The following is a 65,996-nucleotide window of genomic DNA, read 5'->3' as shown; positions in this document are numbered from 1 at the left end:
TAAGGGGACAAGATACTTTCAAAACATGGTGGGGGGGGGGGGGAGGCTTTTGTTTGTGCTCTTTGTTTTGGTGGTTGTTCGCTCTTGGGACTGAGAGGGACCAGACATCAATCCATGCTCTCCAAGTCTTTCTGAACAAGTCTCTCATATTTCAAACTTGTAAGTAAACAGCCAGGCAAGGTGTGTTACTTTTATGTTTGTTTTCTCACCTTGTAAATGTACCTTTTACTAAGGTGTTTACCGCTGTTTGCTGTAACTTTGAACCTAAGGCTAGAGGGGGGTCCTCTGGGCTCTTTAAGTTTGATTACCTTGTAAAGTTATTTTCCATCCTGATTTTACAGAGATGATTTTTACCTTTTTCTTTAATTAAAAGCCTTCTTTTTAAGAACCTGATTGATTTTCCCTGTTTTTTAGATCCAAGGGGGTTGGATCTTGATCCACCAGGAGTTGGTGGGAGTAAGGAGGGGGGATGGTTAATTTCTCCTTGTTTTAAGATCCAAGGGGTTTGGATCTGTATTCACCAGGGAATTGGTGAAGAGTCTCTCAAGGCTACCCAGGGAAGGGAATTAGCACATTGGGAGTGGTGGCAGTGGACCAGATCTAAGCTGGTAGTTAAGCTTAGAAGTTTTCATGCAGGCCCCCACATCTATACCCTAAAGTTCAGAGTGGGGAAGGAGCCTTGACAATGAGGCAGCATGAAAAAAGGTGTGAGGATGGCACTGGGAGGCAGGCACAAATGGGGGGGCTGATTGTATGGCTTGGACAAAACAGAGGGGTTACAGAAGGATCCCAGGGAGAGAGAGGAGCAGGTTGTACAGGGCCTTTAATGAGCCTGAAATTTGGTGTGGTAAGTAGGGATGGTTGAAAATTTCCTGTCAAATTGCTTTCAGTGCAAACTTGTATTTCCAACAAAAAGAAAATTTTCTCAGAGAGTGTCTACTTCCCTCAAACATTTTTGATTTTTCATTGGCAATGTGTAGTTGGCCTTGGGAACTCGTTGCCAAAAGATATTATTGAATCCGAGAGCTCAGCAGGATTCAAGGCAAGAGGAGGCATTTATAGGTGTAGTAACCATAATTCACAGTTATGTTACCTACACTAAACATTTATAAGGGACATAAAACCTCCCGCTAATGGGCATAGCCAAGCACCAGCTGATGGGAATCAGGAATCAATTTCCCCGTGGGCAGGTTACCGCAGAGGTGTAGGGGTTCTCGCAACCTCCTCTCAAGGTCCTGGTGCTGATCACCATCGGAAACAGGATATGGGGCTAGAAGGACCCTCAGTCTAATCCAGTCTTGTAATTTCTCAGTTCACTAAGGGAACTTTGTCAGCTGTGTTTGGGGCAGAGCTAATGCCGTGAGCAGGGTTTCACGTTGGACCCCACAGTTAAGACGTCGCATCCTTCCCCCAGAACCTCTCTGCCTTTTAAAAACACGTCATTCACACTCCCTCTATCTCCCCGCCCCATCAGAAGGTGTTGGGGCTCCTACTTTCCTCCTCCTGCAGATTTCCCCTTGCTCTGTCCACCAGGTCCCTGTCCAGCCTGGCTCTCACCTCCTGCTCTCTACCTCTGCACCTGCTCAGCGGGGGTCCCACCACCACACCGACTTCCTCTACTCCACATTCAATCTCACTTCCTTCTGCTCTTCTCCATCCCAGGCCAGGCAAATCTAATTCTCCTTTCACTCATGCTGTGAGGGGACATGTTCCCTCCCCATCACCAATGAGACTATTAAGGGTATGCTGGCTCATTAATACGCTATTCTCCTGGTCATCCAGCCTATGCCCATTTCTCTTTAAGCCTTGTATTGTAACCTTCCCAAGGGCCTGACTGCCTGGGCCTCAGAACCTCTGGTAGCCTTATCTCACTCCACTCCTCATACGGTTCCTGGGTCTCTTTCTTAGGCAGCTCCTTGCTGAGGCACTCCATTGAGGGGGGTCCTCAGCCTCTCTGGCAGCCTCCCCCTTTTATCTGAGCTGCAGCCTTTTATCCCAGCTGCTGCTAATCAAGCCATGAACCCCTTTGTGGCTGGTGGCAGCGTAGGGTTTACACATCCCATCATGAATTCTAATGTCCTTAATCCTCAGCAACTCTTCGCCACTTTGTCCCTCTGCTCAAACTCTCCAGGTCTGTTGCTGAAGCTCCCGTCTTCTGCAGCTGAGCATAGCAGTTCATGAAAACCTGTTCCCAGCCATAGTCTTTTAGGGATGGGTTCCCCATAATATCTTCTTTCTTTGAAGACCTTCAGAGTAACACGAACCCAGAATACTGACTCCAATGCACTTCCTTCAGTCCTCACATAGCAGAAGAACACAGACTTATATATCCTTGGAAGGGAGAAGAAAGTGGGTGGAGCTATGCAATGAAGGTCAGGTGGTTGGGTAGTTTTTTCAAAAGTAATAATTACGCAAAGCTCAAAGTATTGCAACGTTCTAGACAGGCTAAATTTAGCCCAACGGAGTGCAATAACGGCAGCAAATTCCACCTAACACTGCTGTTTGAACTGTGCAGCCAAAAAAAATAAAAAAGCCCCTTAGGTGGGGGCTTATCCCTACAGCTCTGTTGAGTGAAGGATGCTGCGCACCTACCAATCTCAATGAGGTTTTAACTCAAACCCTAAGGAAATGTTACGTACCCTGTGCAATAACTGTGGTTCTTTGAGATGTGTCCCTGTATGGGTGCTCCACTTCAGGTGCACTTGCACCTCTTAGGCCCTTGATTGAAGATCTCTAGCTAGCAGTGTCTGTTCGGCCTGTGCATGCGCCATATGCCTCCTCATGGCAGAGACCGAGGCTATATAGGGGAGCCCGGGTGAACTGCCCTCAGTTTCTTCTCTACCCAGTCACCCCCTAGGGCAGAACCGCAGCAGAAGGGCAGGAGGGTGGGCAATGGAGCACCCACAGGGGGACACATCTTGAAGAACTACAGTTATTGCATTTGGTGAGTAACCTCCTCCTTTGAGTAGTGCCCCCAAGGGTGCTCGACATCAGGTGATTTCCAAGCAGAATCCCGTGGAGGAGGCGGGAGCTTTGGAGCAGGGTCCAGAATTGAAGACAGCACTGCTACACGTGTTACATCAGATCTAATGGCATGGAGCAGGGTGTCGTGCTTTGAAAATGTACGGCTTGAAGACCAGGTTAGCCACTCTACACATCTCAGACACCGGGACATTCTTCAAACATGCAGTAGATGTTGCCTGCGATCTGGCTGGATGTGCTCTGGCCCCTGGGTAACAAAGGTCCAATAAGGACTATCGCTGTATCCTTGTCTGTATCTGCCACCCTGCTGTTGGCCTCAGCTGCTGATCAAGGGCTCAAGGGAGCGTGCACCCCCAAAGTGGAGCACCCCCAGGGACATTACTCAAAGAACAAGGTTTTACCTAGCTCATAACAATATATGTACAACACCGCTACTGAAATTCATGGCATGCGTTTCTAGAAGTTTGTTCAGTCCCTTTCATATAGCGCTGGGCAGCAAACGGTTTTATGTCCCATGAATATTTTTGAGAACGTACAAAAAATTCATCTTGAATCAGGATGAAAAGTTGAAATCTTGAAAATCCCTGCAAACCAAGAAAATGATTTGCTTTTTCATTTTGGGTCAATCAAAACATTTTGTTTAGATAATTTCAAAATGTTTCATTTTGTTTTTGACCTTTTTACCACCTTTTCAGTTTAATTAGCTTAAATTTCAAAACAAAGTTGGGTGAAACGGGAAAACAAACATTGTTTAGCAAATATCAAAATGAAACATTTTGACAATTTCAAAACTTTTTTCTCAGCTTTTTTTGAGATGGAACATTCGTCAAACCTGAACCTGTTTCGCAAACTGTTTTGGTTTTGACAAATCAACGTTTCTTGATAAAAAAGTATTTGTTGACAAATTCTCAAGCAGTTCTACTTCCATAGCTGATGGGTGTGGGGTGTGACAACTGCTTTAATATCATCTCAACCTAGCTTAATAGGACAGAGGTGGATAGCTTCTAATGTATGTAAATTCAATATGCAAGCCACCCGAATGGCTTCATTTCTTCTTTTGTGCATAGACAGTAGTATTCACGAGTGAAATGGCCCTATATAGCCTTTCATTATCCTTTGTGGATATAACTGAAATGGCTGATTTGGGGCCATTTATATTCAGACGCCTTCTTTACATTGCTCTGGCAGTGTAAGGGGGCCTCAGTGAAAATGAGAATCATGAACAAAAATTCCAGCAGCGGCTGATTCCACTTATGGGACCAGAAATGTTCGCCAATGAAAAGCAACTTTGGCCATAAATACCTTTGTCAGATCACTATAACTGCTCCCTTTCCAGGGGTTTAGCTGTCATGACAGGGTTTTGGTTTGGTTTTTTGTCTGTATGATGGTACGGGTTCTGTTTTGGAATATGTGTTTGCAGCCTTCTCCAGGCACCATTTTATTAATTCAAACGAAAACTTACAAACAAACCCAAAGCTGGGACCCAGAAGCCTTTCGCTTTGCTCCGCTCTCCCTGCTCCAGGACAGGACTAATCAGAGGAGCCAACCTCCCTCTTGCAACTTACCTTCAACTGAGCCTTTTGGGGCCTGCCCTTCGTAGGGAACCTGACCCCTTCCCAGCTCAGTCACCCTGCTACAGTGTTGAGCACAGGCCTGGACTTGCATAGGGCAAGCCTCTGATTTATGCAACAGTCCCACCAACTGCCCTGCTCAGGAAAGGTGCTTGACACCGCCTTGAGGCACTATCACAGAGAGCTCTCCAGATTGCAGCCTGCGGCTGGTGACTTTGAACGACTTTCATTGATGGATCTATTCTCCATGACTGTACTGAGAACTGCGTCTACGCTGGGGTTTATACCCACATAGCTAAGAACAGCTTTAAAATTTTTATTCAAGTTAATGTTTAAAATTAAGTATACACCAGTTAAGAGGTACTGTACATCTGGGGTCAGGCTTGAGTTATGAGGGATTACAGGTATCGGTTGCAAGGATGAAGAGATACATACATATCACATAACTAGCATAGACCCAGATTGGGGTACAAGAGTTTTTAAAGTGTCAGTGGATAAGTGGGCTCAGGTACGCCACCCATGGACTGTATAAGGAGTCCAAGTCAGTAACGGTGTAGCGAATGGGTACATGGGTGGGGTGCGTCCCTTGGTTCGTCAGGGAAGGAAGTGGGCTATTTCCCTGGTCGGCGGTCTCAGTTACTCAGTGTGGTATTGACGGTGTCCTGTGATGTGTTCTGTATAAATGTCTCTGGATCACCTGATGGTGTCGGACACCATGAGCTGTCTCATGAGCCGGGCGTAGCGTCGACTGACTCTGCACGCTCTCAGGACCGGCTCGTTGTGGGGGTCCCATATGCTGGCAAAACTTCATAAGTGCAGTCTGGGCCTAAGGCCCATTGCCCTGCCGCAGCTGTGTAAACTGTCCTTAGTGTATAGGGTGACCAGACAGCAAATGTGAAAAATTGGGATGGGGGTGGGGGGGTAATAGGAGCCTATATAAGAAAAAGACCCCAAAATCGGGACTGTCCCTATAAAATCGGGACATCTGGTCACCCTATTAGTGTAAATGAATTTCAGGCCTGCTGTTTTCCCCACAGTACCCCTGCCTCATTCAGAATTTAGGGGAGGAGGGGAAGTCTAACTCCCCTCCAGCCCCCAGGACCCCTCTAGCAAATCACTTTCTGGTTTTTGAGTTTGGACAGAGAACAGGATTATGGTAAAAAGAGGCAGCCTGCTTTGACCCAAGGGACCCTCACTTGATCCACAAACTCATAGGAGACTTTACCCACGGGGCAAAATCCTGCTGGAAGGGGTTGAAGGATGTTTACCTACCATGGGCTCCGTACGCAAGACGGGTGACACCTGGTAAGCGCACACGTGTGCAGACTGTTTATGGCTTTATGCTGTTCTCGCGAATATTTTTGTCCTTAATAAACATACAGTGAGATGAGTTACGCCGGCAAAACTTTGTCGTGCAGCCCAAGCCTCTTATACCGGAATAGCAGTGCCCCCGGGGGGAGTTATATCAGTCGAACGACAGCTAGTTCACTCGACCCGTATAAGGCCTAGGTCTAGGCCAGTTTGTGTGAGAAAATCCCACCTCTGACACAGCTGTCCCGACTGTAGATGCAGTTGTACTAGCAAAAAAAAGTCCTTAACTGGATCTCCACGGGGAGAGTTGCCGACTATATTATTTCATTTTTTGTATCACTGTAGCACCTAAGAGCTCCAGTCACAGACCAGGACCCCATGGTGCTGTACAACCACAGGGGGGGAAAAGGACAGTCCCAGCCCCACGGATCTTCCAATCAAAGTATAAGAGGAGAGAGAACAGATGGCTACAGACAGACGGGGGAGCACAAGGATACAATGAGCCAATATGATCGGCATGGTAGGCAGTGCTCTTAGCCCACCAGCCGCCTAACCGTCGTCAATGTTTTTTCCGGGCTCATGGCAAAGGAGATTTTTAGGAGAGTGCTGAGGGAGATCATGGGTAGGTCTGTGGATGGTTCCAGGGAGCCTGTCCCAGGAGTGAGGGGCGGCAGGGGAGAAAGCACAAAGGGGCTCGTTAGAAAATGTAACAAGTGGGCGCTGGAGGCTGGGATCATGGGCTGATGGAGGTAGGCGTCGACCTTGCAATGCCGAATGAGAGATGACAGGCAGGGTGGGGATAAGTCGTGAAGGGCCTTGAAAGGGAAAGATACCAGCAGACGGCTTTAGTGTAGCCAAGGCCTTACTGGTAAAACTTGGCCGTGTAGACCAGCCCTGAGTTTATGGCTGTAGGAGCTTTGGTTTTAGTGAGAGTCTCTTCTCTTCTAAAGCGTGGCTTGTTAAAGATGCTCATTGTTTGAGACTGTTTTGGGGATGCCTCTGCCAACCCACCCGGGAAGAGAGAAAGAAGTCTTCAGCTTCTGAGAAGTGGAGTTTGTGGGCGGACCCCGAAGCTTGGTCTACACCTAAAACTTAGGTCAAACGTAGGACCCTGAGAGATGTAGTTAAAAGCCAACCTAAACCCGGTGTAGACACTGCTACGTCAGTGAAGAATTCTTCTGCTGACCTAGCTGCTGTCGCTCGAGGGGATAGATTAACTAGAGTCTGACTTGCTGAGAAACTCAGTGGAATCAGGGAGTTGTGTAGCTTGGAAATACCCTGGTCAGGAGGGAGACACACATGGGTCTCCACCTTCCCTCTAAGCCGCGCGGCAGGCTATCAAGGGCTGCACAGGTGGGGAGAGGTGCCTCTCCCCCGGCCCCAGCCCCGGAGCCCTCAATGCCCCCCCCACACTCCAACCCTCTGCCCTAGCCCTGAGCCCCCTCCCACACCCCAAACTCCTCATCCCCAGCCCCACCCTAGAGCCCACACTCCCAGCCAGAGTCCTCACCCCCCCCCACCCAAACCCTCTGCCCAGCCCTGAGCCCCCTCCCCCACTTCGAACCCTCCTTGGCCCCACCCCCACCACACATCATCTCCCTATTGGTGCACATAACATTCATTTTGCACAGGGATGTAAAAAATTAGAGGGAACGTTGGTCTCCACCCAAGAGAGGCGACAGCTGACGAGCCTGGAGCCCAGAGTGGGTGACCTGGCTGGACCACAGGGAGGGAGAATACCAGTGCAGTTGCATTGAACTATGGCAACCAGTGTTAGCCCACTATCCCCCTCCTCCCCACTTCGTGGGGTGATGTTAGAGGCTCCCCCTGCATGACAAACGGCAGCAGAAATAACGAGAGGACACAGGCTGGGTCGGATCTCTGGTGTATTGATTTTGGAAAACAGAAATATTGCAACATTTCCAATTAACAGTACAAAGCCTTGCCAGATCCACCTCCAGCAACCAAACCTTAACAGCGACAAAGCCGGGACGGCCCCTGCAGAACAGAACTCGGCACTTGGCAGAGTGGATCGAGGCGGGTGATGGGAAGGGAGGTGGCGGGGCAGAGGACGGGCGCTGTACAAGCCTTGGCCAGTGGTAACGTCTCCAAGACAAGAAGATCGACAGCTACGGGGATTGGGGTGGTTTTATTTTAGTGTTGGATTTTTGCACCGAAAGAAAAGGCAACATTTTGCCAACACAGCATTGACTGGACAACTATACGTTGACTCTACTCTGAGCTGCCCTTGGCTCCCGCACCCGGCTCCGATGGAGGAGGGGCATGCGGTGGGCTCAAACAGTGCCACGCAAGGAAACAAAAGCCACCGAGCACAACAGGGCAAATGGACTGGATGGATCTTGCTGGGCCGTCTTGATCCATCCTGGGCTCAGACAGGCCTCCAAAACAAATGAATTAGTGTAATACAGGGTGGGAAAGAGACCTGTCCTGCAAACCATGTGAGCCCCCCCATTCCTTAGTGGACTTGGGGTCTGATCCTGCCCACCGGAGTCCCCCCGAACTCCCACTGAAGTCAGCAGAAGGAGCGGGGTGTGACGCAGGATCAGACCCGCACTGGAGAAGCAGCAGCTTGTGCAGCCGTCATCACACAAAGCCAGAGCCTCAGTTGGTGTCAGTAAGTTCCGTTAAGGCAGACGGGGTCGGCAGGCTTCACACCAGCTGAGGATCTGGCTCACGTTAACTGAGAATAAACCCAACACGCTTTGCTCAGCCTCTTGGCGACCTTAAAGGTCGCTCTGGTCAGGGCTGGCTTCGACATCTGGTCCCAGGCTTATAACAAGCACATTCCGAAACGGTCTCTCTTTCTGTCTCCCTGATCGCTCTGTCCTTGGTCTCTGAACTGGATCCTGTGCTACCAAGCTCTCTAAACAGGGCTCCTCGTTCCTCTCCCTTTCTGATTAAACTCAACCAATCAGTATCACCCTCTAAGGCACGACTTGGCTGCCTTTAGAAGAAAAAGAAGTGTCATTGACTAACAACAGTACAGTACAAGAACTAAACCCAGCAGTATCTCCCCTGGCTATAGCAGTGCGGCAGCTGGTGGGGGAATGGCAGTTAAGCAGAGGAAATGGGACAAAAGGAGAGAGCTTAAGATAATGCCCCCATGCGATTAAACAGAATCTGAAGCTGACACAGAGCTGTCAATGAGAATCAGGCCCACTGGGTGAAATGCACCAAGGTCCTTTTTTCGCAGGGCTCGTAAGTTACAGTTCCATCCACTTGAAGGCCACTTTCCACTGTGAGAGCGACGTAAAAGGGCCTTAGTGTGTATGAGAAACAGGCCTGATGATTTGATCCTCCTCCTAAAGGATTTTGGCCCTGAACCAAAGCTAACTTATATCAGCGTAAGGCCCACTGACTTCAAGTGAGCTCTGCCATAGGGTCTAAGTGCAGTGGTATTGCATGGTTCTGAGAGCAACACGGCCCCTGGGGAACGACAGACAGCGTTTCAGCTCGGATGGCTTTACAGCTGCTAGTCCTATATAAAAAGCTTTGGCAAAAAAATACATCTAGAAAGCTATTAAACTACAATCTTTTTTTTTTTTCCTCTTTTTTTTTGGTAACCACAATTCTTTGACTTCTTTGGTTTTAGTTTTTAAAAAAATTTAGAAGCTGAAAAGCAATTTTTTTTTTATAGAAATAGATTTTTTCTTAAAAAAAAATCAAAGCATCTTTTAGCATTTTTATATATATATATATATATAAAATTTCTGCTGTAGAAAAAAAACACAAAAAAACCCTTTGTTTTAAAAAGGGGGGGAAATGGTTTTCTAGCCTTGGGGGGGGGGAAAATAGCATGATATGGCAGGTTGTAAGCAAGGAGAGTGCCCTCTGCTGGTTACATGATGCTGCAGTTTTGAGGACCCTGGAGGGAGAAAAGAGAAAATAAATAATTATTAATTTCTGTTTGCTTCAGTTAAAGGGGAACAGCAGTAGCCCTCAAGAAAATCTACTGCTAAGTACTAATTACTACATGCGGCAGTTCCCTGGCCCCAGTAGTTGCATGAGTTCTAACTTAACAAGTGACTCCTCTCATTGATTTCATTTGTCTGGCTGGAGGAACACCCGCTTCTGCTTATGGACGGTGACAAAATGCTCGACAATTGGAACCTTTCACCAGCCAGATTTCAAGTAACAAATAAGTGACCTAACTTTTATTGGTAAGTGGGCTTTGCTTTTCAAATCCAGCCCTAGCTCAGGGACTCAGCATACCTCTTACAGCAGTATTGGAATGATCCCAGAAGTATGCCCATAAGAACACATCACCGGACATGGGCAATACCAGGAGGGATGAGCTGGGGTGCTGATGAGAAGCGCAGTTGGGAAAGTAACCCAAATACTTTCCTGATGGACTGTTTTTTTCTTTAAATGGACAACCTATCCGAAATTCTCAATTACTGAGCGACAATCTTCACTCATTGATATATTTTGCTTTCCGCCACCAACTCTCTGTATAACTTTTTTCATGAGTAATGTACCCGAATGCATGGATGCTAAATATCTAAACTGTATTCTTAAATTCATTCACCTACATTTGGGTTACTGCTGATTATGCACTATATGTATCTTCGAAAAGAACAGGAGTACTTGTGGCACCTTAGAGACTAACAAATTTATTAGAGCATAAGCTTTCGTGGGCTACATCCGAAGAAGTGGGCTGTAGCCCACAAAAGCTTATGCTCTAATAAATTTGTTAGTCTCTAAGGTGCCACAAGTACTCCTGTTCTTTTTACTGATTAGAATAGTATTAATCTAATAAACTAATACTAACTATTACTAATAATGATCTAGAAAGGTGGAGTATTACAATACTCAGATACTAAGTACTAACATTTAGTTTTGGAGTATTATAAATACTCGATTAGAGCATTAGTAGAAGTAGTATTCGTTAGCATTAGAATATTATAAATACAGCAGAACCTCATTTATACGATCTAATTAAGACCGGGGCCAGGTAGGGTAATAAAAAAATCTGGAAAATCTGGAGAATGGGAAAGTGTAAGGCTGCAGCGCCATCTAGCAGCCATAGGAGAGATCACCTGTTCTGGACCTGCGAGCGCTGGTTGTTGGTTAATACGGAGAGCTGGATAATGGCGGGTCGGATAAACGGGGTTCTACTGTACTCCACCATTAGAGCATAAGCAGTAACATGCCACAGATACAACACTTCTGGAGCAGATGTCATCCAGGGACGTCAACACACTTTACAAACAGAGAGTCATGGCAGTGCTATTAAACCGACTGCACAGCTGGGACACTCAGGCACAGAGCAGCTAAGTAACTTGCCAAGGTCATGCAGCGAGACATGGACAGAGTAGGGGATAAGACCCATGAGTTCCCCGCTTAAGCGACTGAATATCTGTTCTTAGCACTAAGGATGGAAACCTGGTGCCTGGATTCCATCTGAGATGGGGAGGGGACACAGATGCATTTCTATGTACATTTCAGAGGCAGGGAGGACCTAACCACTTGTCCTAAGAGAAGCACCTCCCATCAGAGACGTTCAGCTGAAGGAAGCCTGGACAGGGCCATGAGCATAGTCAAGAGAAGGCTGCCAGGAGGGAGCCGTGAGGGGTGTGGGAAGATGTGGGCAGCTGAGTGTCAGAAGGGAAGCAGCAGCAGCAGCAGCCCGGAGATGGAGAGAAGGGGAGAGAGCCAGGAAAGGAACCGAAGCGGGAGATGGCAGAGGGTTTAAAAGATCGCCTCGGTTAGACCTACGACGGAGGGGGAGGGTTAAGGGTTCCTCCCAGGAGCCCGGAGGTGGGTTTCTCACTCAGATGAGCTGAGCCAGTTGAGTCCTCGTGCAGGTTTTGCCCCCCGGCTTCAGAGTCCCTCCCAGCTAGTGTTAAAATAGGAGCCACAACTCCTGGCTACTGGCTTTGCTGTGGCGATGCTGCCAGTGGGATCCTCAGCGGCTGGCTCAGGGGGTTGGGAGGCTTTTAACTTGCCAGTTTGGCTAGCAGCCAGCCCTGGAGATCTGAGCCGCTGGCCACCTGACTGGCCAGTAAAACAGCCCAGGGGACCCATGGATAAGCCAGAATCAAGAGTGGTGGGGAACTAGGGGCTTAACCCTATAAATAGGGACCTTATCTTGAATGTTCTAAGTATAATTAACATGGTCATCCATGTACAAGGTACAAACCATCATGCTTCAAGGCATGAGCCAGTCACTAGCTGCCTGGGTAAGGAAGAAACATCTCCCATTGTCAGGCAATTCCATGGGGGGCGGGAGGGGTCTCTTGTACTTTCCTCGGAAGCCACTGGTCACCCTAGGAGACAGGCCGCTGGTTTCGAAGGAACACTGGCGAGTCCCACAGTCCCCGTTAAGGTGCGTCATGGGCCCTTCATGTCAGGGGAGGTCCCTTGGAGGCAGAAGGCTCAGAACTTCCATATTCTGAAGGACCCTGGACAGTCTGGTTATGGACAGACGGGCCCATTCGGGGGTAGCGCTGACCTAGCCAGCTACAGTTTGGGCTCGGCTGCAGGGAGAGTAGAGCTCATTTGGGCCCCTAGAGGGAGCTGGTGATTCGGATGAAGCCTCATTAGCTAGGCTCCTTGCTCTGGGGAATATTTCTCTGGCTTTGACAGGTTTTCTGTTGCAGACCCAAATATTCCAGCCTCCGCCTGGAGGGCTGTGGGGCTCTCTCTGATGAGTGGGGGTGCGGGACCCTTCCACATTCCCCAGCACTGCGCGCACACAGCCAGCAAACCCTGCAGTCCTCACTCCAGAAAGACTCCTGTTGGCTTGTGTGGGAGTTCGGCCCAAGTGAGGACCCTGGGACTGGGGGCAGTGGGGCATCAGAACTGGCTGCAAGTGGCCTCTGGAGCTGGTTCACAGCAGCAGAGATGGGCTCGGACTCAGAACAGGCACACTCCGGCCTGGGGAGCCAGGGGCACAAAGCGATCTCAAAGGAGGAGTGCGTACACAGTTGGCTTAGCCACGGGGGAGCTAAATCTGGGTCAGTAAATCCATTTAGACCATTTCCCAGTCTGTCCAACTCAGAGATCTGCAGAGAGGAGCCTTCACCAGATCCCCATCCACAAACTACTCATGTCTGTAGCAGGAGCCGCTAGAGGAGAGAGCTGGATTTTGGCTTATCGAGTGGGATTTAGAGCACATCGATCCTGGCACAGAACTGGCCCCAACCAACGGGCAAGAGGAAGAACCAAACGATGATGGGGTTCCACCAGCTGGAATTCCCACTGGGACCTTCAGATAAGCGAGAGCCATTAGCCTGGAGCTCAGGCTGTGCTTGGACACTCGGCTACCTTGGGATTCCCTTGCCTCAGAGATAGGGGCCTTTCTTCTCGTGCACTCACCTGAGTGCGTGGGTTGGAGTTACCCAGGATGTAGGACCTGGTCACCAGGTTTTCTCCAAGGCCGCCGCTGCTGCCCCCGCCAGCGCCCCCGAGGGAGCGGTAGCTGCGGGTGATGGTGAGGCTGGAAGCGGACGATTCCGAGGACATGGAGCCGGCCGCGGCGTTCTGGCCCCCGCTGGCTTTCTCTGCTGGCTGGCCACAGGTGCCGCACACCACGGTGCGGGAACGCAGGTTGTACTCCCCAGGATCACCTGTGCCGCCGCAGTGGGCCTAGAGGGGTGGAAAGAGAAACAAGGGGGCTTCAGTGCTTGATGGAGCTTCCTCCAGGGCCAGAGGCCCCCAAGATCAGAGTGAGGAGTGGAACAGCTCCCAGGCCCAGCTGAGTCAGCTCGAGGGTTTAACGAGCGCTCCAAGGAGGCAGAGGCCTAAGGCTGCTCTCAAGCTACCCCCACCCCGCCCTGCTGGAGCCCCATGGCTGTGCAGGGGTCCCCAAGAGGAGGCATTGGCCTTTCCTGTTCTCAGAGGGGCAGCGCAGCTGGCCAAGAACCTCTCTGCCGTGGCAGGGCTGGATTGTGCCCGTCCAACACCCAGCCTAGTCTTGTGATCGGTACTTTGGGACGTCGGACCCCAGCAGATGTTCTGCCATTGCAGGAGCCCCAAAAGCCATGGAGCCCTGAGTCCATGGTGATGGGTGCATTAGAAGAACCTGAATAAAATAGAATGTGTGGCGGGGGGGTTCTCTACCTGGGGGTTGTGACCTCCCTGCCATCCCCATATTGCTGAATGTGGGGGCAAGGGGTACCGGCTACATGGTGGTCAGTGTGTGAGAAATGGTTGAGAACCTCTGGAATGGACAAACTCCTACCGAAGCCAAAGGGAGCAACTCACACCCAGGATGGGCAAACGGGCCCCCAAAATAGCTGGCTGTGGGACACGTGGTGTATTCCTGCAGTCTGGTCTAGACACTGGTGCTACTCCCTCTTGTCACACACGTACCCGACTCCTGCTAACAGTGACGGGAGCTGGATTTGTGCATCAAGAAGGGAATCGCATCTCTCTTAAGCCAGAAAAGCCCTTTGTACTGGGGGAACAGCAGCAGGGGAACCAGAAGTGCCGCACTCAAATTTCATGTCAAGATCACCTAAGACATAATTAAGTGGTGCAGTCCCTGAGCCGAGTTAGTCACACTTCGGACCACTCCACATATAGAACCAGGGTGGGGTGACCCAAGATAGGCCCCAGGATGTAAGATTCCGATCTGGTGAGTTTGCAGGGAGGGGAGGGATGGTTTGGAGTCTGTTCCACTCAGGGTCTTAGCGTGAGTCCATCCCCTGGGGTATCGGATTCAGGCCCACCCAGCCGGATACTCAGCAGTGGCATGACCACGCTATGCGAGGAAATGGACCAGTTTGGAGTCAGATCTGTTGCTTCCTTCCTCTCCTTGTCATGCCTGGTTCTTCTGCACCAATAATATGGACAATTCAGTGCTTTGAAGACATCCAGGGCAGTGTCATTAGTGGTTTGCCTTCAGTTAGCACCCAGTCCTGTCTATTCCTCAGCCCTGCCTCTGATGGCTAAGCCGGAGATTCGCCTGGGAGGAGAAATGTTTATCCAAGCCCATCGTGAACAGCTAACCTCCCCCCTGTCAAGGACCCAACATGGCCTGGGTGACTCTGCTTTAAGGTAGGAAGCGCACTCCTGGAAGGAATTCAATCCTCAAAACAAACGGGCAATGCTGGCCAGAAGGAGATCCTGGCTCGTTTCTCTGGGCTGATCAACATTCATCCTGACATGGCTGGTTGGATCCAGAGCAATGAAATATAAAAGCTGATCATGCACGATACCAATACCAATCCAAGCTGCCGAGAGCTGCATCTGGCACCATCCCCTAGGTGGAGTTACTGAACCCCAGATCTCCTGTCCGATACGCGCTGGAGGTGCCTCTGTCTCTTGCCCATTTAGACAAGGGACGTTGTGTGGGGGAGAAGAACTGAACACGCTTCTAACTGGGCACCAGCGCATCCTCTATTTAATGAAGCCATCTGTCTATCACCGGCCCCAGATTAGGAAGGACACCTTCAGCTCTGCAGGGAGGAGAGCACGAGTCCAAGAACGCACCGGCGGGGCTAAAACCACAGCAGCCATCGGGATCCTTGGACGCGTTTCAGCCGTCAGCTGCTACATGGCAACGCGGAGGGCATCGGAGCAGCTATCTACAGATTGATTTCCACCAAAGCCCGGATCGTCCTCCAGACAAAACCCTGCGTGCTCCAGGCTGGATTGCAGAGTTAATCTTCATGGTTCCAGCTATTCTGCCACTCCTCCATGGGGATGATCAGAGCCCTTTTGTCTGAGAGGCTCCAAACGAACCCACATCCCCCATCGTCAGCTCGATCCCTTCGTGCAGGTGCTTGGAGTGTCGCCATGTGCAGAGAGAATCTCATGCAGTCGATGGAGAGCAGTGTGCTTCCCTGACATTGTGGCTGGTTGTTTTCCAGCCAGATAAGTCACAGGGCCCTTCCCCCATCACCTCAACTCCCTGCTCCCCCGGGTCTGGTCCTGGAAGGTGCAGGATCAGTGCAACAATCAACAGGAGGGGGACTTGCCCAAGGTCACCCAGCAGGCCAGCAGCAGAACCAGGTCTTGAGTCCCCTACCCACTGGATCCCGCTGCCCGTCCCTGACAGAGCATGATGCTTACATGGTGGTGACGGTGGTGGACGCTGACTTCGTCATCGTCATCCTCCTCGTCGTCATTGATGATCACCGTGCGCACCAGCTTCCTCATGGCCACCTCCTGGAAGGGAGGGAGGGAAAAGTCAGGTTGCAGCTACAGCTGCCGAGATCCCCCTTCGCTCTATGGCTCAGGTGAAAGATCACCCTAGTGACTCCCAGTCCGCAGACAGCGACAACACACGAGGGAGAATCAGACCCGACTCCACTGGCCGATGCGTCACTTTCACCCTCCACCTCTTACCCCCCCTCTCTTGCATCCGGCCAGAGCATGTTGCCGCGAGACCTCGATCCCCCAGCTGCCACTGCCCCACCCCCAGGGCAAGAGTCTCACCTCTCCGCTGGAGTTGATCAGGGCGGTACGCAGGCTGTCTCCAGAGCCCCAGGAGCTTTGGGCCTTCCACACCATGTCAGTGGGAGGGCTATGGGTGGCGCCGGCTCCGGAGGCCCAGATCTAAAAAGGAACACACAGAGCTCGGTAGCACCTCGCGCCAGCGGCATCAACCTCACCCTAACTCCCCATGTGGGTCTTTGCCACTGTCCAGCGGCTGCTCCACAAAAGACGGTACGAGTCTACTACAGCTGTTAACTAAAGGAACTGCGCTGATAACTCGTTCCAGGTTCAAACCCCCGTGTTGGACTGCTGAACTGGGAGCGGGGGGGGGGGGGGGGGGGTGTCACTACTCTCTAAACTGCAAGGAACGGAGGCAAGGGAGATGGGCTGAGAAAACCACAGGCAGGATCTGAATCCTGGTGCTACATCAGGCTTCTGCTTATGCCGGGGCCATGACTTGGAACTTAAGATGTCAAAATCCAGCGCCACTTCAGTCCCAAATGGCAGGAAACCCACAAGAGCTGCTGCCGGGGTGCGATTTCTGCCAGCCCGAGCTCAGATCCGGCAATGTCAGCAGTTCCTGCATGCAAAGGGGAGATCAGCCCCCACACCTTGGAGCTTTGTATCGTAGCTAGAATCAGAGCTGCAATCCCCCATCCTCCCCAAGGGGGAGCCCTATGGCCATTCTACCAAGGGGCCCGGAGGTGAGATGCCTGTGCACTCAGAGGGGCTGGGTTTGCTCTGCTCTTCAGGAGGATGGGACCTGTTGCTCCATCTCCCAGGGGCGACTCCAGGGTGACAAATGCCAACTGAGAACGGTGCATCAGCTCCCCAGGGCGCTAACCCTTCATTAACCCCGTGCGAGTGCAGTTTGTTACTCACCGTGACCACCTGGCCGGCCTTCAGGGTGAACTTGGGAGGGAAGCGGTAACTGATGAGGGCCTCGTCTCCATTCTGACGCTTGATCTGCCAGTTCCCCATCGCCTGGTCCTGTGTAACAGAAGGCAGAGGCCTCGAGAAACCGACCTTCAAGGTTGTTCCGGTTTTGCCTCCCCTTGGCTACAAGTCCTGCGGTTAAGGGACTTAGCTGGGACTCTGCCATAGACCCCCTACCTTCAGCAAGTCACCTCACCTCCCTTCGCCTCAGTTTCCCCATCTTCTGCTTGTATCCCTTTCCCCACCCTTTGTCTGTCTTGTTTATATACACAAAGATTTTCGGGGCAGGGACTGTCTCTCACCATGTGTATGTACAGCTCCCAGTACAGTGTGGCCTAGTAGACAGCGCACTGGACTGGACTCAGGAAACCTGGGTTCTACTCCCAGCTCTGACACTAGTCTCCTGGGTGACCTTGGGCAAGTCATGTCCCTGTTCTGTGCCTCAGTTTTCCCCATCCGTAAAAGGGGGATAATGATACTGATCTCCTTGCAACGAGCTTTGAGATCATCTGATGAGATCTGCTTTTGTTCTAAAGCATTCCAAAGTGATTTGCAAGCCACACACAACAGCAACTGTTGAAATGCATCCACCTCTAGGGTGGGACACAGCAGCTGTCTAACAGCACACAAAACAGAACACCACCTGGTTTACACTAGGAATTGGCTCTAAGTTTGAAGTCTCACAAAAATTGCAGCACCCTTTGTCTGCACAGATGGTTTAGGGCCGACCCGAGGGGAAGGACACTCAAGAACTACATGGTTTCCCTTCCAGCTACTGACCCATCCTGCCTCTGCTTAGGCATGACCAGCATCACCACCAGGAAATCTACCTCATTGGACTTGTTCCTGAGACGGACAAATTTCCCTTCCAGATCAACCTCTTCCACGGCCACGCGGCCGCTGGTCCTCGCATGTTGGGAGAAGCTCGTCCGGCGCTCCCCGTCCTCCAGCTTCCTCTTCTTGGAGGAGCCCGGTGTGGTGGAGTGGCTCACGTGGATCCTGGAGCCCCCCTTCTGGGAGCTGGGGCTTGGAGACAGCCTCAGCCTTGGGAGAGAGGGAGAGGGTGTGAGTGGGGGCTGGGTGGGAATCAGGGCCTGGACCCCCTAGGGCGCTGGCTGATCCGGGCCTGGTTAGAAGCGACAGAGAGGACAAGATCTCGTGGCTGCTTGGTGACCTGCAGACAGAGGCCGCTACCCCATGGGACGTCCCCTGAAGGACACGTCTCCATCACAAAATCCCTCCCCACTGCTTTCCCCAACCTCTCGGCAGAGATGCCAAGGGCTGAACTGGCTATGGTGGATGAGCAATGGGGCTGGGAGGCTTATCAGCAGGGCAAGGGGCCAAGCCCGCCCAGATGCTGCCTGTTCCTCAGAGAGGAAGTTCAGTCCAGGGCCACCACTTCCACACACGTCCAGGGTGTTTCCGATAATCACTGACTGGAGCAGCAGGAACCAGCTGTCCTTCTCAGACCCCCAGCATGGCTGCGGGGATACAGGAGGCTGTGGGGAGCAGAGCTGAGCTAGTCTCCATTCCTGGCCAGCCCATCACGTCCCGCTCTAAGCCACCGGCTTCCCTGACCACCTGAGCTCCCAGATGTGCCCGCTTCCCTCACCAACCCCCTAAAATCCCTATCCCTGCCTGGATCCAGGCTCTGTACCTGACTGTCCCCTGCATCTGGGAGGCTCCAATCGTGTCGGCTGGGAACAGATTTTGTGACTGGCTCCTGTCTTTGTAACAGGCTGGAGCAAAACCCCCCCCCCCCCCCCCCATTAGGGCAGGTGGGATCAAGTTGAGTAGGGTCCATACCCCACCCCCAATCTGCCCACCACTGCAGCACCAAACCCCTTCACATTCGGGTCAGGTCAACGTGACCAGGCCTGTGTTAGCAGCCCACCCAAATCAGCATGTCCTCCATTCGCCCAGCCCCCATTGGCACATCCCCCAACCCATCAGGCTCCCCCGCACCTCTCCTTGGCCACGCCCCCAGCAAGCTCCTCCCCCACCCCATCAAGGAGCCTGTCTCTGCACCCACCTCTCCTCCTCTCCCTCCAGCAGCTTGCGGTAGGCGTGGATCTCCATGTCCAGGGCCAGCTTGATGTCCAGCAGCTCCTGGTACTCGTCCAGCTGCTGCTGCATCCTGGCCCGCATGTCCGCCATCTCCCGCTCCTTGTCGGACAGGATGCGTCGGCTGGTCTCCCGCTCCCGGGCCAGCGCGTCCTCCAGGTCCCGCAGCTGCGCCTCCTTGCCAGCCAACTGGGAGCAGAGAGGAGATGCGGAGGAAGGGGGTGAGGAGAGCACAAGCAGCAGAGGGTGCCCCTCACTACCAGGGCTATTGGCCCCTTAGACACCCAACACTGCCGTCATGCACCTGCTGGGGATGTTTGCCCGTGACAGACGTCCCAGGGCCCAGCTCTGTTGCAGCCAAGTGCTAGCCAGAGGATTGAGGGAGGCTGGGGGGTGTTATGCCCAGGTTCCCTCCAAACCTGCCCATCTCTCCCCATTCCTCCATGCCCCACAATCATGGCAATGGGGTGCGAATGCTGCCCCTAGCAGCCGGCCAGCTCCACTCAGCCCCATCAGCCCCCCTGCGCTGCCCAGCACCGTGGCTAGAGGGCAGCACCTAGCGCTGATGGAAGGGGCGTGTTCCTGTCCTGAATGGAGCTCGCCCATGACAGGCGCTCAGCTTGGTTCTGGGGCAGCCACAAGGGGGCACTAGTGGGCGGAGGGGGCAGATGGCTGGACAATGCTCTCACTGGCATCTGCTCACCTGCTTCTGCAGCTGGCTAAGCTGGGCCGACAGGCTGTCGATGCGGATCCTGGACTGCTGCAGTTCTTCGTGGGCGGCGCCCACCATGCTGCTGTTCCTCTCCGCCGACTGCTTGGCGTTCTCCAGCTGCAAGCCACAGGCCAGGCAGGGTTAGCGCCGCAGAGGAGCAGCTTCCTACCGACGTCCCATCGTGGTGGGAGCCGACGGCCCCGGGAGAGGCCGGCCAGGGGGCCTGCGAGGGTGAGCTATCCATCAGCCCCTCGCAGGAGACAAAAACCCCGGCCTCTGGGCCAGCTTCCATCAGAGGCTGTGAACATGCCCGACAGGCGCGGATTTAGCTCCACATTCCCCACCGGGGAGGCTGGTACTAAGTGTTCTCTCCATTTCACAGGTGGGGAAAGCAGGGCCCAAAGAGAGGAAAGGGCCCCCAACATTTTCACAAGTGGGCCCCAAGTTTCAGTGCCCAGCTTTGGCCGTCTTGCCAGCTCAGCCTGATTCCTCATTGATCTCACACGGAGGGGAGGCTGCTCCAGGCCAGCCAGGACCCCGGGTGCTGTGAGCTGAGCTCCCAGAGATCAGAGGCTGAGGGTGAAAATTTGGGTTTAAGTGACTTGCTAAAAGGTCACCGAGAGTTGGGGGCAAAGGCAGGACTAGAACCCAAGAGTCCTGGCTCCCAGTCCTGACCCCTGGCCTACCACACCCCATCTCATCTCATCTCCCTGGCCCTGTGCAGTGTGTTACCTTGGAGCCATAGGTCTTCTCCAGCTCCTCCTTGTACAGTCTGACCTGGGCTTCGTGCTGGCCCCGCAGGTCCTGGAGGGCGTCGGCCAGCTTGCTCTCGAACTCCCGCTGCCGGCCGTTGTCGATCTCCACCAAGCGGGTCTCGTGGCGGCGCTTGGTCTCGCGAAGTTCCTGGAGGGGGGGCGGGGGGGGGGGGAGGTATCATACCAATATGGGGCTGTGTGAGCCGTGGCTCTCAGAGATGGAGCTCACTGGCACAGGGCAGCAAACAGCCGTTCGCTTCGCTGCTGGGACCCGCATTGGCGTCGCCTGGGAGTCATCTGCCCCCTAGGTGGGAGCGGTGCCGAGCCAGGCGCAAGTGGGAATTGCTCCGTGCGCAACGTACGTGCCCCAGAACCTGGCGCTTGATCCTCAGGGTTTGTCTACAATTGGGCCACTGTAGCGCTTCGAGTGTAGACTCTACCTACACATCTCCCATCGACACAGGGAATCCACCTCCCAGGAGAATAATTCTTCCACCCACCTAGTGCTGTCTACATGGGGACTTCGATCGGCTTAACTACCGCTCAGAGGTGTGGATTTTTCCCCATTGCCCCAAAAGCTAGGTGGGGTTTTGTGAATGCTGCTAAATGGATCCCCTGCTCGTCCTCAGCTGAGCTGCCACCGCTAATGCATCTCGCCTTGAGTTCTCTGTTGCTGAGGGCGTTGGCATGACCTGTCCTCATCGGGGAGCGATAAATCATGGGCCTGTACAGTGTATAAGTCTGCACCGAGCGGCTGTATTGGGGAAGGCCTTGCTCAGGGGCAGCCCGACCCCGCTCACCTCGCTGTAAATGTTCTTCTGGAAGTCGAGTTCTTCCTTCAGCGTCTGCAGACGGTTCTCGGCGTCCACCCGACGCAGCATCTCGTCCTGCAGCTGCTTCTTCACCTCGCCCAGGGCGGCTTCCAGCTGGGGAGGGGAGAGGGGAAAGTGAGCGCAGCTAGATGGAGATTCGCTGCCCCAGCAGGCAGGTCTCAAGCGCGGTCCCTAGCCAGGTGCCTGCTGAGCCAGGGGACTGCAGGCCGGCAAATCTGGAGACTTTCCGCAAATTGTGATTGCTCAATTTGCATATTCTACATATTCACTGCCTCATTTGAATAAACCACATCAGAGCTAAACCCATCAATTCTCCCCGCCCCCCAGTACAGAAATCATGCCTGTCAAATCCACTCCTCCCCTCCCCTCTGCCCCCCACCTCCCGCAGGTCAGGGGCTCTCCCTGTCACAAGACTGTGACAGCTGCTCAGGGGCCCAGGAAAGGACCCTCCAAATCGGGGGACTCCAGGCCAATTTGGGTGAATTGACGGGGCTGGGCTGGGCATTTCCTACTTTGCCCAGGGCAGCAGAAGGGACCATGGCTGGCAATCGGCACAACTAGTCCATGGGCCAGCTGGATTTGTCCCCGCTGCAACAGGAGCCAGCCAAGGCTCCAGCCTCGCTTCTCCCATCAGCGAAGGAATGGGTCGCCTGCCTACCCCCCTACCCACCATTCCACCTGGTGTTGGCTCCCTAGCTCAGACCGAGCTGGGACCATTAACTGCTGCGGGGTCCCATCCGCTCCGAACCATACGGGGTATTTCAGCAGGCTTGGCAGGACGTGCATGGGGAATGCTATGATCTCTGGTGCTGCGGGGGGCCCCGGGGCAGCAGGGCTCAGGGGTCAGAACCTGCTGCTCACCTTGGACACTTGCGCCCTCAGCTCCCTGATTTCATTATCCAGATTCCTCTTCTCCCCCAGGGCGGTGGTGAGCGCGGCCTCTTTGGAGTTGAGCAGGGCCTCCAGGTCCTTGAGGCGAGCCTGAGCGGCCAGCAGGTCCCCTTCCTTCTTGCCATTCCTGGAACACAGCCAACAAACTGCTCTGGTGATGTGTTCGGGGAACCCCCTGCCCCATGCAAACGAGGGCCCAATGCTGGAGAGGGGCCCAGAGCACAATTCCCAGGTCCAAATACCCCTCCACCCCTGGGGATAGCTCAGAACCTGATCCCAAGGGTCCTGGGGAATTTCACAACGGTGGAAGATGCCAGCCTGACAGCCCTGGTGCTCGGAGACCAATGTAGCCACAGACCAGGTCCAGATTGCCCAATTCCTGCTCTGTTTCTCCTGATTCATGCAGCTACCATGCTCCCGACTTGGGATCTGCACAGACAGGATGGGTTTTGCACCAGTGCAGTTAGTGATGCTTCAAAACCAGGGGAAACGACACAGGAGGCAGCCCCATTTCACACTGATGCAGCACATCCACCCCGCACCGCCGGGCATAGCTACTCTGCTACAAATATCCCCTCTATAGACAGGGCTTGAGGCTCTGATCTCCCAGTGCTCCCAGCTTCCCATTACACGCATCACGGGGTGATCAGCCGTGAAAACAGCTTGTGCTCCATCCCATGTTACGGGCTGTTTTATTGGCCCTACCCTGATGGTGTTTATTGGCTGGTGATTCAGAGCGGCGTGTGGGTGTTTAAAAATTAAACACAGGCTGACGTATGAATTGGCAAGCGGCTCCCTGGGGAATTAAAGCAATGATCCCTTTTACAGCACATCTGACGGAAAACACACACACACACACACACACACACCCCGCTCCCAGCCTCCAGCTCAGACTGGAAAAGCGAGTACAGTATCATTAGTATTTTTATTTGTACTGCGCCAGCGTCTAGGCCTCCCAGTCGTGGACCAGGATTTCATGGTGCTAGGCGCTGACCAGACAGAACAAAAAGATGGTCCCTACCTCAAAGGCCCACCAATGTAAGCAACCTCCCTCCTCCACGCTACCTACTAAAGAGGTCTTGGATCCACAGGACATTTCAGAAACTTTTTACATACCAGGGATGGGAAAAGGTGAGTGGGAACTTGGGCCTAAACTTTCCGGTGGCTCGTGAGTTTGGGCGCCAGACCCGAGACCCGAAAGTGCCAGATTTCCAACGGGATAGTGGTCAGCTCTGTTTCAAAGGGAAACCCCTTTAAAAAGGCAACTCAGGTAGCGCACTGAAAAACCCCAACATCGCTAGCTGCCTGTGAAACTTGAAGCCTTAGAGGGCAGTTAATAAGGGATTGATTGAGGAGGAAAGACCAAGAGATTTACAGTAGAAGTATTTACAGCCCAGCCCTAAGGGTCTGGGGGTATTTGAAAGATATATACACCAAGGAAGGAAAGGGAATTATTCAGGGTGCTCTGAGGAGCAAGGAGATGAAGGAGAATGGAGTTGCAGGCTGATCATCAGGAAACGCCTCCTCGCAAGAAGACAGATGAGTCTTCCACAGGACATTTAAAACCAGACTTAAGTGCTGGGCAAACCACAGCGATCCTGCTCCAGTTGGTGGATGTGATATGTTGGCTTGCAACATATTATGTCCCCACTAGATGGTGCTGTATACTGCATGTAGCTCCAAGGGGGGCGTGATCCCTGGCATACAACGGAGACAAAGCTGGAACTCGGGCTGTACGGAAGCCTGCTTAGATCTGTAGCTATTTTGATAAATAAACACCTGCTTAAGATGGACTTTGACTCCATACAGAACGACAGCATGGGAGGGTTGGACAGCTCGACCCTCTAAGTCTTATGAGGTTAACATCTCCTCCCTCATGTTGATCTATGCGTAGCTATTTATTATTGTGTGCATTTACAGTAGCGTCTGGAGGCCCCAACTGAGATCATGGCTCCACCGTGCTAGGTGCTGCGCACCCAGTGAGAACTTCTCTGCCCCAGAGAGCTTACAGTCTAAACAAACACGACAGACCACAGGTGGAGGGGAAGTGCTGAGACTCTAGGAGTGGGAAATGCCTCGGGAGGAAGAGCCACCTAAAATAAGGAAATCCAAGTGGTTTGTTCTCATCTTGATCAATGCAAGCCAGGCTCGGCAAGGTCAATCGGCGTCTTGAGCAGGCACAAAGGAGAGGAACGGAACCTCAGAAATGTCCCCACTTGGAACCCAAACTGCAGAGACCCTAGCAAGTAGGGTTGCCAACTTTCTCATCGCACAAAACCAAACACTCTAGCCCTGCCCCCACGCCCCTGCTCACTAATTCCCCCTCCCTTGGTGGCTCGCTCTCCCCCACCCTCACTCACTTTCACTGGGCTGGGGCAGGGAGTTGGGGTGCAGGAGGGGGTGAGGGCTCAAACTGGGGGTGAGGACTCCGGGGTAGGGCCAGAAATGAGGGGTTCAGGGTGCAGGAGGGGGCTCCGGGCTGGGGCAGGGAGTTGGGGTGCGGGAGAGGTTGAGCGCTCCAGCTGGGGGTGCAGGCTCTGGGGTGGGACTGGGCAGGGCCGGCTCTGGCTTTTTTGCCGCCCCAAACAAAAATAAAAAATTTGAGGGAATGCCGCCCCTTAGAATCTGCCGCCCCAAGCACAAGCTTGCTCGGCTGGTGCCTGGAGCCGGCCCTGGGACTGGGGATGAGGGATTTGGGGCGCAGGAGGGGGCTCCGGGCTGGGGGGTGGGGGCGAGGGATTTGGAGTGAGGGAGAGTGCTGCGGGTTGAGGAAGGGGGTTGGGATGTGGGAAGGGGTGAGGGCTCTGGGCTGGGGGTGCGGGCTCCAGGTGGGGCCAGGGATGAGGGGTTCAGGGTGCAGGAGGGGGCTCTGGGCTGGGGCAGGGGGCTGGTATGCGGGAGGGGTGTGGGCTCTGGGCTGGGGATGAGGGGTTCATGGTGTGAGAGGGGGCTCTGGGCTGGGGCAGGGGGCCTGGATGCAGGGGGTGAGGGCTCTGAGATGGGGTCGGGGATGAGGGGTTGGGAGGGGGCTCAGGGCAGGGGATTGGGGCGCGGGCTTACCTCCGGCGGCTCCCGGCAGCAGCGCAGCAGGGGTGCAGAGGCAGGCTTCCTGCCCGTCCTGGCACCACGGACCGCGCTGCGCCCCAGAAGCGTCCAGGAGCAGGTCTGGCTCCTAGGGGGAGGCATGCAGGCGGCTCTGTTTTCTGCTCTCACCTGCAGGCACCCCCCCCCCCACCAACTCCCATTGGCCGGTGCTCGAGGTGGGGGCAGCATGCGGAGCCCCGTGGCCCCCCCACCTAGGAGCCAGACCTGCTAGCCGCTTCCGGGACGCCGCATGGTGCCAGGACAGATAGGGACTAGCCTTCCTTAGCCGGGCAGCACCGCCAACCAGACTTTTAACGGCCTGGTCGGCGGTGCTGACCGGAACCACCAGGGTCCCTTTCTGACCGGGTGTTCTGGTCAAACACTGGACACCTGGTCACCCTACTGTATGTCTGCTCCCTCTCCTGTGCAGGGCTGGGGCTGCTGGATTCGTTCTTGCAGCGAGTCTGAGCTGAAGGGAGGACTCCTTGTTTAGATCGCTCTGGTACAACAGTATAAAGATCACGCACGTCCTCACGTGGGCAGCAGCTGGACTGCGTCATAAAGGCCACCCACCAGAGCTGCAGAGACCGCTTCAGGTCCCTCCCATCGTACGCTCTGCGTGAGGCCTGCACAGAGAGACAAGCCAAATGCTGGCAGCTCAGCTGCTGTCTGCCCTTGTTGATACAGGCTGACTAACTTGCTATCCCCGCTAACTCCCCAGAGCTACATCTGCTTAAGGACAGAGCTGGCATGAATTTGACCCAGATTCCTTTAGAATGATCTCAGCCAGAGATTGAGGCTCAGGACTCCTGGGTTCTAGTCCCAGCTCTGCCACAGAGCCATGATCACCGCAAGAAGTCCTGGGTCAGGGCTCTGAGGTTGTAGTTCCAGTTGTGCAGCCTTCCCTCCCTGGGCCTCAGTTTTCCCCACCTTGCATTGGCAGGGTGAGGCTTACTTGGCATTTGTGAAACGCTTCAAAATCCTTTGCTAACGGGAGCTATAATGTTTATAAAGCAATGGAAATGCTGTGTAAAGTCTGAAAGGACTTTTTAGGTGTGCAAATTCTTTATCTGCCTCTGGGGCGCTGCAGAAATTGGGATTTCCTGCCTTCTGGGCATTTTGAAATATTTGAGATTCCACCCAAGAACCCTGGCTTTCCCAGGCACAAAATCCATTACACTCCGAATTGCTGATCTTTGCTTTGGGCAGATGTCAGTAGCCGAACAGTAACGAATGCTGTAAGAAGAAAGCATCAAGGTTACTTTCAATATTTGACGCAGTTCATGCTGATCATCATTCAGGACTCAGGGAGGTTGCTGGACCAAAACCAACCAAACACTATCTGACACTATTTTGGTAGGACCTATAAAAAGAAAGATCGTTCCTTCCGCACAATCAGGGTGCTGATCATTCCTAGTCCCTAAAACTGTACTGGAAACATGTGCTGTGGGTGTCAACACCCAAGTAAAAGCTGGGCTGGAAAGAGGAAGGGTCTAGGCAAGACTGTTAATTTCAGCTCGCAACATCAATTTCAGCTCTGTTCTAAATAGCCACTGTGGGCTCAGATCACATAACCTGGGGGTCCAAGTGGGATCTATTTGGCTCCGGCTGTGTGAAATGGGCATTTATGTGTTGAAGCCCCAAATCTCAGCACCTGCAGGCAGGTGACCTTTAAAGAGAGAACCAAATTTGTGCACCAGAGGGACCTTGTTTCAGACCTATCTCTACCACCATCCTACAGATGGGGAAACGGAGGGAGGTAAACTGACTTGCCCCAGGTCACCCAGCAAATCCCATCACCAAGTCAGGGATAGAAGCCGGGAGTCCCAGGCCTCTGCTCTAGCCCACTCAGCTTCCTTTCAAACCACTTTGCATTTGGTGCAGCAACTGACACTGGAGTGCAGAGCCGAGTTAGGTGAGGCTGCCAAGCTGAATCCCAGCGCACATTCCGCAGGCAGGGGAAAAGGCAGGGGGCGGGAGCAAACTCCTGAATCATTAGATCATGGGTAAAAATATCAGGGCGACGATGGCCAAGGCTGATGCCCAGTGCCACGGGCTGGCCTGCTTTGCACACAGTGCCGGCAGAGGAAGGCAAGGAGATAGTCCCTCACGCCCCTTGTCTCGCTCATATTCTGGGAGCGATGCGGCTACAACCACCCTGCAAACAACTTCCAGCAAGAGGCAGGCCTGAACCCAGCTCCAGAGGTTCATGGGCAGATCTGACCCGCCCTAATCTAGCCAAAACACACCACCCACCGCAGAGACGGTTCCCGGCTGGCCCTACCCAGCCCCCGGGGCTCCCAAGTCACTGTAGAACCCTACGCTCTGTACATGCCAGTGACTCAGAGAAGGAAAATGCCAATGGAGAGCGTTTCTGGAGCTTCTCTGGCTTATTACAAACACCCTTTAATGCTGAATTATCCCCATCTGGCAGCAGCCTCTTCCTTACAACCAGCATGACGGGGATACAGGGATCTGGGGCTTAAACCCCATGGCCTTTGATTATTGGCCAGCACTTAAATTCTCACTCTGGTTATTCCTTCCCTTAACTCTCCTCCCCGGCCTGATCCAGACAAGCCAGGAGACCTGCAACTCTGAAGAGCTGGGCCAGGGCTCAGCTCACTTTTCATAGAATCATAGCCTATCCAGGTTGGAAGGGACCTCAGGAGGTCATCTAGTCCAACCCCCTGCTCAGAGCAGGGCCAATCCCCAACTAAATCACCCCAGCCAGGGCTTTGTCAAGCCGGGCCTTAAAAACCTCGAAGGAAGGAGATTCCACCAGCTCCCTAGGGAACCCATTCCAGTGCTTCACCACCCTCCTAGTGAAATAGTGTTTCCTAATATCCAACCTAGACCTCCCCCACTGCAACTTGAGACCATTGCTCCTTGTTCTGTCATCTGCCACAACTGAGAACAGCCGAGCTCCATCCCCTTTGGAACCCCCCTTCAGGTAGTTGAAAGCAGCTATCAAATCCCCCCTCATTCTTCTCTTCTGCAGACTAAACAATCCCAGTTCCCTCAGCCTCTCATAAGTCATGGGGCACCTTAAATAACCACCCAAGTAATACAGCCTCCCCAAGTGACACAACAGTAGCAGCAACCACGCTGTGCCTGTAGGGAACCTTCCATTGCCTGGTCAGGCCGTATCGTTGTCTCCCCCTGGATAAATGGGGTTTCGGAGTCAGCCGCAGCGTCTAACCTAATGGACTTCATTGGGTTGGAGCCGCAGAGGTTCACGGTTTTAAGACAGAGGGTCCTGGGTTCAATCCTCCATCCCGCCCGGAGAGCAGCTGAATGTAGCTCTCGATGTGCTAGACAAAGGTCAGTGCACACTGGCGGGGATTTTAGGACCCCACGGCCCACTGACTTGGAAAATCCCTCCTTTCTCTCCCCAGGGAAGTTGGGACACTCCAGTAGCGTTTACAGACCGGGAAATGACTTGCCCGAGGCCACAGAGTGAGTCAGTGGCACAGCCAGCCTTGGATTTTAATATAGTCAGATCTCCCTACCCACAGTCTCCCTTTCCCTCTAACCACTAGTCCAACACTGCCTCCCCGGAGGGTTGCTGCTAGGGGAAAAAGGATTCCTGCCAGCCGAGGCTCCAGGAACACAGGGGTCACTGCATGCAGCGCATAGCCAGGGGCTAGGAAAGCTTTAGAGAAAGCAGCCAGCACAGAGACAGGCCTGAATCAAAACCCCAGACCCAAAACCCAGAGTGCAAACCTGGCCCCAAATGCCAAGGAGCGACTCTCTCCGAGGCTGCCCACGGGCTCGGGGACGTGGGACGTCCCAGCCGTCTGCGTGAAGCTGCGCCGTGTCTTTCCAACGCAGAAAGGTCATTCGTACAGCTGGGGTCAAACAGTATAACTGAGAACCGCCCAGGAGAGAGCTGCAGACCCAGAGTCCCGGGCCTGCCCCTCGGGTGGGCTTTACTCCAGTGTTACCAATCAGACCGGGCAGCAATGCACACCCATTCTGTGCTGGCGTGGACGGCTACGCGAGGCACAGGGCGATCAAGAACCACACCAGCCAATGTGAAAAATGAGAGCGGCGTGAAAGCTAGACCGCCTTTGGTCTGTGTTTGTACAGCCCCTAGCGCCATGGGGTCCTGGCGCTCCCACAAAGAAATCACATGAATAGACTCTGATGGGTTGCAAGACGCACTCGTCAGCGTTGATTAGTCTGGGAGCAGCACGGCGATGCCAGTGAAAGCCCCTGCCCGGTCGACGCTGGGCCAGGTTCTGATCGCCAGGGTGGCTCTGGACTGACAGTGTGAACAGCATGGCAGCAATCAGGCCCCCATGGAAGGCGACACCTGCACCCAGCCCGTGCTGTAAGTTCCCATGGTCCACGGAGCCAGCAGGAGAGTACTGAATACAGCCGTCCCGAGCCGGGCATGGACCCCGGAGCTGCTGCGTCTCAGAGTGGCATACACAGTGCATGCCAAGGGGAGCCGCAGGGGGGGGCCTATTCCTGCAGCTGGGTAGTGCTACCCCTTGCTGCTCGCTCCTTTCAGCCTCTGCCTTCTCCTCCAGCATCAGCTCTTAACAACAGCCAGGAAGGGTGGCCGTGTGGGTAAAACTCTGAGCAGCGATGGAGGTTCGATCCCTGACTCTGCCACGAGCTCTGAGTGCGACCCTGTGTCGACAGTCTCTCTGCGCCTCAGTTTCCCCATCTGTAAAACGGGCAGAATAATCCTTCCTTTGCCTTGTCTATTCAGGCTGTACGCTGTCTGGGGCAGGAACTGCGTCACTATATGTATATACAGCAGCTTGCGCAGTCCTGGTCTCTGCTGGGGCTGCTAGGTGCTACTGTAATGCTGGGAGACCTTGTGTAAATCCCACTCTCTCTGCCTCAGTTTGCCCCTCAGACACGGGGTCAGTAATTTTACACCCTTGGAAAGTGGACTGACACCTCCCAGGGAAGATGCAATGCACAGGAGTATCATTCACCCCGTGTTGCGGAAACTGGGGAAACTGAGGCACTGAGCGAACAAGTGACTTGCCTAACATCACATGGGCAACCTGTGGCAGAGAGGAAAACTGAACCAAAATCTCCTGAGTTCTGGTTCAGTGCCTGGCCCCGGGGCAGTCCTTCATCTCCACACATTTCGAACAACGGGGGAGCTGATCTGGTGCTGGAAGCGGTGGGGAATTTTTTTGCAGAGATTCCTCAACGAGTGCAGGCCAGGTTGGAAGGCGGAGAATTGCAAAGGGGACCCGGATGGGCCATTCCCATTTGAATGATTGGGAATGGGGCAGCCAAATCGGCGGGCGCGGCTTTAAGAAATCAACAAACACATCCCCGCTTAACTCAGTTAGTCCAAATATCCTGGACTAGGAGTGACTAGGAGCTCAGTGATGTGTGCCCCACACAACAACTTCACACGTGCAATCAGCCTAGGTCTCTGTCCCAATGAGGAACCAGAATGTCAGCAGACTAGCTGCCAGCAGACAGCTGAGGGGGATTTCTCTCGGTCTCGTGTGCTTTTCCTCCAAGGAAAGAGAATTCACACCAACTTCCTTAAAACCTCTGGTGATTAATTCGCGGCTCCTGGTGCAAGGAGGAACTGGGATCCCATTTGCTCTAAAAAGACTTGGCGAGAGGCCTCCAGCAGGCATCTGTGTCTGCTAACATCTGCCAGGGAAGCTGCGGCACCAAACCGGGTGCATCTTTGAGAACGGAAGCGAGCCGCGGAACAGACCTGACCAGTTCTGACAGCAGCCTGCAACACATACGCGGCTGGATTTGGCGAGAGCAGCTTTTATGCTTCAGATCAACAATACTCCACAAATCCTCGGTAAAGCAGATACTTTCTGGGGCAGCTGGGGACCTGCCCGGTCCCTACTGTGAGTCGGAGCAGCCCAGAGGCTGCTCTCACTTATACTCTGCTTCCCATGGCCCCTGGTAAGCAGAGGAGAGCCTTAATGTAGGTGCTATGTCTATGTCCCCTCCTCGCCTCTCCCTCACTCCCTCCCTCCGGCACTCCCCCTATGCTAGGGGCTGGGCCCTGACGCCTGCTCCACACCAGCTGGGGAGGCCCCTGCGCATGTGTGTGCGTGATTTCTCAGCAGGGCCAATCTCCAAGTGGACACAGCAGCATAAAGCCGGTTTAGTGTAACTAGAATCAGGCCCTTTGCATCCAGTCCTGCAGAGGCTCTGAACACCCTCAGACCCCATCGGTGTCAGTGCGAGCTCAGGATGCTTGACGCTTCGATTACTATTCACATTCAGAGGCCCCTACAGGGATGCCAGCGTGCTGGTCTGTCTGGGCAACGTCCTTTCCCGCCATTAACCATTCGGGAAGAAACAAAGGTTCCAGCCAGAAGCATCTGTGCAATAGAAACAGGTGTCACCATGCTGTATGTGGCCCCCAATTGTCCGAGTGCCTCATAATCTTTGGTGTATTCACCCTCACAATTTCCCTCCTGGCAAGGCCGGGCTATTACCCCATTATACAGATGGGAAACTGAGGCACAGTAAGGCTAAGGGACTAACCCAAGGGCACATAGGGAGTCTGTGGCAGAGCAGGGAATTAAACCCAGGCAAGCGCCCTAACCATTGGGCCACCCTTCCTCCCCAGAATTTAATTTAAAACATACACACGCAAAAACCAAACAATTTTTATGGCTGTTTCATGTTTTTCTACTGAGAAGCAAATCAATATTAAGCACTTAGCAATTCTCTGCCTTTTCAACAGCTCCAATTTCTCCTTTGGTCTGTGCCTTCTCAATGCAGCAACAACGGCAACACGGGAATAAAGACGCAGAAATGCCAAGATTAGAGCGCTAATCTTCGCCTGAACAGCAGCATGAGAGATGCTGGATTCCCTCGCTCGGAACTGGGGGAGTCCTTTGCCAAGGGAAAGTGCGTGTACTGTATAATGCCAGGATCTTTTACTAAACAGAAATCAAAAAGTCTGAGCACAAGTCATTTTCCTCCCACACCAACTAAAAACTGGCTGATCCTAACAACACTGCTATTCATCTCAAGGGACCTGGCACAATCCAGCCTGCTTCTTGTATGTTCCACCAGAACTACTGCTGTAAAGTGTTGCAGAGAGAAAAATACACACGCACACATGTTATTCCTGAGGAAGGATGGTCCAGTGGTTACAGCACTAGCCTGAGATTTGGGAGTCCTGCGTTCAATTCCTTGCTCTGCCACAGACTCGCCATGTGACCTCAGCCAAGTCATTTAGCCGCTCTGTGCCTCAGTTTCCCCATCTGTAAAAGGCGGGTGACCACATTGCACTGCCTCACAAGGCTGCTGTGAGGATAAATACATTAAAGACTGAAGCACTTTAAGCTCTACTGTTGAAAAGCGCTAGGTATTAGCATCTGCCTGTTATCCAGATGCATGAATTACGTGCTCTGGAGCAGCTCTTGGTTGAACTGAAAAGCACAACAGCATTGCCAGCCACGGTGATTCTATCATGAGTCTTGGGCTATGGGTGGCCCTTGAGCTATGTGAGAATTTCAGCTCACACGTTTCTGGCCCTCGCAGTTGCAGAGAAAAGCTTGAAAAAAAGTGACTCCTTAAAAAACTTCAAAACCAAAAGCAGATAAATCCCCCAATTATTTTAAGAACCTGCTGATTTCTAAGCCAATCTCAGGATTTTTGAAGCCTTGAGGCTGGTAAGGCTGTATTAGTTTCGTGTCTTTTTTAATCAACATATGGGGATAAGACTCGGTAGTGAAAGTGCCTTTTCAATTCAAACGCTCAAAGCACTAACTTGGTGCTCCAGGAGTGGGGAACTGGGGGTGAGGGGAGAAAAGACGAGGCCAATGGCAAATACCTGGGGCCTGAGAGTCATCGCTGCTTGCGCTTAAGCACAGAGAACTGGCTGGAGGATACGCTTTCAACAAAACATCTGGTGAAGGATGCATGGGGAAAAAAATAGCCATGTTTCAAGATGGTCGGGGCTGTGTTGGCTGGCTGGTGGGACTGGACAGACGTCACGGCTTCGGCGGATCTGTGTGCTCATGTGCTGCTGCTGTCAATCTGCCTGCATGAATATCTCGTATTGCAAGGACATCTAGTCATTGCTGATTTAACGTGAGACTGACTAGGCTTACAGCTCTGACCGGCTGCCACAAAAGGCCTGATTCTCCAGCACCCTGAATCTTGAGCCCTCATTTACTCCAGTGCTGTTACCCGCTCTGATTTGGTATTTTGTATTGGTGTTGGTGCTGGCACATGGTAAAACCAGGAGCCAGCAATGGAGAATTGGGCCCAGAGAGCTGAGCTGATCAGGTCCCACAGGCCAGAGGAGGCGTCCTCTGGAAGCAGCTTGCATCCCTCCTCCTGCCTTCAGCGTAGGCTGCAGCCTCCCGTCACCAGCTGAGCAGATCCCATGAGCCCCTAGCATCAGAAGGCGCCTACTTTTGGCAGGTGCAGGAGTCCCCACCCCTTGCGCTTGCATTTGGTTGATTAGGAGCAGGTGTTAGAAACAGGTGCTAGAGGTTTTCCTGTGCCGTGCAACCACTGAAGAGCTGTTTGGATCCAGTTTGCGCAGTGTGTGATCAAACGAGGCCAATCCAAATCTGGGCAGCGCTGCCATCTCCATGCAAACGATTTAGCAATTAGCACAGGGAGTCTTCATTCTCCAGTCTACCCCAGCAAACACAGGCAAAAGACGGGTTGCTTCACTTGCTTGGAACATTTGGAATTAGCCTAGAGAAGTGAGTTTGCGAGAGTCTTGGATTAGCTTTTAGCCTTTGGCAAGTCCCTTTGTCAGACGCTGCACTGGGTGACGTGGGTCTAGGCTCCATTACAGCTGCCTAGCAAAGATAAGTGCTAGGATGTTACAGCGGCTCTCTGGGCCATTTGAAACAGACAAGGGCGTAAGATGGGGAGGGGAATTCCTGAAAAGGCAACAGGGCTGCTGTGAATGCTAAGTGTGAGCTGGTTAGTCATCAGGAAGGAAAAGCTCAATTGCTGGGACCGGAGAGAGAGCTTTGCCTTCACTGCCCCACAGTCCGGCTTCCCCCAGCCACTCAAAGAGCAGTGGGGCTCTTTAATTGGCTGGATAAAGTTACCAGGTCAGCCCATGATTTGAGCATGATCTGATGCTAGTTGGGGGCTCCTATTAAAAGCTGGTTGTTAAGGTACCTGAGCGAGCACCTACAGAGACTGACCTAAGGTACCAAAGATGCCTGTGGGATGTACCAGGCTTCATCTCGACATTTCCCCATAACCACTGGACTGGCCCATTTCAGGCAAGCGGCCAATTCAAAGTCCAGCCACATTAGAGCTTTCTAAAGGAAGCTGCCTACCGCCAAATTGACACATTGGTCCAAACTTCTGACCTTGAACACGTTCGCTCGGCTCCCTCTAATTTCAACATGTGCATCGGAAGCCAGAACGTGGCCCTGGAGCCATTTCATTTCTCCAGGGAATCCCAGCATTTCCTTTAGCAACTTTGTCTGGTAGATTGTCCCAGAAGCTCTATATTACTAAAGAAAAATGAAGAATCTTGCAGCATCTCCCCCTGCATGTGTTGGCCCTTCGCTTTCATTTATATCCCCTTTGTCCTCTAGCCTGTCTGTGCCAAGCTAAAAATAGTAACTCGGTTTGACGGGAGCTGGGCTCTTCCCACCTCCATGGAAAAAATTTTTTTTCCTCCTACCTGCCCTTGTGAACTGGGATGTTCAAGAGATTTTTTTCCACTTCTCCCTACTAGACCTCCCCCACCTTCAGGACTAAACCAGCTGCCACAGTGTTAATTTCCCTTTGTCAAGTCAACTGAGTGAAGACAGTTAAATGCTAAACGCGAGGGGAATTAACCATCGAAGAGGGTCTCACGGGATCCAGTGGATTCTCCACCACTTGGAATTTCTGAAACTGACTCTGAGCATCTTTCTAGGGTGGGGTTTTCCAAAGCACTTAAAACATTTGGGAGCACAATCCCACGGTTTACAATGGAACTTGTGCTCCTAAGTGACACAGAAGCGACTGAAAATCCAGGCCCTACAACATATGCTCTAGTTCGACTACACATTTTTGGGCTTGATGCAGGGATCACAGAGCGAGGTTCTTTGGCTTGTGCCATGCAGGAGGTGAGACTACGCAATCATAATGGTCCTTGCTTTGAAGTCTTACAGACACGAGCTAAACTCTGGATCCAAACAGTTCCACACTAGATTCGGGATGGTGCTGAACCAAAACCCCAGAATGGTGCAAGGGAGGCCCTGTGCTACTTGGACTGGCTGTCTTTCAGATTAGGACGTCAGGGCACTGTTTCAGTATCAGCTTGGGAAAGGTTTTGCAGTGTTGCCAAATCTTGTGATATTTTTCTTAAAGCGCCAGCTCCTGGAGTCAGGGGGAAATCTCAGCTTTCCTTTTTAACCAGGTAAATTTTTAGCCCTTAGGGCCATGGAGAAAACTGGAAAATGTGCGGGGCACGCTGCCTAACATTCAAAAACCAGAAGGCAATTTATTTTTTTTAAATCTCAGGATTTTGGGGGCTTGGCTCATGGTTTTTGAGAATTTTGGGTAGGCAATAGAGAGTTTGTATCTATCTGAGGAACTCATCTTGCCCCTTACATAGATCTGATCATCTCCATTTTTCCATGTACTTTTATCCCCACAACCTCCATTTTACAGGTGGGGAAACTGAGGTACAGCAAAACTAAGCAACTTGCTCTTGTTCACACATGGAGTCTGTGCTGGAGCAGGAAATTGGAGCTAAATAGTGCCCTAAACACTAGACAATCCTTCCTCTCCACCTAGGATTCTAGTTCAAGTTTCATTACAGACCAGGGAGCAATTCTGCAGGGGGCTGAGTGCCCTCTCCTGGAAGCAGCTGGTGCATAGCACTCCAGAACTTGCTCAGAGTCTCAGAGGATCCAGCCCCTGTTGCATCTAAATTTAGATTTTTATAAAAAGGCATTTATCAGGATCAGCAACAAAAATGCAACTGATGCATCCAATCCTCATGAAGAAAAAGTCACAAGAGAAAATATGAGAGAGGGGAAAAAGGGCCTCAAAACGGGGTGTTTATTTTTAGCTTTTAAACACAGAAAAAACATAACATGGTTGAGCTGGGAGAAAATCCAAACTGTACAGTTAGATCAGCTCCAAGTTTCCATTACTTTAGTACGGGGGGGGGGGGGGGAGGGGGGAGACAGAAAACTTCCAGGCAGCTGCTTAAGGAGCAGGAGAAAAATCTTCTAATCTGATGATGGGGGAGAGAAATCATACTTAGGTTCAGAACAGACAGCCCGGGCTCCAATGGGACATATAAGGGAACAGCCCTTTGGAAGCAGTTTAGGCCAGCAAGTCTCTGCATTGCGTCAGAGAGATCTTGCCTAAATACTTGGCTGAGTGGAGGAGTTCATCTTTATTGTTCCTTATTACGGCAGCCACCACTGAGATCAGGATGCTAGGTGCTGCACAGACATAAGGAGAGAGAGTCCCTGCCCCGACCAGCCTACAATCTAAAAAGACAACCCAGACAAAGGAGACCTTGTTATTCCCCTCTTACAGATGAGAAACCGAGGCACCAAGAGAAGGGAAGCGACTTGCCCAACTTTGCAGCTCCTGCAATCCTCATGAATCGAGATGCCAGATTAAATATTTAGTAGAGAACAAAGTTCTGTTTATCCACAGAGCAGGTACAGCGCTGGGTGAGCATCCCATCCACACTGCCCAGCCACCATGCCATAATCCTGACCTTCAGAGATGCCCCGTGAGAGCGAGAAGGGAGGTACACTGGACCCTCGCTAGAACACGCGTCTATAGAGCGCGAATTCGCATATAGCGCGGTCACGGCCATGGATCCCAAATTTAATTACAATTCATTTTACCGCGGTCCCCGCTATAACGGGGTCCCCGCGTTAACGCGGTACCGTGCACGGATCCCAAATCCCGCGTTCCAGAGAGGGTCCGGTGTACATTTCCACAACCCAGTCACATGCCTGGTCACTTAAAGATTAGCAGTGATACTACAAAAGGGGGAATAACTGGCTGGGCAGGCAGCCGTCCTGCTAAAGAGGAGCTGCGAGTCGGAGTGGATCACACATTGACTATGAGTCAACAATGCGATGCAGTTGCAAAACACGTGAATATCGTCCTGGGGTGTATGAACAGGAGTGTCGCATATAAGAGATGGGAGGTAACGGTCCTGCTCTACTCGGCACTGGTGAGGCCTCAGCTGAACTAGTGTGTCCAGTTCGGCCCACCGCGCTTTAGGAAGGATGTGGACAAACTGGAGAGACTCCAGAGGAGGGCAACAAAAATGATCAGAGGTTTAGAAATCCTGACCTGTGAGGAGAGGTTAAAAAAAGGGGCCTGTTTAGTCTGGAGAAAAGAAGACTGAAGGGAGACCTAGAAGAGTCTTCCAATATGTGAAGGGCTGGTCTAAGAGGACTGTGATCGATTGTTCCCCATGTCCACTGAAGGTAGGACAAGAAGCAACGGGCTTAACATGTGCGCAAGGGAGATTTAGTTTGGCTTAGGCTATGTCTACACTACAGACCTTACAGTGACACAGCTGTGCCGCTGTCAGGTCTCCCTTGTAGCCGCTCTATGCCGGGGGGAGAGAAGCTCTCCCGTTGGCGTAATTAACCACCCTCAACGAGTGGCAGTAGCCATGTTGGCGGGAGATTGTCTCCCACCGACATAGAGCTGTCCACACCGGCGCTTTTGTCGGTGAAACTTATGTCCGTTGGGGTGTGTGTGTGTTTTTCACACTCCTGACCAACAAACATTTTATCGACAAAAGTGCTGGTGTAGACAAAGCCTTAGAAAGACTTTCTAACTCTCGGGGGGTGAGGGGGGTTTAAGCTCTGGAACAGGCTTCCAAGGGAGGTTGTGGAATCCCCATCACTGGAGATTTTTAAGAACAGGCTGGACAAACCCCTGTCAGGGCTGGTCTAGGGTTACTTGGTCCTGCCTCAGCATGGGGGGCTAGCCCTGATGATGTCTCAAGGTCCCTTCGGGCCCGACGTTGCTCTGATTCATGCAAACTTTGCCTTGGAACGATGTTGCTCAGGCAGATTGGACCTGCGACCAAGACTGGAGGGCAAAGAAAGGGTGTAAACAACCTGAGGAATGTTCGCAGCAGGGCTTGGCTTACAGAGGTGCCAGAGAGAGAATGCGGAAGGCACTCAGGTGAAGAGCGGTAACAGCAAGGCGCTTGCTGCAGCCGAGGAGAAAGCTCTGGAATGCCACTGGCAGTGCCCTGCCCACTCATTTACTTCTGCAAGACATGCCCGCCACGGGTTTCCCACTAGACTCGTTTAAGGAAGCGACACCTCCCCAATATGCCTATTATAAATAAATCAGCAGCCGCCTTCACTTCCTACTCACGAGACTCCTTGCTAGGAGACACCAGCTTCTATTTTGGGTCCCGGAGACGCGGCGATTTGGGTTTTGTGTTTTTTTTAAGTTTGCAAAGTTGGCATCGAACCAGCATGCCGGGATTAATCGGTAGCAATATGGGCGTTGCCTCCCCCACTGGTTTCTAAGTTAAAATCCATCCCACGCCGCGCCATGCAAAATGCCTGCTCAGGCAGAAGGAGCGGAAGAACTGACTGACGCTTGTGCCAAGCCAGCCAGCCGCCGAGTTTCCACGTACAGATGAGGTAACCGACGCACAGAGGAGCAACTGTAATTTGCACAGCTCTGTTAATAGAACCCAGGGGTCCTGATTCCCAGTCCCTACCTGATCTCACTTCTAGAGCACGTTTCCCTCCCAGAGCTGGGAACAGAACCCAGGAATCCTGCCTCCTCCCAGCCCCCAGTTCTAGCCTCACTGCCTGCTACAAGAGCAGGCGTTGCCCCAGGTACTCTTTGATTTCAAGTCAAACTCACTGGAAGCAGGTTGGGAAGTTTGGAGGGCTCCCTAAGGCGCAGGGTCCCTGTTGAAATGTTGTTGTGCTTGGAAAACAATGTGGAAAGCAGGAAAGGGTGGAATGGGAAGCATTACAATGTGGCAATGGGGAGAAACCGCTTCTCAGGGCTTCTGACTCATCCATACTCTGAAGAGACGCTGCCAATCGCCTGGGTAAACAGACGCCAGTATCCAAGGAGGGTTGCATCTCGCGCAACATCTGTACAGTGCGAGCATCCTGTTGGGGCATCAAACCCAGCACTGATTCTGATCCACCCTGTATCAGAGGATGCTGGGAGACCACGCCTCCCAGAACCAGACACACCAGACCTAGGGGCCTCCCAAGGTGCCAACCCAGAACTGACAGCAGCCTCCCTGCCAGACACCCGCTGGCCATGCCCAAGCGGCCTCTATAGGCACATGTATTTCATTAAGGCGAGATGGGGATTCGCTCAGGGCTGCCTGGCTCTCGACAGGATGGAAACAGCTCGTTGGCAGAACTGGTGGAAAAGTTTTGAACAAGCCATTTTCCCATTCAAACAGCGGCTTCCTCGCCCAAAATTAGAGGTGTTCCTCATTTCCTGAAATCGCAAGCAAAGCTTTTGTTTCTTATAAAAGGAAGATTTCAAATGAAACTGGGGAACAAATCCATTAAATTGCGTGTGTCCCCCCCCCCCCCCCCCCCCGCACCGACGTTTTCCTTCACACATTCTTGCCTCGCCCCTTTTCAGGGGCAAAATTGAGGGGGGAGGGGGGAGGAGAAGAAAAAGAAAAAGTGTTGGGGGGGGGGGGGGGAGAATCTTTGGTTAAAAAAAAAAAAGTAAATTTTGAGTAGCAGGACGAGCGCCCATTTTCTAAAGCCGCCGAATGAAAACAGCTTCCCGCTTTTCAAAACTTTCTGTGCAAGATTTCTTTTTTTTTTTTTATCCCTATCCCCCTCCATTTTTTAGCTGGCTCTGCTCACTGGAGAAATCCACCAGCAATCAAGCCCAGCATGGAATGAACCTTCCAGGTCCCATCTCTTGCTGTGTGTCTGTACTGCTCCTGGCACACTGGAGCTCTGATTTCAGACAGGGCTTCCAGATGCCAATACACACCGATTTTTGGTGTGCTTTTTTATGATCCTGCTGTTTATGTGAAAAACAACAACCGTAGGTACTTATATGGCCATCGTAGCTTCTGAGCGCCTCATCAATTTTTAAAAAAAACTTATTTATCCTCACAACCCCCTGTGAGGCAGGGTTGTGCTGTTACCCCTATTTTACAGATGGAAAACTGAGGCACAGAGAGACTAAGTGACTTGCCTAAGGTCACAGAGGAAGTCTGTGGCACAGTAGGGAATTGCACCTGGGTTTCCCAAGTCCTAGACTAATCCCCTAACCACTGCGCCATCCTTCCTCCCACCACAACACAAGACATCTACACGCACCTCAACACGCCTGCCTCCCCAACAGATCTTACCTAGCTACTAATTACTGGGGTCAGTCACTCCTGCAACAGATCAAAACCTGTGAGCACAGAGCAGCTGGGTTTGTTTCAGTTGCTTAAAAACAAGATACAGGATTTTAGAAGAAATATTGCATTTAAAAAACGCCACACAGACCAGTGGCTGGAAGCGATCCCATATCCGTCGCCCGTCCAGACCTGCCACGCCCATACTGATGAGTCATCCCAGCCGCTCAGCGGGTTTCCATAAGGCCAGAAATGGAAACCCCGAGTCACCAGGGTTTGCTCCTGTTGGGGCTGATGTTGCCCTAGCAACGGGGTGGGCTTCGGCTCTGGTTAGGAATGGCTGCAGGCGGAGGGCAATATCGAAGGGGAGGGGAACGTGGCTGGGTTTCTCAGGAGTGGGCCGCGAAATGGTAGCGTTTAGCAGAGCTTTAACCATGAGCAATCAGCCAGCTACGCTGGGACAGTTTCGGGGGAAAGAGACAGGAATTCTGCTCCCCACAGAGCAGCTGAAAGGCTGGGCCAGACCTTCAGCTGGTGGGCATCAACTCATCTCCTAGCACGGGAGGGGGGCCCGTTCCAGTCATTCACACCACTGCAAAGTGGGTTCAGAACACGACCCTGCTGATCTGGTGTGAATGACTTCACAAGGCACCGGGGGACGGAGGATCGGGCCTGATTTCCAGGTATCAACTGATTCCTGGAGTAACAAAGTTTCCTCTTCCCTTGCTACGGTCTATCAGTCAGCTCTTTGCCCAGGGAATCTCTTTAGCAGCTGTATTTGGCTTAGGCAGGATGTGGTGAGTTTCTGGAGCCAGGAGCATGCAAATAGTTGTGTGCTACCAGGACGTACCGATGAAAGAACAAACTAGTGTACATGCTGAGATAGGCTGAGATGCGGTGACTATTCTGTGCCCATGTAGTGCCTTGTTGCAGAGTATCTGGGAGCGCTGCAGAATCAGACCAGCCCCACACACCCCGCCCCGGGCCAGCTAAATAATTATATCTCCTTTCTACAGACAGGGAAACTGAGGCACGGGATGGGGGGGAAGTGACATGCCCACAGTCTATCAGTAGTCTGTGGCAGAGTTGGGAACAGAATCAGTCACCTAATGCCCAGCCCCTCTGGCTCTCACCACTAGACAGCATTCCCAGCCCTTCATTAAAATGCCAATGGACAAAACATTGTGTTCTCCAGGGAAAGTGGAAGCACCTGGCCGTCACACACTGACCAGACGCTCTGGCCTGTGACCTTTTGCTGCCCGATGCTGCAGCCTGCTCGGCCTTCTGCAGGACAGCCAGCCCTGGGAATGCACCACAGTTCAGCAACATACATGTAGAGAAGCACATGTTGCATACTGAACGCATGTGCTTATTTACATGCATGTATCCGATCCGTGCCGTGCAAAAGTGCACAGCCAGGGAGGCAGTGTAGCCCAGTGGTTATAGCAAGGCAAGCACTAGGACACCTGGGTTCTATTCACAGCTCTGGCACCGACGCCGCCTTGGTGTGCCTCAGTTTCCCCATGTGCAAGGACATAATGCTACCCCACAGGTGGCTGTGACGCTCAGGCAGCCTTTGGAAAGCACCCCATGCAACTTCACTGAAATCAGCAGGGCCCCTGGGAGCAACAAGGGGATAAGCTGGCCACGCACAGGTAGGTTCTGATCTCTATTCTGCTGCAGTAAATCCAGAGTCGCTCCAATGATTTACCCCGATCTCAGCTATACTGCAACGCCCAGTGAAATATGGAGTTACTCCAGATTCACAGCGATGCAACTGAGATCAGCATTCAGCCCTGTGGGCGTAAACCCGCCCTCCAGCCTCCCTGGGACTGCCCCCATCAGACAAACAGAGCATTCACACTCCTCTTCGCCTTGAGAGCTAATCCAGATCATTGGTCTTCCCAAGGCAATCTGGCAGCAAAGGAGCCTTCCCTCTCTGCCCTACGCCCCATCACCCCCCTAATGTGTGGGAAAGCAGGCACAGAACCACTGCCAGGCTCCTGCCTTGTAAACAAGGTTCTCTAGCCTATAAGAAGAGCTGTGCAGGCTAGAAAGAACATTTCCCAGTCACCAGACAGGAGCTTAAAGACAAGACATTTTTTATTTACAGGTCAACCCGCAGCTCATGTGCCTCCACCACACACCCCGGCTCCTTGGCTCTGCATCAGACTTGCTATCGCTTCCAACGCGTAACACACCCACAGCAAACACAGCCAAGCCCCTCACAATCTCACTCGGATGCCTGGCCTTATTTCCCACCCTTGCAAGATTAAGGGAGGGGAAGGATGAACTAGTGGTTAAGGCGCTGACTTAAAGGTTCTATTCCCACCTCTGCCACTGGCCTGCGGGGGGATCTTGGGTAAATTGCCACCCCGTCCGTGTCTCAGTTTCCCCATCTGTAAAATGGACATAATAATACAGCCCTCCTTTGTAAAGTGCTTTGAGATCTATGGATGATAAAAGCTAGGGATCATTATTGCAAATCCCTGTTTGGGCACATTTAATCTGATTTAAACCTGTTGACATTGATTAAGTTTAACTCAAATCGCATCTTCAATTCAGCTGGTGCAACTCTGAAGATAGTTTGGGTGTAACTAAGGCTATGTCTACACTAGCACTTTTGTTGCTATAACTTACGTTGCTCAGGGGTGTGAAAAAACCCCACCCCTTTGAACGACATAAGTTACACCGACAGAAGTGCCGGTGTGGACAGCGCTATATCGGTGGGAGACGCTCTCCCGTCGACATAGCAACCCCCACTCGTTGGGGGTGGTTTAATTATGTCTTTCCCATCGGCATAGGGCGGCTACACAGGAGATCTTACAGCAGCACAGCTGTATCGGTAGTGTATGCTGGTCAATTTCCCCATTTAGACAAGGCCTGAGTTAAACAGATGCAACTTGAGTGCCTAATACAAGCCCTAAAAGGAGACTGAAGTACTAACAATTCTGCCCCCACAGGGAAACCGTTTTTTCAGGGAGGGCTGCTTCAGAGCCCAAACTGTCCTCCTCCTCTTTAAAAAGCCATCAAAAGCCAGAGATCAGACGAGATAATCACAGTGGCCCCTTCTGGCCTTAGAATCTATATGGATGTAAAAAAAACCATAACGCTAACAGTACTATTTAGGCAGCTCTGAAGATCAAATAGGTGCAAACGCCGAGGGATCGCAAACTCAGCATCGCGAACCTCAAGGATTCAAAAATCATGAGCCTCACCCCAAGATTGGCTAAAGCGTAAAACAGCTGAGGTCCTTTTCATTTGCCTTTTGGTGTTTGAGCCTTTAGGAGTCACGTTTTCTAACTTTTCCCTGTAACCAGGAAGGCTGGAAATTTCCTTTTTTTGTTAAATAAAAGCTGAGATTCTTATATAACCACATGGGGCATAAAGAAAATCTCCAAACCTCACAGGATCATGATAAAAATTATAAGAGCTGACGACTCTGCTACCTTGACAAAAAATACACTAAGGGCTGATACATATCCTTTGAATGTAGGAATGCAGAAGTCTTGTCCAATCCCCTTTAGGGCGTAGGGCAGTAACCAAAACTTGCTTCCAACATGTAAACACTGTGGGTTAGCTCCTCTTTTCAGCGCTTTGCCTTGTATACACATGTGCACAACAGCTGGGCTCATACCAGCGGGAAAGCCTAGTACAGTCAACACAGCTGAGAGCGGCATTGAAATGGAAAATCTGACCCTCTGCCACGTCTTAGTCTTGACTCCATGCTCCCGAAGCAAAAAGGGAGCTAGACCCGAGGTGGGCAAACTACGGCCCACAGGACCCTCCTGCCCAGCCCCTGAGCTCCTGGCCTGGGAGGCTAGCCCCCAGCCCCTCCCCTGCTGTTCCCCCTCCCCTGCAGCCTCCGCCGCGGTGGGGCTGATCTTGCCAGACAGCGCAGCTGCAGAGCCATGGCCTGACCCGGTGCTCTGTGCTGCGCGGTGGCGTGGCTGGGTCCAGCCGGGGCGGGCAGCGTGGCTGCCTGTCCTGGTGCTCCAGGCATCGCGGTAAGGGGGCAAGGAGAAGGGGTGGTTGGATGGGGCAGGGGTCCTGGGGCCAGTCACGAAGGAGAGAGGGGGGTTGGATGGGGTGGCGGGGGGCAGTCAGGGGCAGGGGTTCCGGGGGCGGTCAGGGAGAAGGGGTGGTTGGATGGGGCAGGAGTCCCGGGGGGGGCCATCAGGGGGCGAGAAGCAGGAGGGGTCAGATAGGGGGCAAGGCTGGGCCATGCCTGGCTGCTTGGGGAGGCACAGCCTCCCTTAACTAGCCCTCCATACAATTTTGGAAACCGGATGTGGCCCTCAGGCCAAAAAGTTTGCCCGCCCCTGAGCTAGACCATCACCTGTCTGCACCCCTCACTGTCGCCCCCATGAGAAATGAAGGCACAAAAGCAGGATTGATGCACCGTATAGAACAGATGGGACTTGTGAGTGTTGGCACAGTCACAGATCAGCTACTCGGCGGCCCCATTCTGGCAGCGTCAGGGGGCCTTAAAGTGGGTGGAACGAGCACCCTGAGAATCCCATGTATGTAGGGGTCTCCCCAGCCAGCATGTAAGGCCCTGGGGGCAGATCAAGGATGTGACTGGAGCACACTACAGCTGTTCTCTGCTTCCCAGAGCCCCCCAGGGTGCCAGGAAGGGCCCAGAATATGGGAAGTGCAAAGGTGGCTTAAAGCCACCTCTCTGCTCCATCTTAGCCCTGAGCACAGGAACGAGGGAGCTGAGAAACCGGCCCGACGCAGTTCTCAAACCTCACAGCTAATTTACATGTCTCATGCCAGAGTTTAAGCTTTGGTGTAATTGCTGCCCTCTCCTGGATGGAACTGGAATTGCCCAACTATGTTTCATATACCCTGTAATGTTAACGGGGATTCTCCTTTAGCCCGAGTGGTAGGGGCCCGTGCTTTTGGATCAGATCCCCACTCTTGCTGGAGACACAACATGCAGCACAACAACAGAGGTGAAGGCTTTGGTAGACATGGATTTATTAGACAAAAGATGCACTCAGCTAAAGTGTCCATCGCAGGCTAACCCCTGATAACCTCTCACACGGATACATACATACAGTGAGCGAGAGGTTATCAGGGGTTAGCTTGCTACATCTACATATCTATATACACACAGCCCACATCTGCTGGAGCTTGTCAAACAGGTCATACAGGCGGAGCGTGATCTTCTCTGAAGCCATCGCATTAGGACAGCCTGGCCTCCAAGGTCTTATGCTCACTTTTGCAGAAAGAGTCACATGGTTTGAAGACTCACAAGACCAGAGAGAGACAGCGGCTCAATGAAGGAGCACAAAACATGCAATCAAGTAGGACCTCCATGCATGGGCAAAACCCCAGTCAAAGTGCCTGGACCCAGCCAGTTGGTGTCTATGTTCAGGGTGGTTTGGGTTTTTTTTACGCATAGAGTGGGTAGATCAACAGGCTGTTCTGAGGTTAAGACTCAGACTTTAAGGTCAGAAGGGACCATTGTGATCATCTAGTCTGACCTCCTGCACACTGCTGGCCAGAGCACCTCACCCACCCACTCCTGTAATAGACCCCTAGCCTCCGGCTGAGTCACTGAAGTCCTCAAATCATGGTTTAAAGACTTCAAGTTACAGAGAATCCACCATTTACACTAGTTTAAACCTGCAACTGATCTGTGCCCCACACTGCAGAGGAAGGCGAAAAAAACCCCAGGGTCTCTGCTAATCTGACTCGGGGGGAAATTCCTTCCCGACCCCAAATCTGGCGATCAGTTAGACCTGAGCATGTGGGCGAGAGCCGCCAGGCAGATACCTGGGAAAGAATTCTCTGCAGTAACTCGGATGCTGCCTGAGACTGAAGAGCTGGGTTCGATTCCCAGCACTGCCACAAACTCCTTGGGTGCCATTGGTCAAGTCATGTCATCTTTCTGTGCCTTGGTTTCCCCAGCTCTAAAATGGGGAGAACCACCCTTCATTTCTGGCACCCTGAATCCATCTGGTCTGTTTAGACGGAGCTCTCTCTGGGGCAGGGTCTGTCCCTCCCTAGTGGTCTCTGCAGCGCCTAGCACAATGGGCCCCAGACCTTGTTTACTACGTGTCTGTGCAGTGTCCAGATCTCTGTGGGAGCCTGTAATACAAACAGACTCAATGAAGCACCCACAGAGCGCCAGAGATTTTCTGCCACTTAATCATGAGCGACTGGGAAGAACTGATGCAGCCAAAGATAATTCGCCCACGCAGCAACTCATCTCTAGACAGTATCCAGGACACTGGTTCTCTAACCAGAGCTCCTCTGGGTCCCCAGTTGTCCCGGGCGGTGGGGGGGTAGACAAGACCTGAAATTCTAACACAGGAGAGAAGTTCTGAATCAGGGACTCGCCAAACGGGCATCAAAGGGTTGTGACAATACTGGGAAATGGGAGGGAGCTCCTGGCTAGACATGGGGGGCCCCATTCTAGCCCTCTTTATCCATCATCAAGCCGCAGTAAAAGAAACTCTCCTCTCCCTCCGCCTTTTGCATATATCTTTATATGTAAATTTCCAGCAGATAATATCTGGGGAAAAGAAAAGGGAACGCTGGTTTCAGTTTAAAGAGGAACCACAACCGGCCTTGCTGGAACAAAAGGGGTTTTATATTTTGGCTGGCAGGGAAAGAGGCAGATAAATGCAGGAGAATTATTTACATTTACCCAAGGCCCGAGCATTTGTTTTGCATGAGACAGAGAAGCAGCAGCAGCAGAAGAAAGGCCCGGCAGAAGCCAGCGCTGGCAGCGGACGGAGGAGCCTGCTTGTTTGCCCAGTTCGGGATGCCTGGGAATGAGTCATTCCCCTTTAAAAGCAAGTTATCAACTGCTGTTGTGTCTATAAACGTGGCATTGTAGGGCTGGCAGTAACTGCTGCTGCAGAAAACGGGCCTGTAAATCCAGAGGGGAGAGAAGAAAGGGAAAAAGAGGGGGAGGAGGAAGGGAGAGAAAGAATTCAATTTTGTCTAGGTAGCAACATGGCCCTCGGCAATGTAGTATTTGAGGCACAATCACCAAAGGAGGCAGTGTGACCTAATGGATAGAGAACTGGGGATTTGGACTCAGGAGACCTGGGTTCTAATCCTGACTCTGCCACTGGCCTGCCAGCTGACCTTTGGCAAGTCCCCACCCCACCCCGTGCCTCAGTTTCCCCATCTGTAAAATAGAGATATTGCTATTGAAGTGCTTTGAGATCTACAGTTGAAAAGAGCTAGGTGTGATGATGATGGGATTTTATCTTCACAATCCCCCTGTGGGTGTTAGGGAAGGATTATTCCATTGCACAGACAGGGAACGGAGGTACAGGGGAAATTGGTCATACAGGAAGTCTTGCAGAAACAGGGATTGAACTCCAGTGTCCCAACCCAGTCGCCCACCCACTAGCCCATCCTTCCTTCCACGTACAGTCAACGATCTGTGCTGCAGTCAAACCGGCTCTGCCGTCTGCACCTAAAGAGAACGGCAGATGTTCGCAACGTGCCCTGGCTGGCAGTTATTCTGAAGGCTCTCATGTGGCACATCCAGAAACACACACACACGCGCCTCGCCGCGAGGAGCAGCGATAAGGTTTGTTAGCGCAGCGCTCGGCTCTCCTGTACGTGCACGTACGGAGTAAACAGCCCTGCCGCGACCTTTGTGCGATCAGGATACACAGTAACCGAGAGTCGTTAGGGGACTATGAACAGCACCTTGTTTTATGAACGGGGCGGAGATTAACGAGAAGAAAAATGCCAGCACCTGGTACACAGCAAGGCTGAGCTACCCCATATCCTTTGATTCTGTTCGTGACCAAGGCCAGCAATCATAAGCAGCCCGACGCTCAACAAAAGGAGCGTCGACGTCCAACAGAGGGAAGTTAGTTTGGTAATCTATACACCTTTGCCACCCCACAGGGTGGGTGAAGGGGGAACATTACCCCCATTTTACAGACGGGGAAACTGAGGCACCCAGTCGTACCCATCTCCGTTTACGGAAGTATCCCTCTAGCTTTGGGGGCACCTGGAGCCTGATTTTCAGAGGTGCTGAACTTGGAGTTGTGGGTTCCAACACAGGAGATAAAAAATATCAACCTCCAGGTGTTCCCAAGCTGGGTGCACAAAATTAGACAGGCACTTAAACTTTAGGCCTAGCCTTCCTCAGGATCACAGAAAGCTACCGGCAGAGCTGGGACTAGAACCCAGGACCCCTGTTCTAACCACAACAGCAAACTCCCCGCTCCCAGAGCGAGGAACAGAATCCAGGAGTCCTCAACTCCGGCCTCCAGCTTTAACCATTAGACCCCACTGTTTCCCTACGGTGAGAAGTGAAAATTTCTCATGTCCAATGCCCACTTCCCAGCGCTGCTGGGGGACAAGAGTGGGAGGAGAAGGGGAAATTCTGACTCACTGGACAATCATCTCACGCCCTGGAGCATGGAATCCAATTGCCCCGACTCCGCTGCCTAGACTGCATGTCCAGCGTGGGAGTATCCCCCCCAGGGCAGGGCGGGGTTGGCAGCACTGTAGCCGCTTGGTGCCAGCTCAGGAATTCAGAGCGACCTCCTGCCAGAAAGGACAAAAAAAGCCGGGCTTCTTGCTGGGCTGCACTGGGGGAAGACGAACGCGTGCTGGGCTGCTGTGAGATGAGACAGACCCAGGCCAGTGGGGCTGGTTTTGCTGGATAACTGAGGGCTCCCAACCCCCACGTGCAACAGAGCAGGTTGCTTTACCGGCTCAAAACACAACCCCCTTAGACCCGCAATACTGCCCACTACGCCAGAACAGGAGGCTGCAGCTGGCCACGACATTCCGGCTGCGGGACTATCCAGCCCCTTCCAGGTTCTCCGGAGAACCACCCCTCGAGCGTTCGTCTGTGCTGGGGTTTCAGCCGCCGCTGCCCATTCACCCTGGTGCAGCACCATTTGTGCCGGGGCAAATCCCCTCCGTGTTAGGGGCAGTTGCACTGGCACAACACAGAGATGGCTGAAATCGCAGCACAGGCAAGGCCGCCCAGCCAAGCAGCCAGGTGTGGCAGGGAGAGGTTGTGGCTAAGCAGCTCCCTAAGACACTCCCGGGAACGACATTCTGGTTAGATCATGTTTCCACCAATGCACCTATGTCAGCTCATGCAATATTTAAGGAAGGAAACAGCAGCGGACCGTAACGTGGGGGGGGAGGAAGGGAGGCAACCACCACCTTTCCATTCAGTTTTTACTGCTTTCCCCAGAAGCAACCACTCCCTGGAGAGCGTCTTCTCCCAGGTAGCTGAACATGAGTCACACCCCACCCCCACCACACTTTTACCAACCAAGAGCGCAGAATCTCCTCGGTTCCTCTCGATTCCTACTCTGGGGCCCGGGGCTGCAACAGAGCCAGACGAAGGGATGCTGAGCGTCCAGCACTTTGCATAGTCCAGCGGACACGGGACAGAACTGGGAGTCAGGTGTCAATTCCCTGCTTGGCCCCAGACTCGCTGCGGGTCTCTATACACAGCGACAGCCGTGCATGGGCTAGCCACCCAAGCTAGCCCGACTCCTGCCAGCACAGGTAACAACAGGAGTGAAGACAGGGCAGCGCATGCCTGAGAACAGGCTTGTGAGCCAACCACTCACCCGGATGCGTTCGCTGTGTAGACAAACGCTGTGGGACCCTGGGCAAGTCACTCGGCCCCTCTCCGTGCCTCAGTTTCCCCTGCCACCCCCCGTCTTGTCTAGATTGTACGCTTTGACAGTGGAGCCTCAGGCTCAATTGAAGTCTCCAGACACTACTGTAATACATATAATACGGGGGCAAGAGATTGTTACTGTCTTGTACCTACGGCATCATAAGCTGGCCCAATACAGGAGGGTTCCACCTCCTCCGTGGGTTTGCAGGGACTCAGATCAATGCAGACAGCACGTTCAAAGCAGCCACCCAGCACAATGGCAGGATAGGTGAGCTCAGCCCCACATCCCCTTATGAGCGAAGGGCTCCCGGAGTCTCATCTGCTGCTGCCATCACAGAGAGGCCGGCATCAGACCCAAAGCTGTGCGCTCCCAGGGGTTTCTTTCCTCTGTAGGAAGCCAAGGAACAAAACATGGGGGGGAGGGGAGGAGATCTTGCGAGCAGACTGAGTCAGGATTGCTGCTTTCTGATGATCTTAAGGAATTAGGGTGACCAGATGTCCCGATTTTATAGGGACAGTCCCGATATTTGAGGCTTTTTCTTATATAGAAGCCTATTACCCCCCACCCCCGTCCCGATTTTTCACAGTTGCTGGCTGGTCACCCTATAAGGAATTGACAGCAAACATAGGAACTTTACCATGAAGGTGGCGGGACAGGGATTACAATGAAAAAACCCATGAGAATGGCCTAAAAAGTCATGAGGCGTTCTTTAAAAAAAAGAACAAAAAAAGTGTGTGTGTGTTTGGGTTTTTACCTTCTAGCTTCAAGCTTTTCTCTGCAACCACAAGACCTACAAACTCTACTGCCTCTCCTGGGCAGTTACTGCCTCTCCTGGGCAGTTACTGCAGTTTATACTATTGCAAATTACAGCAGTGACACTAGAATCCGGTAATACAGTGGGGGTAAAATGCAACATCTCTAATCTGACACCGGCCCGTGTTTTATCTCTTCCGCTCCTGATTCTTAACAGAGGACTTTGCCCCAGTCGATATGTTTATGGCATTGCGATATTTAAACAAAAGCAACGGTCCTCTTCACCATAGATAGCAAGGATCTGTTCCCACTATCGCTGGAATGGTGTTAGCAACACTGTTCCAAGCACAGTTCTGTTTGTATTACCGCAACGTCTACCGGCTCCAACTGAAATCAGGACCCCATTGTCCGAGGTACTGTACATATACACAGTAAGAGGCCGTCCCTGCTTCAAACAGTCTAACTAGACAAGGCAAGTACTAATAATCCCTTGCTCTGCTATAGTGCTTTTCATCAGTAGGTCTCGAAGTACTTTACAAAGGTCAGAATCATCCATCATTTTACAGTTGGGAAAACCGAGGCATGGGGAGATTAAGTGACTTGACTAAGGTCATCGGGGGAGTCTGTAGCAGAGCAGGAAATTGAACGCAGGTTTCCAAATCCCAGGTCAGTGCTTAACCACAAGACCATCCCTCTTACGAGAACGAGGACTGACAAGTGCTCTCCCATGGTTGTTCTGCCATTTCCCTATTCAGTGTGGTCAGGAAGTTATCGTATAACCTACAACCAATTAGGATCCTGCAACACTATAGAACGTACCATGTTGGAGGGAGCTGGTAACAACATGGGTGTCTGCACCAACATGGTTAGAACAGCTGCTCTTGCAGCATTAAATGGGGCAGAAGCATGTTTTAGTCACAGACGAGTCCAAAGTCTCAGTGCAGTTTGGAGTGTGATTAACATGTGTTTTGTCCAGTTTAATTCCGCACGGAGGGGCGCACAGCCCTGCTGTGGGGGCTGCCCAGCCCCCACAAGGTATTTTCACGGGGCAGCCAGGATGTGTGTCTGTCCCTGTGTTAATGCTGAGTGCTGTTTGGAGCCTGCTGCAGAGTCGGGAGGGCGTGCGGGGCAACACCACGGGGCCCGATTCTCCGCTGCCCTGCTCTCCTCGTGCTCCCAGTCGCACCAGCGCAACGTGGTACCGGATCAGAACGGTAACGTTTCACGCCGGCTACGCACTGGTGCGAATGAGTGCCCATGTAATGGGGCAGTGGAGAACTTAGCCCTGCTCTCGATCTCATCGTCCTCAGCTCTCCCGATGCCGTGGGGAGCTCAACCGCCAGGCCTTGCTAGGAGACAGGCTGCTGCATTCCACCGCAGCAAAGGATGTGAAACTGACACAGATCGCCCGCTTCATCACTGGATCCTCTTTAACCCCCCCCACCTCCAGTCCCCTCCACAGTTGTCTGCCTGGCCAGTTGTTTAGCCTCACACTGAGGCTATTGAGTGCCTGCTGTGGAGGGAGAGAACACGAGAACAGGTGGACGATCAGAGACAAGGCCGGGGTCTGATTGACAGGGGCTATGTATAGAGCCGGTTCTTATAAAACGCCTGTCATACTGGCGGGTATCTCAGGGACATGGAGATCCCAGCCATGCAGCGACGTGCAGGAAGATCGAGCGACTGGAGCATGCTCAGCAGAAAGGGACGCGAGTGACTCCACAGAGTGAGCCCGGTGCTGGGAAAGCAGTGTGGCTTCCTCACCCCCTGATCCTGCAGCATTGCTGGAACTGGGAAGAACCCCTTCAAATCAGAGAGACAGCATAGTCCAGTGGATACAGCCATTGGACTGGGAGACTTCGGTTCTATTCCCAGCTCTGTCAGTGACCTGCTTGGCAACTGTGGGCAAATCGCATCTCTCTGTGCCTCAGTTTCCCCCTTCTCGTCTCGCTGTGCGCTCTTTTGGGACACTCTCTCTGACCATGTATACGTACTACACCTACCACAATGGGGCCTGATTTCGGTTAGGACCTCTAGCCCCTACTATAATACAAGTAAATAATTTGAGGTCCCCTCCAATTGCAAATATCGAGGAGGCCTTCCCATCCTCCCCCAGTCCAGGAGCCACATCCCTGCCACGCCCGGCTTAGAATCAAGCCAGGGTAGGTTTGCTTCCTCGGACTCAAATCCTGGCTGCTGGTGGCTCTTTAAGAAACCCACAGTGGAAATTCGAACCTCTCTCCTGGAGAACATGCACTGACTGAACAAAATAAGAGGCACACAAGACTCCCACCCCTTCCCACCCATCTTCTCATTCACTCCCTCGTTTTCCTAAGGGCCATTATAGTCAGAAAATCACCTAAGTGACTTAGGCACCTAAGTTGCATGATATGGCAATGGGATTTAGGCACCAATGGGACTTAAGTGCTTTTGAAAATTTTACCCTATTAGTTATTTCTATGATGGCAGCTTGCAGGAGCCCCAGTCAGACCAGGGCCCCATGGCGCTAGGTGCTGTACAAACAGAACAAAATAAGTCCCTGTGCTAAAGAGCTCCCGATCTAAGTACCCTATGTGAAAAGGGATCCTCCCTCCTAACGTAACATCCCTTCTGCCTCTCTGGGTTTGGGGCAGATTTGTCTGGGACAGAGGAGCTAACCCTGAAGCTTTGGGGGAGCAAGCGGGAGTCTTCATTCTGTGTACAGCACGGCCATTGCCAGCTAAACCCTGCCTGGGTCCGAACACCACCGGATCGGATTCTCATTTATACTAAGGCCCCTTTACGTTGCCAGAGGGGTTCAAAACGGCTCTGAGGGGGGGAGCGAAGGGGCCCAAGTGTGAATGAGCATCAGGCCCTGTAGCTATGAAATTAGCAAGGATATAAATGTGGGATATTCCCCTGCCCAATGTACTTTTCTTTTAGCGGGTCGCTCTTGTGATTCCTGTACAGTCCTTTGAAGTCCTGCCTGACCATACAATCTGCTCTTTGTTCATCCCAGAAGGGCAGATCTCCCCCTAAATAAAACAGTTTTCCCTCTGGAGGCCTTTTATAAAGCAGGGAGTGATGGGGGAGGGGGGGGAGGAATGTTCCATAAAGATCAAATTTTTCTCCCCACGCACAACGTTCCAGCAAAACCACATCATCATCATCATCATCATCGCGAAGCATTTCAGAGAGGAGTCGGCCCAGCTCCGCGCAGGATGAATGGAAGAGGAGAGATCGCTTCCAGCATGGGGAGTTTTAGCAGGCATGTGCACTTGTATATCATTTATATACACAAGGCTCTCAAAGCACTCTGGGGACTTTAAGTCTCATGTGAGATTTTACCGATGGGGGAAACTGAGGCAGACAGCAGAGAGGTGACTTGCATAAGGTCACACAAAGCCAGTAGCAAACTGGGATTAGAACCCGGGAGTCCTGACTCCCAAGCTCCCCTGCTCTGGTCCAGAGCTGGGATCAGAACCGGAACCAGAACCCATGAGTCCTGACTGACAGTTCCTTGCTTCCCCCACCGGCTCACACTCCCCCTTCCAGACCTAGGAAGCGGATCCAGGCTCAAGGCTCAGACTGGCTGTTTAGACAACGCAAGAGAGCCCTCAGATTAAACAAACACACCAGCCCCGTAATTCTCTTTATACAACAAGAAGTTCTAAGGGACTGGCTGGCACAGGGGACTAGCCATGTGCTGCTGAGCCTCGCATCTCTAGCTTGCCTGCTCGAGTCCAACCGAGTTTAATAGGGATCAAAGACTCTTTCCATCTGATGGATGTTTGGGGACCCTCTGTGTGGAATGAGTTTGATGGTGTCTCAGTGGAGTTCCCAGTGGGTAGGGCAGATGTCTCCCATTAAATCCCAGAGCAGGCATAGACCCACCCGCAACTAACAAAGTGCTGCGCGCAGGTCTGGTGGGGAGGGGGAAATCAGTGCTGGATGTTAACTAACCACCCACTGCCCACAGCCAGCCGCGGCTCCTTGGTAACTCCATGTCCACACGGATTTCAAAGGCAGAGAGACTCTTCTTCATTAAGAAGCAGGAGAAGAACTGGGCTGGGGAAGGAGCGAAAGTCAATACTGAGCTACCGAGCTACCGGCTTAATCAGGTTAGGGGCTGCAATTCAGGAAGCAATCGCTCAGACAATCTTATAATGAGCAGGGTCTGGTTCCTGTTTCGGAGAAGGAACGGGGAAAAAAAAAAAACAAACCTCTATCTTTCCTCGTCTCCGATCAGGCTCTTAGCAAAACTGCCAGCAGTGGTGGGAATGGAACGAGCTAACTATTAGGCCAGCCATGAAGCATGGGCTGAGATGAACAGTTTAGCATCTGGAGACTTTGGGGAGCCCAAAGCACATTGCACCTCCCCATGCCCTGCAGCAGCGGGGAGGCCCATGAAGAATCCAGTTCCCTTTGCTGCGGGGCAAGGCCCTCGATTTCTCCAGCAGTGGCATAAGAGGGGGTCAGGTACCCACAAAGGGCTAACTCACCTGAACAAGAGTGAGGGTATCAACCTTTACTCTGGCAATGCAGCTCCTCATTCACCAGAGGAAATAGCCCTGTAGAGCCGGGTGTCCAGATCCATTCCCGTGGGGGCCCCAGAGCCAGCCAGACCATCACTGCCTAACACAAAGCAACTAAGGGTGCATGGCACGCGTGGCTAACTCCCCATGGAGGCTCTGGGCCACCCAGCTGGGATCGGCTGCTGGCAGAACCGCGGTATCTCGTGTCATCTGGCAATCCTCTCCTCCAGCAGCTAAGGCAGACCGGGAGAGCGACCCAGGTTTTCCCAGGATGCACCAGTACAGACATGGCTGTCCTTCAGAGGCGCGGACAGGCCAACACAGCAGTGCTGGGGAAAATCGCCGCCGTGGGGGCAGGGACCGCGGCGCAGGAAAACGGCTGTGATGTGGCACAGCGGGTGGCGTGAAGGGGGCCCGGATCTGAGGGGTGCCAGGCGGGGGGGTGTTTGGGCTGCGATCCCTCCAGCCTGGCTGAGCGTGGTAGGGGAGGCCTGGCTTTCCCCATGAATCCCAGGCCTCGTGAAGCGGGAGGGGAAGGGCGTTGGCTGCCGCCTGCAGATGTGAGTCAGACACGGGCCGCCCAGCATTGCCACGCCCTCGTGCCTGAGGTGATCTCAGCCTTTAAATCCAAACCACCCGCAGACTACCACTCCCCCGCCCAATCACAGGCTGCCAGGGAATGTCCTGGAGTGCGACTGGCCCATTGGAAAACCGCCGGCTGCTGGGGGCGGGGGCAGGCAGGCGAGCCTGGCTCTTAGGGACACGTGCGGCTGGCCCCACCCCAGAGCCAGCTCTGCACGGCACAGGAGCAATGGCCCAGCAGCCAGCTCCTGCCGGAGACCTGTCCCTGAACTGGTGCAGGCCAAGCGTGTGCCTGTGCCTTGTGCTGGGCCATAATCTATAGGCTGTTTCTGCAACACTCTCTCAATCTCCCTCCATTCTTCCAGCATGAATGCAGCCCCTGCCACTTGGAGTGCTAGCACCTACTGGGTCCTGGCACCTTCACCATCATGGCACCCAGCCCTGCTCCGAGCCGAGCGAGGTGGGAACCAGACACCCCTGCCCAGTCCGGACGAGGGCACTGCCAGGAGAGCGGGAAGAGCTAGGCAACGGCAAAGCTGCCCCAGGGATGCATGACTGCTGGGCCTCCACTGCTGAGCTCTGAGCCCGGAGCAGGCTAGTTAATCATAACCCAGCCCTTGCTGCACTGTGGTCTATTGCTTCGTCCCCTTTCACCTCCTCGCAGCCGGCCCAGCCCTGCTCGTTAAAGCAGGCACACAATAGGCGCCTTCTTTCAAGAGCAGTGTTAGGAGCTCCAGCGCGCCAACTGCTGCCTGCGACCGACTGGGGATCAGCTCTCACAGCCGGCCCTACACAGAAGGAGCCACGTGCCCATCTCCCACCATCAGCCACGCTGGGAGAGCCCAACCCTGCAACGAGCTCTCCCTGGCACGTGCCACTAGGGTGACCAGACAGCAAGTGTGAAAAATCGGGACGGGGGTGGGGGGTAATAGGACCCTATATAAGAAAAAGACCCAAAAATTAGGACTGTCCCTATAACGTCGGGACATCTGGTCACCCTACGTGCCACCCCCTGCTCAGGGGGTGGGTGTGAACTCAGGACCGGATGTTGCTGGAAGCCCAGCGATCAGCCACACCCTCTACGGCAGGGCACGGGGATTGGACCACGGAAACTGCCAACACTAGAGCGAGTTCCCCAGGGCAAAACAGGCCAGGGAGACACCACTCCCTCATACTTGTACACACAGGGCTGTGGCAGGGGCTCTGGGAAGGGGGCTCTGTCTCAAATCCAAGGAGTGGAGGGGTTCTTCTGGTACTGTAGTTAATTCACCTTCCCGAGACATGGTAGCTAGAATTCTTCCCTGGACCTAGTACTGTCTACACTGGGAGGAATGTCGGCGTAACTTTGTTGATCGGGGGTGTGGCTTTTTCCTACCCCTTATTGATGTAGCTGAGTCGACTTAACTTTTTAGGGTAGACCTGGTCTTACACTCTCACCGCCTGCACCGGGTGGATTCAGCAGAGAAGGGACTGGAATGCCTTCAGGAGAGTGTGTGGCCTACCGGTTAGAGCAGAGGACTTTGAGGACTCCTGGGTCCAGTCCCCCACCTCTGGGAGGGGAGTGTGATCTAATGATCAGAGCAAGGGGCCGGGGGACAAATGGGGGAGTCAGAACTTATGGGTCCTGTTTCAGACAGAATCTGAGAGCTTCGGCGAGTCACTGAGCCTTATTCTACCTCAGTTTCCCCATTGCTAAAATGGGTTCAATAATGTACCTCCTACTGCACAAAGCTGTCGGGAGGCTCGGTGAACAGTTGCCAAGCCACCAGCCAAGCCCCTTGAGGAAAAGAGCTAGAAAGCGGCACTAATTTAGCACTCAGCCCCTGGCCTGAGCCAACGCGGCACCTTTCTCCAGTGTTAATTTCACCAGCAAGAATCGAGGCTCCAGCCCTGGAAGGAAGCGGGGTCTGCACCTACGGCAAGGGGAGGGCATCTCCGCTGAGCGACTCAACGTCCCCAACACCAGATCATCACCACGCCTGTGTTTACTGACCCAGAGCCAAGTGCTCCGAGTAGCACCTTGGCTTCCCTTCTCCTGACACGCCCTGCCGGGTGGATCCAGCCACGCTAATGGCTCGGCCGGCCTGGGGAATGAGACACCCAAAGCAGAGCTCATGAGCGAGAGACGCTGGGTGCTGACACCCACCAGCCTTTAGACACTTTGCTCTCGTCATCTCTCCCGTGCTGTAGATGCTATCACACCAGCCCTTCGAAGGGAACAGTGGCTGCTCGGCCCAGATAACGCTCGCGCAGGAGGTCGGGGAGCCTGCTGGGGGAAGATACCAAGGAAACGTTTCCGCCTCGGCGCTAGATGCAAGACTGAATGCGTGCAGGGACTGGGTTAGTCGTGCTCCTAGAGCATCTTGCCCCGGGGCCGCTCAGAATATTTCAGACAATGGGCCCCGTCCTCCGTCCCCTTGTGCAGCCACTTACCCCAGCTCGAAGCAAGCTCAGAACCTGTTCGCAGCTGGTAGCGTGCTGCACCCCTTTAGTAATGGGATAAGTGACTGCAGGAGGGGCCTGACTCCATTGTCCTGCCCAATGAGTCCAGCCTCACAGCCCTCTCTGGGACCTGGGTGAGCGTTATTGTCCCTGCCCCCTTTTACAGAGGGGGAAACTGAACAACAAAGAGGGGACGGGACGTGCTCCGTAGGTCCTAGTGCCCCAGCTGGGACCAGGAGCCCTGACTGCCCAATCCGGAGCTTTCGCCCCAAAAGCTTATCCTTCGGAATTCCCTCCCCAGCCTGTAGTAGGGGATTCAGTCAACTCTATGGGGCCGCCACACAGGCCAGCTATTCTCCAAGCCATTAGCCCCGGGCAGAGCAACTAACGCGAATTCAGGGAGGCCTCCCTGAACACCGGATCCAAATATCTTTATCCCAGAAAAGGCTGCTCTGAATGAACGGCCTACACCTCCCGCTTTTAGCTGACCTCTTTCCAACCCAGATCTCTCCCATACAGAGGAGACGCTGGATATTGTCTGTGGTTAGAGCCGGGTGACGAGAGCCAGGACCCCGGCACTCCATTCCCAGCTCAGTGAAGGACCTCGAACCAGTCACTTCAGCTCCATGCCTCCGTTTCCCTCTATGCGTAAAGTGAGTCAAGTAACTACCTCTCTTGCAGGCAGTGTATTAAAGAGCTTTGAGAACCTCAGAGGAGTCACGCTACAGAGGCACGAAATGCTGTTTCGACTGGAACGCCTCCCCAAAGCGGAGTTGTTTTGATTCATTTAACTTGTGCCTCACTCTGAATAACTTCACAGCCCGGAGGAAGCAATCAGAGCAGAATGCAATAAATCCTGCTCATTACAAGGGGGAAAGTCCCTAACAAGGACTTTTCAGATCAGAAAGCTTCCTGAAACCCAACACAACTCCTCCACGCTCACCCACCCCTACATTCACTGTCAAGCTCTTCCCAGAATTCATGCTCACAGTAACCGGTACAGTAACTCGAAGTAGTAAATGAATAATGCAATATCGACAGCCGGGGAAATAAACCCTATTCTTCACTCTCGCTGCTGATTCACAGGTCTCTATTTGAGACATCACAACACTTTGGTCTCTCTTGGTAACCACTGTCACTGCCTGTTCTCCAAGCACACAGCAAGGTAGGAGCGGAGCTTTCAAGATAAATGGCCTGAGTCACTGATTGTCGCTTTTAATAACTAGGCTCAGAACAGGAGTGTGGTCATTTGGGAATCCCCTCGGGGAAGGGAGCTTTTTCCAAGAGGGTCTGTTTGTGTCAGAGAATGGCAGCAAAAACATCCAGTTTTCGAGAACGCACATTCCATTCCAGTAAGCAACAGATCCTACAGATTACATACAGGGATCACTGCAATGCAGCCACCTCTGGAGTGGAGCAGGGCAGCTGTGTAACAGCCACACCGCAGCAGGAGCTGGCTGCAGGCTGGGCATGATTGTAATGGATGGCTTAAGAAAAAGTTAGAGGAGATTGTTTTAAAGTTTAAGGCTGCAAAACCTTTAGAAAACACGGCTCCTGTTGTAGTAGCAAAATCTCTTCCTCCCCATATCCTTCAAAATCCTCCCCCATCCTGGCATGCCCACGGCCAGGGGAGAACAGACACAGACATTCAGTACAGGGAAACCTGCATTCAAAATCCATCTCCAAATAGTAACGAGACTCTAGGATCTAAATGCAGAACTAGCTACAGTTCTATGCAGAGATGACCACGGAGTTATCTAGAGACAGATCCGTCGTTGGGGAGAGACACAGGAAGCTAAATATAAAATCCTGGGCAGCTTTTAAAGACATCTGTAAAATGTTCCTCCTGCTTTCTGCATGAGCTAATTATTCATGGCAGGCTGTCCCTTTCGGGGGCCTTTTAGAAAACAAACTCCTTTATAGCAAAGCCAGGGAGGTAGGACGCTGCAGATCTAATGCAGGAATGGGAGACGCGCTTTGTTTGCCATCACGCAAACCTGGGTTCGAATCCCGCTCATGCTCCCTGGAACTGACTGTGGATGGGAGCATGATGGAGGCAGCAGACGTAGCCCTATGGGAGCGTCCCCTGCTGCTCAGCAAGGATCGGGTCTCAGCAGAGACCAGAATACACCAGAGCTGCAGATCCTAAAGGGTCATGTTCTGATCCGAAGTCCATGGGAGTCCAGGACTTTTGAATCAGGACCACTGGGTGAAGTTGCAGGGCTCTGAAGCTTTCTGGATACAGGAGCCACTCCCAACCGCCTTTGGATCCCTCTGACCTCCACCACCGCCCGCTGGGGACAAGCGCCTCCGCCACACGGGCCGAGGAGACACAGAACGGGAAACCCAAGTCCCCAGGGAACCCTTGCTGGTTGGGGGCCAAGGTCCAAAGCATGGGAGGGAACCAGCTCGTCGGAATGGGCAGAATGCCACCATGTGCTATCGAGCTCCCTGGTGCCAACTCTAGTATAGCAGGGAGGTGCGTGCGTGGGGAAAGGGGGGGTTAGGCAAATTTGGCAGCAGCAGGGGAAAGGAAAATACAGTAGAGGGAGGGGAGGGACAGAATTTGAAGCTAGCAGACAGACAGAACCAGGGGGGCCCCCATCACACCCCAGAGCCCCGCAATGAGAAGGTGAGTTTGACACGCCGCCAAGCCCTTGAATCCCATTTGGCTGAGCAGGCTCAGGCTAGTTTCGAAAGAGGCTCAGCAGAGCCATGGATCTGCGCTCCCGCCCGTTCCCAAAGACGCTCCCGCATGGCATCTCGCACTATAAACACAGAACACCCCCTGGCCACCGGTAACGGGGACATCTCAGCTCCCACAAAACAGGTTTTTAAATGACTGGCAAAGGTGGAGTGGGGGAATATGCCAGGGAAGCAAGATCTGCAGGCAGGAGAGCCGGGGCCGGCTAGACCTGGGCCAGCTAGACCAATTACCGCAGGGCTCATTCAGCAGCCTCAGAGAGAGAATCGAAGATAGAGATAGGTCCCGAGATGCAAATTCAGAGGCATCTGGATCCGGGGCACCAGATCCAGCCTATTAGAGAAATGGAGGCCAGACGCAGAGTTTAGATTCCGATTCGGATACCGACCCCGCTCCACTCCCTCCGAAGCCTGGCAGTTCGGATCAGATCCCTTGCTCATTCTACGTCACATTAGTAAAGGCACTTTCACCAGGATCTCGCCGCGCCAGCTGACAGCTGCCGAGACAATCCCGCGCCAAGGACGGCGCCAGCTCCTGAACACCCAGTGCTGAATTTACACACTGACCATGCAACAATTTATTGCGGGGTGGTGGGGGAAGCCAAGAATCATCCCCCCCCCCACCACCACCACCACCACGACACCAGCTTCCACAGTAACAACCCAGCCAGGGTAGAGATTTTTCCCATCCTCCTCCTATTCTGGATTGGTTTTTTTCCCCTCCATGTCCCTCACTGTTTGCCAAACACATTACAACACGCTAGTCGCTTGGCCCACGGCCTCGGGATATTTGTGGCTTCTCTCCCAAGGCTGCCAGCCCTGACTGCTCCCACTCAGGCTTTTCGGGACTGCTCCGTTCTTGGAAAGGGGGGAAAAGGAAAATTTTCCCACTACTCGCTGCCCCACTGCTTGGCATGGGCACTACCCCGGTGCTTACCGTGCCTTCAGCTCCTTGAACTCCTCCCGCACTTTGCTCAGCTCCAGCTGCAGTCGTGCCCTCTCCTTGGCCACGGAATCCAAGGTCTTGCGGGCATCCGCCAGCTCCGATTCGTAGGCCGACTTGATGCCCGTCACCTCGCGGCTCACCACCTCCTCGGATTCGGTGATGCGCAGCCGGAGACCGGCATTCTCCGACTCCAGCGAGCGCACCCGGTCGATGTAGACGGCCAGCCGGTCGTTGAGCTCCTGCAGATCTTCCTTCTCCTGCAGGCGGGTGATGCGGGTGGGAGAGAGCGGGGTGCCACCCGCCCCACTCCGTGTGGCCCTCTTCTGAGATGGGGTGTCCATCGCGCTTCACAGCCTGGCAGAGAGACGGGAGCACGGGTCAGTGACTCAGATCTCTGGAGCTGCCTTCCCCACGTCTGCGTCTGCCTCGCTGGTACTGACAGTCTGATTAGTCACTTGCACGGATCTCGGCTCAAATATCCTTGGGAAGTAGGAGATGGGGGAGTGGGAGCGGCTATGTAAAATAGGGCCAGCCCCCTGCTTTGATGATTTAAAGGAGCAGAGGCGCCTGGAAGAACAGGCTCTGTTTAAAATAAGGGTTTGTCCACAAGGGAAAGTTATAGCAAGATGTGCTCAGATGTGAATGTAAACAGCTATAATGATAGTGGTATAATCCCCGTATGAGTATTCTGGAATCCGAGCACCTTTTGCAGTTTAGTTTACGCTGCTTTGGACGGGGTTTAACCTGAAGTGCGAAGTGCCACTCTTGTTCCAGAATAAAAATAATAAATAGCAATCCCTAGCTCTTCTGGGGCACTCTTCATCAGTAGATCTCAAAGCACTTTACAAAGAAGGTCAGTATCATGATCTCCATTTCACAGGTGGGGAAACTGAGGCAGAGGGCAGGGAAATGACTTGCTCAGGGTCACCCAGCAGGGCAGTGGCAAAGCCAGATCTCCTGAAGCCCAGTGCAGTGTTCTATCCACTAGGCCACCCTGCCTCCAGAATCTCACATAAGGAGTTAGGGCTTATCTACGTGGGGCAGTTGACCAGAATAGCTCCCCAGGTGGACATTCTTATTCCAGAATAAGGTCTTGCCTACAAGGAGACACCCAGGAAAGTTTATCCGAATTAACAAAAGGTGTGACTTTAACCTGCTTTAACCTCACGTGGGCACGCCCATTTGGAATATGAAGCAGCCCACTTCTCATTGGAAGTGGATTAAGCTACGCCAGAAAAAGGCACCCTCGTGCTGGAATAAGAGCGTCCACCTGGAGAGCTATTGCACTTTAAATTCACACCCAGGCTTAATCGGCAACAACTTCCCCTTGTGTAGACAAGCTCTTAGAGCCACCTCCCATCCCAAACCAGATCAGTGCCAGGCCAGGCCATGGCATCAAGGGACCTTGCGGGTGCTGGGGTGGGGCAGCCACTCAGCACACACAGTAACACCCCTTAAGTGAGCCCACATGATCCAGTGGCTAGTGAGAGTCAAGACTCCCAGGTTCTACAGCCCAGCTTCAGGGAGTCAGGAGTCCTGCGTTCTCTTCCGAACACGAGGAGGGAGCGTGGTCTATTAGGCCACGTCTACACTAGGAAATTAGGTCCATATAACTACACCGCTCAGATGTGACGTGCCACAGCTGTGTCGCTGCAGCGTTTTAAGTGTAGACCAGCCCCTAGTTCGAGCAGGAGCCTGGCATGATACTCGGATCAGGGCGAGGAGTGTGGTCTAGTAGTAAAACCAGGAGGGACTCAGGAGTGAATTCACACTGGAGCAGCCAGAGAGAAGTGTTACTAGGATGCTCCAGGCCAGTGGCTCTCAACCTATCCAGACGACTGTCCTCCTTTCAGGAGTCTGATTTGTCTTGCGTACCCCCAAGTTCCACCTCACTTAAAAACGACTTGCTTACAAAATCAGACATAAAAATACAAAAGCGTCACAGCCACTGTTACTGACAAATTGCTCTCTTTCCCATTTCTCCCATATAATTATAAAATAAATCAACTGGAATATAAATATTGTGCTTACATTTCAGTGTACAGTATATAGAGCAGCACAAACAAGTCATTGTCTGCATGAAATTTTAGCTTGTATTGACTTTGCTGGTGCTTTTTATGTAACCTGTTGTAAAACTAGGCAAATATCTAGATGAGTTGATGTACCCCCAGAAGACCTCTGTGTACCCCTGGTTGAGAACCACTGCTCCAGGGAACGGAAAACCAGTCTTACAAGAGGACACTACAAGAGCTTGGCTGTTGAGCCTGGCAAAGCGCAGGCTGAGAGGGGATCTAATTGCTGTCTCCAAATACATCTCGACCAGGTGGTGGGCCAGCATGTTTGCTCTAGACCAGTGATCCCCAACCTTTTCCAGGTGGCGGGCGCCGGATGACGAAACAGCAAGGACCATGGCCGGCGGACAAACATCCACCGAAATGCCGCCGAGAAGTGGCAACGTCAAGAGGCGTCGCCGCCGAAAATCAGCGGCATTTCGGCAGCAACGCCTCTTGGTGACGCTGCTTTTCGGGGGCATTTCGGCGGATGCTTGTCCGCCAGCCAGTTACGCGGGTGCACATAGATGCCCTGGCAGGCACCACGGCACCCGCGGGCACCACGTTGAGGACCACTGCTCTAGACAATGCGGGGGGTGAAGGGGGCGCGCAGGGGCAGGACATTTCCCCTCCCCCTGCTGTCACTCAGACCACCATGGCCCAAGCCGCTTCTAGCAGGCAGAGCTTGTTAGGTGGCTTTTGGGTCCCAGTCCCCTCAGGCTCAACTGGGTGCAGACAGCATGTCAGCAGCTGATACACAGAGCGTGGACCCAGCTGAGCGTGTGCACCAAGGACAGTCCAAGCAGCTGTGTGCGCGTGTGGGTGGGTGGAGGGGGGCTCATCTCTAGGGACAATGGGACCCCCCCCTTCCCTCTCCCCCTCCAACCTGGCAGAAGGATCAGAGTAGGAAGCAACTACCCAGCCAGCATCTTCCTCTAGAGAGGGTGGCAACTGATTGGCCCACCGCCCCACCTTAGCAGCAACTGAGGCTGCCTCCCCCACCCCGCTCACGGGCATCATGGACTGCACCGATCCCAGGCCCAGCCGCGTCATTCCCAAGGGGGACACATTAGCCATATTTATGCAGCGATGACACCTAGGCCAGGGCCCTGCTGGGCCAGAGGCAACACGGACGTGGTACCTCCCAAGCCTTCCTAGTGCAGGAAGCAGGATCCCAATTTACTGCTTCAGTGATCTTCCTCTCCCCAGTTGGCCTCTCAGCTTACAAGAAGTCTTCGCTCATCAGCTTACGAGAGTAATAACCCGCTATAGCAGTGGGTCAACCAGGGGTACGCAGAGGTTTTTCAGGGGGTACATCAACTCATCTAGATATTTGCCTAGGTTTACAACAGGCTACATAAAAAGCACTAGCAAAGTCAGTACAAATTAAAATTTCATACAGTGATTTGTTTATACTGCTCTATACACTACACACTGAAATGTAAGTACAATATTTATATTCCAATTGATTTATTGTATAATTAAATGGTAAAAATGAGAAAGTCAGCAATTTGTCAGTAATAGTGAGCTGT

At 52.8% G+C, this 65,996-nt stretch overlaps 1 protein-coding gene across 1 annotated transcript; it reads right to left on the bottom strand.

The window, feature by feature from the left end:
* Nucleotides 1-7,733: 7,733 nt before the first annotated feature.
* On the bottom strand, nucleotides 7,734-62,856 carry LMNA (lamin A/C). The gene is made up of 12 exons (XM_065420029.1): nucleotides 62,405-62,856; nucleotides 22,433-22,589; nucleotides 21,539-21,664; nucleotides 20,716-20,886; nucleotides 19,975-20,100; nucleotides 19,240-19,460; nucleotides 18,038-18,251; nucleotides 17,154-17,261; nucleotides 16,272-16,391; nucleotides 15,906-16,001; nucleotides 13,206-13,475; nucleotides 7,734-9,750 (listed from the first exon to the last, which is right to left on the bottom strand). Exons 1-12 carry the CDS (start codon nucleotides 62,752-62,754, stop codon nucleotides 9,724-9,726), a joined length of 1,986 nt encoding a protein of 661 aa, XP_065276101.1. The 5' UTR covers nucleotides 62,755-62,856; the 3' UTR covers nucleotides 7,734-9,723.
* Between the last annotated feature and the right edge of the window lie 3,140 nt (nucleotides 62,857-65,996).

The sequence above is a fragment of the Emys orbicularis genome, chromosome 20, assembly GCF_028017835.1.
Source record: "Emys orbicularis isolate rEmyOrb1 chromosome 20, rEmyOrb1.hap1, whole genome shotgun sequence".
NCBI lineage: Eukaryota > Metazoa > Chordata > Testudines > Emydidae > Emys > Emys orbicularis.
This window is presented reverse-complemented; position numbering and strand designations above follow the sequence as displayed.

Coding starts and splice junctions, on each gene's coding strand:
- LMNA (XM_065420029.1), bottom strand. CDS start 62,754: ATGGACACCCCATCTCAGAAGAGGGCCACACGGAGTGGGGCGGGTGGC. Junction 22,590..62,404: donor TTCAAGGAGCTGAAGGCACG/GTAAGCACCGGG, acceptor GCTGTGTTCCAG/GAATGGCAAGAAGGAAGGGG. Junction 18,252..19,239: donor CTGGAGGGAGAGGAGGAGAG/GTGGGTGCAGAG, acceptor CTCTCTCCCAAG/GCTGAGGCTGTCTCCAAGCC.